A 64,682-nucleotide genomic window follows, 5' to 3' on the forward strand; every position below is an offset into this window, starting at 1 on the left:
ATAATTAAGAAAACTTGGTTCATTCAAAAAAAAAATCAGTTTGGTTGTTTTTTTGCGTAAGTTTTTGCTTAAGTTCGACTCATGCGCAACCCTAACTTTATGAAAACGCTGCGAAACATTGGTGAATACCAAAAAAAACATGAACTTACGATTTCTGTAACCTTAGTTAAGCTGCGCAAAAGTTACGAAAGTTTGGTGAATACGCACCCTGATTCGTGCAAAAAAGCACCAGATTAAATGCATAAACTGGGTGCTGATTCACAACTTTTGCGTAACTCTTGCGTAGCTGAGCAAAAGTTACGAAAACCTTACGCAAAATATTTTAAGCGTAACTATTTGGTATTCACAACTTTAACGCAGCATTTGCGTAAAGTTAAGGTTGCGCATGAGTTACGCAAAACTTAGGCAAAAACTTATGCAAAAATTTATCCAAAATTTAAGGAAAATATTTTATAACTATTTGGATAAAGGAAGTAGTTAGTATTACTAACTCCTTTTTTTGTTAAGACACACAGGGCAATTTGACCAAACAGTAAATGTTTCTTTTTTAAAGACAGGGCTTAAATTTACTTATAACTATAATTATTTTTTTTGTTGTTGCTATATTTAAAAATGTAGCAAAACCATATAGGGGCTATTCAAATAATACGTGACATTCTTATATAGGGTGGAGGTGTTTGAAAGTTTCACCAAATATTACATGGGAGAGGGGGTGGTTAGCCACAGTGTGACATGACAAAATTTTTAAAATTTAAATTCTAATCACAGCGGAATAGTAAACCTTTAGCATAAAAGTACAACCTCAAAGATATATTTGTTTAAAAATAATGTCACGTCACAAATAGGGTGGGGAGAGATTGTTTAAAATGTTTCATATACAAAGAAGGGAGTCTAAAAACAGCAAAAAAGTGTTTCATTGTACTTGAATAGCCCCAAATAGCATATACGTGCAATCACTTTTAAAAGTAATAGCATATATAGCATAAACATTCTTTCAATCTATTTTGAGTATCTATTAGCAAAATAATCAAAATAATTAATAATTGGATTAAAAATGGAACAAAAAGGAGTCGGTTGATTTTTTAAATGATATATTGATTATTAACAAAATGCTACGCGTCTATTATTTTAAATATAAACATTACAAGTACTCATTAAGAAATAATTTGGGCATATTTATTCAAATCCAAATGGGTAATGTAAATTGTATTATCCTGGGCTTACATATGGTAATTATTTGGCTTCCTGCATGATGCCATCAGTGAATGTCCATTAGTTTTATTTTAACCCTTACTCTAAACCTGCAGTGAACCTTTTTGTAAACATCACTGGCTAAATAAACTAGCTAAAATATACAGAAAACTAGCATTTGAAAGAACTTTTTTAGTATTTTTAATATAAAAAGAAAAAGAAAAACAACATGAATTTAATATTTTGAGGCATTTTTTTAGCGCTCATAGCGGTCCTATAGTACCAAAAAAGGTCTAGGTTCACCCTTGATCAGATCATGCAACTTGTCTTGCATTGCATCAGGAAGTTAAAACAAAATACTTTAGCATAAAATTTCACGTTCATAAAATAATGGAAGTGCTAAGCTAAAGTGTTTTTTTTAACTTCTTGTTTTCATTATTACTTCTTATACCCTAGGGTATAAGAAAACATCATGATAATTGTTAAATTTTCGTTTTAGAGGTCTTGTTTTATCATACAATTGACTTGAATTAAAAACACTTTTATTTGCAATAGGGAATGACAGTTTTATTAAATAAAGAAATTGCTTCAATAAATTCAAAAAATACATTTGATTTCATTCTTGTATATTTGAAACTATTTATAAACAAAATTTCTGTTGTCAGAAATATAAGGAACATTTTGAAAACATAAGCAAAAGTTCAACAACTTTTCCATAACATACTATGAAAAATACATTGTATTTTTCATAATATGTTATGGAAAATGGTTCAATTGTAATAATTAATAAAAGTTGAGTTTTAATTAAAACCCACTTGTTTTTTGTAAGTTTTTTTTCAGTGATATTTCAGATTGAGAGTTTATGGTACCATATTTGCACGAATAAAAACATGATTTTTATATTTGATGGATGGCATAAAGTTAGTTCTGTGAATCAGGAACGTGCAGTATAAAAACGTTTGACTCTTTGACAGAGCAAGTATTGATTAAATTACAACAACAAGTATTGTCGTAGGTTTTCAAGACACCAAATCTAAAAGCTACAACCAGTGTGAACAATATGCTGTCATCTCAAGAGTTGTAATACTATTTTCAACAGCAACAGATAATAATTCTACTGAATTGTGAAAAGTACTATCACTCCATTTGGACTAACTGGTGAATCAAGTAACTTTTTATGGAATTTCTACTCTTTGCAATAACAAACTACAACAATGAGATTTCATATAGAAATACAAAAAAAAAAAAGATCTACCAAAGCAGTTTAAACTATTAAAGAATATGTTTCTTATTTGCAAATAACAATATTATTTACCAAGAAATTAGGCTTCAAAAAGCTATGCTCTTTTTTTAATAATTTAAATTATCCATAGATATTAATAATATCTCCTGATAATTGAAATAATTAAAAACAGAGCATTATTATTCAAAATAATCTTAATATCGTTATACCTTTAATACCTTTGAATAACTGAAATTATCGAAAAACATAGCATCATAATTCAAAGTAAGTTTAATATTTAGGTTATAATACTTTTTTACTTCAATAGCCTGATTACTCATAGATAATTTTAGCATTATTATATTTTGAAATAGTCTTGTTCACATTTATAGATTAAAAAAAATAGATATTTGAAAAACTAATGAATTGATTACATATTTTTGTGAATATTGTATCTATGTTAGCACAAATATTTTCTCTCTCACACAGAGAGAGTGAGAGAAAGAACTCTCTCTCTCTCTCTTTATGCTAGTTATGCAAGTTAAAGTATATATTTCAATAATATTGTTGTATATATTTTTGTATAAGATAGTATAGATAGTATAGCATAGATACAACCATAAGTTAATATAGTATAGGTACATTATATAGTTTTGATGTATGACAATAACTAGTTATTAAGTTAACTTATTTTATAAGTTATTGGCATACTACAAAACTAAATGATATATCCGCACTATGGTCGCTCTCCTTGTTTTAGCCAGGCTATGAGAGAGTGAACCATCCATTATATAGATTTTGTGTATATGTTTTTAACCTTAAATGTTTGTTGAAAACAAGTTTTATAAAACAAGTTTATGTAGTACATCTAAATTTTTGGTAAATATGCTGCTATTGGTAATGTTGTTTAAAAAAAAACTACAGTTGTATTATTTAAATAAATAACTTAATGTATAGCAGTATAAAATTAAGATAAAATTATATTTTATTGGCAATAACAAACAAAATCTGAAATCTTTTATAATAATAAAAACGCTATGTTTAAATAATGTTAGATGATTTAAAGTTACGCCAAATCTAAGTCAAAAAATAGCAGACGTATCTTTGGTTGCGTAAAGTTTCTAAAATGGTCGTGCGACGGTTGTACGACTGTCGCAAGACTGTCGCGCGACCTTATGGAAACATAAGTCGTGCGACAAGTTTTGTCTTTCAAGGCTGTTTTATGATCGTGTTATAGGTGTCGCAGAGATAGAAAAAATTCTATCGCTTCAACAATTATCGCGCGACCCTAAAATATGATTGGTTGACTATTTCGAAAACGGAGTATTAAAAAAAATACAATTTCACATATTAACATAAAATGGAACTTGAACAAGAAAGATCTATCAAAGAATTCAGCAAAGAAAATTTTATGCAGTAAGTGCAGAAGTATCCTGTGCTGTACAACAAATTTAATACCGAATTTAAGAACAATATTATTTTAAAAAATGCTTGGACAGCTATTGGTGTTTTGTTTGGTTTAACTGATCACGAATGTGAATCAAAGTACAAAAATATAAGATCGGCTTATGGACGCTTTTTAAGGAAAAAAAAAAGTACACCTTCCGGCTCAGGGCGAATTTTTATCAGTAAAGAATACAATTATTTGCAGTGGTTAAATGTTTACATTGACCATAGAGATACCACAACTAATGTTGGAGATAAAGCATCAACAACAGAATTAACAACGGAATCACCTATGTCTTGTATAAGTTATGAAACTATAAACTATGATGAAGAAGTTAGTAATCAGGCAGAAGTAGAAAATGAAAATTTAAGTGAAAATACAAGTGTGTTGAATTTTTCTTCTAATACACACAAATCAAATACATTCAGTAATCAACAAAAATCGTTAAATCAAATAAAATCTCCTGTAAATATAAGAAAAAAACAATTTAAAAGATCTCTATCTGATGAAAATACAAAAATACAAGATGCAATACTTAGTACTCCTAATGTTGCATTAATATTAATGCAACATTAGGAGTTAGTGAACATGAAGAAAGCGACGATATTACACATTTTTGTAAATCTATTTGTGCTACAATTAAAAGGCTACCTCCTAAAACCCAAGCAGTTGCTAAAATAAACATACAGCAATATCTAGCTGCTCTGGAATTTCCAGATATTGTCGACTAATATAAAATTTGTTTGTTTTTGTTAACAGTTGTTCAACATTTTGTTATACATATTTTAAACCATTATTTCAATATATTAATTATACAAACAAAATAATGTTTTTTTTTCATTGTTCTAAAAAAATTTCATTTCCTGCTAGATTGTACCTACAGCTGGTTACATAGTTATGTTGCCATGACAAGGATCCACTTGGATGATTAAAATACTCTGTTAGCGTTAATCTTACAGTGTTAGCATCTGTTGTGTATCGATTTCATGTACATCGAGGTAAAGTATGTAAAGCATTACCTTCATGTGTTATTTTCCTCCAGTCTCCAGGATTCTTCCAAATCAACAAATCCAGATGGCACATAGTTAATTCCGTCATTGATCCTTAAATAATTATGTAAACAGATTTTAGCTTTTATAATGTTTTCAATATTTTCTGGAGTTGCTTTTATTGGACGTCTAAACACTCTCCATTTAGCTGCCATAATTCCAAATGTGTTTTCAATTGTTTGTCTAGTCCTAGATAATCGATAGTTAAAAATACGTTCTTTGATTGTCAAATTTTTACCAGAAAAAGGCTTCATTAACCATGATTTCAATGCAAAAATATCATCCCCAACTAGTACTGGTGGTACTTGTGTGCCATTTGATAGCTGTCGGTTTTTAGCAAGTTTGAATAAGTTGTTCTTGAAAGCTTTACCCATTTTACTTTCATTGAATATAGAAGCATCGTTATCTCTGCCATAGCTACCTATATCTACCAAAGTAAAGCAGTATTTTGCATCACATATGGCTACCAAAACCATACTGTGATAATTTTTGTAGTTGTAATATGCTGATCCACTCAAACTAGGAGCTTCTATACATACATGTTTACCATCTATGGCCCCTATACAATTAGGAAAGTTCCATTCATTTTCAAATTCGTTTGCTAATTTCTCCCACTCATTTGATGTACTTGGTGCCTTTAGATAACATGGTTGTAACACATTCCAAATGGCCTTTGTTGTTTCATTTATAATGTTGCATACTGTTGTTCTGCCCAGTCTAAAGTAAAAAGCTTGTGTTTGTTGTGAATCTCCAGTAGCCAAGTATCTCAGTGTCACAGTCAATCGTTCTGAGGGTGATATAGTTTGACGGCTTCGACATGACTTTTTGTAATGCTAGGTGCAATCATTGATAACAAGTGTTCATACCTTTCAGGCAACGTTCTGTAAAAGCGATGAAAAAATTCTCTGTCATGAAGACGTAGCTCAGGAATAAGTGTGTTAAATGCACCTTTTTTACAACGGTTTTTAAACAATGAGCGAATCCAAAATTTGTGCTTTCTTTTTTTTTTTTTTTACTCTGCAATGTTCTGAGAGGTAGTAATGTATTGCAAAGTGCAAGCTGGCACTTCAAGAGATATTTTTTATTATTTGCCATTGTTCTAAAAATCAATTGGTTTATATAATTAATCAATTTTTTTTTATATTACTCTATTTGTTACTAGAATTAATTATTAGAAATTTATCATTAGAAAAAAGTTAGAGAAGATTTTTTCAATAGTACTAAAGCTGATGATCAACATCTATTATTTTTTTAATCTTGGTAACTATTTCTTAACAAAAATTAGTTGAACTAAAGTTTTATGTTGATATTTTTATTGTGGTGTTTTAAAATAAATTTTTGTAAATACTAAAATTCTTCACAAAAATTATTTAATTTTTAAAAATTTGATTCTTAAGCGTTTGTTTTTTTAAATCTTTGTTATATTCCCAGTTAGTGTTAAAGCTTTTTATTATCATTAGAACCTGTGTATACTTTAATTGGTGTGTACTCGTCATATTTCTAGAACATTTTTTTTACAACTATTTGTAGTGAAGATAATTTTAAAAAATCTTCAGCTAAAAGCACATATTTCATAAATTTAGAAATAGGTTCATAATATTATTATATATATACATGTATATATATATATATATATGTGTGTGTGTGTGTGTGTGTGTGTGTGTGTGTGTGTTTGTGTGTGTTTGTGTGTGTGTTTGTGTGTGTGTGTTTGTGTGTGTGTGTTTGTGTGTGTTTGTGTGTGTGTGTGTGTGTGTTTAGGTAAATATATATATATATTTTTTTATTTTTATATATATATATATATTTATGTAAATTTATATATATATATATATATATATTTATGTATATATATATATATATGTGAAATTATTTGTTTGGCTTCACGGAAGTGTTAAGTAATTCTTAAATTAATGGAAACAGATGGTCGTGCGACAATTATTGCAGATGTTGTTGCGCGACAGTTGTCGCACGACTGTCGTGCGACTATATGGAAACCAACCTTAAGTTTTTGTTTACGCAAGGTTTGTGAATACCACTTAGCGTAACTTTGAACTTAAGCAAAACTTACGCAAACTTTACGCAAATTTTGGACTTACGAAAGTGTTGTGAATCCGCACCCTGGTACGTAAGTTGATTGCGAAATTCCTGATTTATTTCTTAACTAAAAAAAAGTTTGTTTTGCTTACGGTGTAAAGCTTCATTTTTTGCTTATTTACTTTTCATAACTATATTTGATATATTGAAAAAATATGATTGCATATAACGTAAAATATATTATGTCAAATAAATTATGTGAAATACTTAAAATATATTATTTTAAAGTTATTTTTACAACACCTCTTAATTAAAAAAAAAATCCTGCGTGAGTAAAATTTATATTGGAGAAACCAAAACATTTTATTTCAAAAAGGTATTGAGCACCAATCAAATAGTATGAAGCAATTGAACATTTGCATGAAAGTGAAAAAATCATAAAATGTCTTCTAGTTTTTACCTGAAATATGGTAACTTTAGTAATTTAATACTGTGTTTGATTAAACACGTTTTATTTTGAACAAGTGTTAAATTAGTATTTTAAAAAGCTGTATAAAACAGAAATAAAAAATATTGCGAGATTTGCTTTGTTAATATCAAAAGTGGGTGTTATTATCAAAACAACCTCCCCTTATTATTTTATTTTTATTTTATACAGTTGAAGACTCCACGGGAAAAAACGGCAGGGTTAATTTTGAAAAAATTTGACTTTTCGCACTTTCTAGCTTTATTAACCACATAGTAGGGAGTTTAGTCGATTTTTATAGCGAATGTAATTTTTTTAAATTTAAAATGCATTAAATTCCTTAAGGTATTAACCACTTCTGTAGCTCATTTAGTTCCAAAGATATACGTGTTTTAATATTATCAATACATAGACTTTTTATGAAATATTTTGTTTAAATATCTCATAAAATTTTTGGCACCGAAAATTAAAGAAATAACACATACCTAAAACTTCAAAATACGCGGAAAATAATAATTAGTCTCTATAAAAATAAAAATAGTCGACAAAAATATTGAAATAGTAGACGATTTCTTAATAATTTTATATATATATATATATATATATATATATATATATATATATATATATAATATTATTATTATTATTAAATTTTGATATTAATTGACAAAATTGATATTAATTAAATTTTTAAGAAAACGTCAACTATTTCGATATTTTTGTCGACTATTTTTATACACTAACTATGCTATTTTACAATCTAGATTAGATTGCATTTATTAGAACAAATAACACATGTTCTAAAGGACACGCAGGTCCATGTTGATGGTCGCTAACAACGTGCCCCTAAATAAATTATGTAACAGCGTACAACATCGAATAAATAATTTATATACAAATAGCAAATGAGATATGCTGTCAACGCCGACATAATTTTTCAAAATTGAGTTAATTTTACTCTTAAAGATGTTGATGTTATCGGCTTTAAAAACATCGAAAGGCAACTGATTCCAAATGTTGACAATTCGGTAAGAGAAACTATATTTGCGAATATCTAGTCGACATTGTTGTTTGCGCATTTTATATTTATGTCCTTGTGTGTTGTTTTTGTTGTTCAGCATGAAATGGTGACCAAGCTGGGGAGCAATATCCTAATACAGGCCTAATATATGTATTGAAGGCTCTTACTAAAATACTAGGATCGCGGGACTTGAAACATTTTAAAATAAGGTATGCTCTAGTATTAGATGCATGTACAACGTTTAAAATATGCTTTTTATAGTTCAGTTGAGAATCCAGAGTCATTTTTTTCATTAACCGAGATCTTTTGGAATAGAAGACCAAGCTAAAAAATGATTTCCTAACTTATAATTAAAGTTAATGCATTTTCTCGATGAAGCACGCGCGATCCTATAAACAAAACACTTACTGGTAGAAATGGGTAGTTGCCATGTTCTGATTAAAGTATTAAGGCATGCTATTGGTAAAATCTGCCCACCTTTTGCGGTGTGATAAAGCTAGTTAACGGTCGTTTTTTTGTGTGTGGTAGTGTTTGTATAATAGAACATTTTAGCAGATAAAAATAATTAAAAATATTATTTAGTTTCAAAATGTCAACCGAGCAAACTAAACGAAGATTTTTGATTGTGGACAAGCACTTAAAAAATCCAACTTTATCTAATAGAAAGTTGGGGAAATCATTAAAAATATCAAGAAGAACTGTAGATACTGTTCTTAAACGGTTTAAAGAACAGAAAACTATTCAGAGAAAACAAGGAGGTGGTCGAAAAAAACGCACAGCAAATCCTAGAGCTCTCGAACGGTTTGAGACTTCATCGGAAGAACATCCTGATTGGTCTGATAGATATCGAGCAAAAAAACTGAAGGTTTCCAATTTTTTTGTACACAAATGGCGACAGAGACTTGGATATCAAAGTTTTAAAGTAGTTAAAATGCCGATACGAAACGATAAACAAAATTCAACCGCAAAGAGTCGAGCTCGAAAGTTGTATGACAACTTGTTAACAAAACATAATGGATGCATTTTGATGGATGACGAAACTTATGTTAAAATGGATTTTAAACAAATTCCTGGGCAGTGCTACTATGCTTCTAAAATAAGAGGAAACATGAGTGATAAATACAAGTATGTAATGACTGATAAATTTTCGAAAAAATTGATGATTTGGCAGGCACTTTGCTCTTGCGGCAAAAAATCGCCAATTCATGTTTGTTTGGACACAATGAAATCTTCGGAATACGTGAAATGTTGTCTTTCTCGTATAAAACGACTAATTAAAGCTCATAGAAGTACTACAGTATTGCTTTGGCCTGATTTAGCCACAATACATTACTCAAAAGATGCTCAAAAGTTTTACGATGATAATGGAGTGATGTTGGTTCCGAAAAAGATGAATCCTCTAAACTGCCCCGAATTAAGTCCTATTGAAAAATATTAAAAAAGAAAATGAAATTAAGTGGAAAAACAGTAAAATCAGCTACAGATTTGAAGAAAAAATGGGATTACGCTGCTAAAACTTACAAAAATCACTCTGTCCAGAAACTTATGGGAGGCATCAAAAAGAAAGTCAGAATTTTCTGTAAAACTTAATTTATTTTTTATTTTTTTCCTATTAATAAGTAATCCTTATAGTCTTAATTTTTCAGAACTATATTGATTTAAATACATTTAAGCTTTCTTACATCCTATTTTGATCAAGAAAGGTGGGCAGATTTTTCCGATAGCATGCCTTACGTTATTAAGAGATTAACTAGGTGATGGCTATGGTCCGTATTGCAAAATGAACTGTATAACTTGATGCCATCGGCATATAGCTTTAAAGAGCAGTCAAGATTGTTAGCAATAGCGGTTATATCGTTGATATATATTAGAAAAAATGTTGAGCCTAACATGCTACCGTGAGGAACTCCGCTAACGATGTGAGTTGGATTTGATAACAACATTACAACCTTAAATTGCTGACATCTATTGTTAAGAAATGCAGCAATCCAATTTTTTAAATTACCTCTTATGTTAAATAGAGCAAGTTTGGCTAATAATTTATGATGAGATACAGAATCAAATGCCTTTTGAAGGTCAATATATTCAGCATCTGTTGTTAGATGTTTTTCTAGTGCAACACTCCAATCTTTTACTGTTTCTAAGAGATTATTGCATGTGGAGCGTTTCTTGAGGTAACCATGTTAATTATCGGCTATTTAGTTATGGAGAGTTAAGTAATTAATAATATCCGAGTTAATAATTCTTTCCATTGCTCGACAACAAGTGCGTGTAAGTGAAATTGGTCTATAATTATTTATTATTAAGTATACTAAGTATATATAAATATATAAATATATATATATATATATATATATATATATATATATATAAATATATATATATATATAAATATATAAATATATATATATATATATATATATACACATAATGTCATTAAATATATATATAATATATGCATAATGTCATTAAAATATTTTATACTATATTTGCCTTGGCTATTCCGTTTATAAATTAGACAAAATTGTCTAACTTACTTAACGAAGTGCACTAACGAGAAGGTTAGCCATAGGACTTTGCACTTTATCAGTAATTTGTCATGTTGCCTAAGGTTAGCCCTCCATTTCTGGATATTTTCCTTTTCTTGACAGGCAGTTCATTTAAAAGTAAAATGTAATTTTGCCTAAGGTTAGCCCTCCATTTCTGGATTCTTTCCTTTACTTGATAAGCAGTTCATGTAAAAGAATATGTAATTTTGCCTAAGGTTAGCCCTCCATTTCTGGATTCATTCCTTTACTTGATAGGCAGTTCATGTAAAAGTAAATATAATTTTGCCGAAGCTTTTTATTGTGATTTCTCAATTATTTATAATTAACAGTTAAACATAACACAAAAAAATATTGATATTAAATGTAAAAATATCTTTACATAAAATAAAATTGGTAAATATAAACACTTAAAATATGATTCAAAAAAGATAAAAATGTACTCAAATGCAATAAACAGATGAGTGGAACATATTTTTTTATTGATTTTACCAATAAACAAAAAATAAAACCAATAAACAAAACATAATTCAAAATTAGTAATAATTTATATTAAATGAAATTACATCATAAAGGGCTGTCCATAAACGACGTCACGCTTCTAGGGAAGGGAGGAGTCTAGACTTTTGTGACAACCTGTGACAAGTGGGAAGGAGGGGAGGGTGAGTGGGTATAAAAATGTGACATCACAAAAAATAAAATGTTGACAAAAATATAAAACTTTTTAAAAACGAATTTCTAAACAAATTCAATTTGAAATAACGCATTAATAATGAGACTTTTTGTTGGACTTTCAATACATTTTATTCAACATAGCAAATTTAAATTAAATATTTAAATTCGATATTTATCCAAATAAATAAATAAAAATAAAAAAGATAAATAGGAAGAAATAAAATAAAAAAATAGGAAGGGGGGTATATTTTAGAAGGGGTCTAACTTTTTCTGACGGGGAGGTAGGGGGCTGAAAATTGCAAAAAATTGTGCGACGTAGCTTATGGGCGGCCCCTAATCCAAGTTGCAAAGAATAAGATCGCCTTTTTCAAAATCAATAAATAATGGAAATGACCATAGTTCATCAGGTTCGTTATCATACTTAAGACAAGAGAAGTTTCTTCTTTTGGTTCTTTCTACCTTTGATTTACAAAAAAATTTTTTGTCACATTCCACACCTATGATAACACGATAAAAATTAAGTTGAGCAAGGAGTACTTTTGATTTTAATGATTCTTCCATATTATAAACTGATTCTTTTACTTCTTGCAATGAAGTCCATGCTTTTTTATTTAAATTTATTAGGCTATTACAAGCTGAAACTTTTTTTTGGTGTAATTTAATTTTTTCTTTATTTTTTTCTTCTTGCTTTGCTAGCAGGCGGATAGCTTTATCTTTTTTAAGCGCTTTTTTTCATCATTGATACTTTGGTTCTTGAATAATCAAGTAATTCTTTTCTCTCTTCATCTGTTTTACTATTTTGCCATTTTAATGTTTGATTCTGAGACCACATCGTCAAAGCCTGGATAGTTTGAACATTTGCATTTGGTTTTATACGAATCATTAAATCCAAAATGGCAAAGTCACTTTCTGGTGCTTTGTTAGTAACAGGGACATTAGAAGCTGCATCAGCAACTGAATCAGATGGATTCCAATATTTATCACCAGGTAACTGACCAGCACATCGACGTTCCAAAATAAAAAGAATAGCATGAAAAATAACTTCAAGTGATTGCACAGTCAAAGAATCTAACTCATCATTTTGTGTGTTTTTAAACAGTTTGCAGTAAACCATATCTTGATGAAGAAGATTAGTATCCTCCAAAATTTTTCCATTTGCAAACAATAAAGAAGAAGCATCCTTAAAAAGAGTTGAAGGTCTATTTTCAAACTAAGTAGGTAGGGGTTTAATAGCAAAATGCTATCAAGTGATTTGATAATTCGCCACAAAGGACCTGTAAGTAGTTTATCAATGATTCCTAATGCACGAACTTCAGCAATAAACACAAGATTTGTGATATCTTACTTAATAGCTTTTTAATAAATTATTTGGATTAGGCCACGCATTAAGAAATTCAATTATAGCATCTTTGTGATAATACAGGGCAGGTGCATTATAATACAAAATATTAAAACGATTTCCAATAAATAGAACAAATTATTCTCAAGCATTGCTTCAGCAACTTGAAATTGACCTAAAATTGCAGCTTTCTGAATTAACCTGCATTTAACAGCAGCTGATGGCAGTTTTGATACATTCTTTTTTGCTAGTTTGTTTAGTACAACTTTAATGACATCGTTGACACTATTCATACTTACATTCATTGAAAGCAATTTCATAATGGTTTCTCTAATGTCATCACAATATCTACCATCTTCAAAAGTTATTATTTCCTCATCATTCAACAAAGAAACCAACTTATGATGTTCTTGATTCTATTCTTTTAAAACCTTTGTCTTACTATATATTGTTACAACTTCTTTTTCTAAACTTATAAGATTTTTCATATTGTTTTCATTAATATAAATGTTTTTATTTTGTAATTTACTTACTTTTTTTCGCAACTTCAGTTTTTCTCTTTTTAATTCTGAAATATTTATATCTGAGCTTTCTAAAACCGAACTAATAATTATTGTTTCTTTTTTTAATTGTGATGTTTTACATTTTTTTTCTTTTTTTAAGGAATTGATTTCTTTCTTTTTTATTTTCAATTGAGCATCACGGTATTTAACTTTTTTATTTAAGTTTCCAACACTAAATGATTTTTTGTGTGTCTTAACTAACTCTAATTTGTTTTCAATAGTGTTGAGGTTTTCTTCCTTTTCACCATAAAGTTTTTTAATATGATTTTGTTCACTTTCCATTAATAAGTTTTTTGAAACAAGCATTTGTAGATTGTTAGATATATCTTTAAAATCTTTTAGATATTTAAAATAATCTAATTTTAAATCCATCATTGATTCAATTTTTCTTTCTTTTTTGAGCATTTTGTTTTCGCTGATTAAAGTTATTTTTTAAGGAATATTAGAACTATTTAATGCATTATTATTTGTCAAAGGTTGAGTGAGGGTTTCACCTAATAGCAATACCAACCTACTATTTTTGCGAAGTTTCTTTAACTTTCTGATGTTATTAACTAATCTAGTTTTCTTTATGGATAATGATTTTTCGCAGCAGGCATGATTAATATTAAAATCTAAACAAAACTTATAATAAACAACATTGCATGAGGTATCTTTTAACGCTAAATACCAATCATAAATTTCTTTATTAAGCACTTTATCTAAACAAATATACAATTTTTGTAAAATCAGACGTGGAAACTATACTGTATATATATAATGTATGTATATATATAATGTATGTATATATATATACATATGTATATATATATACATATACATAATGTATGTAAATATATATAATGTATGTAAATATATATATATATATATATATATATATATATATATATATATATATATAATATATGTATTTATATATATAATGTATGTATTTATATATATAATATACAGATATATATTATATATATATATACATATATATAAATATATATATATATATATATATATATATATATATATTTATACATATATATATATATATAGATATATACATATATATATATATATATATATATATATATATATATATATATATATATATATATATATATATATATAGAGAGAGAGAGAGAGAGAGAGAGAGAGAGAGAGAGAGAGAGAGAGAGAGAGAGAGAGAGAGAAAACAAAATTAAACAAATATTACTTTTAAGTAACATTTTTCTAATTTTTAAACTATTTTATACCAAATTTAAATTCATCGACATCGAATTGAATTTTATACTAAATTTAAATTCATCGACAGGTTTTAAATTTCATTAAAAACAGTTGTAAATTACAAAAAATATTACCATGCAAACTTTTCGACACCCTAAATGAGGGGGTTGTAAATTTTGAATGGTAATTACTTTTATAATTTACATTATTTTTTAATGAAATTTAAAACCTGTCGATGAATTTTAATTTAGTATAAAATAATAAAGTTGAAAATTTTACTACATAACTGCCCTCACCTTTGAGCAAGGGGGGCTAAAATTTTAGGGTATTTTTTTTCCCAGGCCTCCATCATTGCAATTTTTTGCAAAACTTTTTCATTTGGCATAGGTATGAACATATTTAAGTTTGGAGTTAGCGCAATACGTGAAAGCGTCATATCTGAAACATTAAAAAATACTGTTGGCGACTCTGGTTGGAAGATTTAGTTCAGATCAAATAAACGGGGGGAGGAGGTTAATTAAAGGATAATGAGGGAATTTTTCAAGTTTCAATATAATTACTTTTTTACAAAAAATTTGAGATTATAAATCTGAACTAATATTTTTACAAAACACGCTTAACACGCTTAAACTATTTAATTCTAGTGTGGCTTGCGGTCAAGTGCGCATTTTCGAACAGTTGTTTTATCATAATTTCAATAGGATTTAATATGCTGATATAAGATATTCTTTGGTGAGAAATAAACCAAAAGCTCATTTTCGACAAATTGAGATTTTCAAGGTCGGCGATTTTTAAAGCTTGTTTACACTGAAAGTTTTTGTTTTTATTAGTGACTGAATAATTTTTTTCTTATTTTTAAGGCCGTTTTTTACTGATTTTTTTTTTTAGTTTTGAGATATAAAGTTTTTGCTGACAACAAGTAAAACTAATAAACAAGGGGGGGGGGGGGAGAGATCTTATTAAGCTTAGGGTAGACGAGAAAAGTTTCCAAAAATTAATAAAGGCCGTTCTTCTTTTTTTTAAGGACTCGAGAGTAGTTATAACAAAAAAAAAATGCTGTCCGCCATCAACAGTGTTTTTGACGTGTTGTGATTTTGTGCACCTGTATTAATCACTTGAAAAATATTGTACAGTCGAACATGTTTTTTAAAAATTGAATGGGATCAAGAAATACCAAACGAACATTCGGCAGAATGGCAAAACTGAATAAAGGTAATAAGCAACTAAAGAACTATTAAGATTCCGCGGAGCGTGGTATCTGGGAAAATAATTGAATTGAAGTTTCATGGATTTTTGAATACGAGTTAACTAACCATATGTGCATGTATATACACTGTTATAAGTTCAAAATTCAAAAACTAGCAACTTACTTGTAGCAAAAGCACAAATCGCACCAAAAAATATCAGTATTCCAACACTGGAGTTGATAGCAGCACATACTATCAGCAAGTTAATGAATAATGTAAGGAACACGTAAATATTTGCAAGGTATATGGCTAGGTCGATATTACTGCGGTACTTTATTGGTTAAAAAAAGTCAGTTGGTCACAATTTGTAGGGAGCTGTGTTCAACATATCTTATCGGATGGTAAGGTGGAATGGCTATACGTACCATCTAAAGAAAACCCTAGTGATCTCGGAATAAGAGGAGTGGATCCGGAGAAGTTGCCAAGCTTGTGGCTTAACAACCCAATTTGGTTAAAACACAAAGAAAAGTGGCCAGACCAATTAGGATTAGTTAAAACGCCGTATGCATCATGTGACCATATTTGTATACAGGAAAGCGTCTGTATAGTAAAAGAAGAAATAAAAGGAAAAAAATAAAATATATTTAAAGGATTGTGGAGTAAAAATGCGTTTTGGAAGACTTTAAGGGTGTCGTCTTTTATAAAGAGGTTTATTCACAATTGTTGTAGTAAAGAAAAAATAGTTGGACCAATAAGGGCTAAAGAGATTATTGAAAGCAAAATTAAAGGTAAAGATGGAGTCACAAGAGGTTTGAAAATACGATTGGGAAACGGTTATGTGATTGAACGACCAATTCAATTTGTGTGCAATCTGGAAATCGATTGTGAGGTGAAAAACGTAATTGAACCGAAAGACAAGAAAGACGGAAAGTCAAGCAAAAACAGAAACCTTGAAAGGAGAAACAAGACGGGCTAAATCGGACGTGATACAATAGATCAATTGCATCGTGGAAAACGAGATGCTTTATTAAAGCCGAAGTCTCAGCTTTAATTGGGGGAGGGTGTTGCGAATGACGACTTCCACGCTTTTAGAAATTAATTAGCGGTTATCTTTTAATATTAAATTTAATGAACTTATAATGTGCTCTTCTGGCAGGTTTGGGAAATCAAACTATCCTATTTACGGATATCATTATAACATATTTTGTGGTTACAAATTGTATATATTTGTTGATATTTGTAAATAATTGATGTTTGTAAATAATTTCGCGGTTGATATTTGTAAATAATTTTCACAGTTGATATTTGTAAATAACTTCACAGTCAGGTGATGATAAATTATCGATAAACAAATGAGTGAAATCATTAGTGTCTAAGGCAAACTTATAAGAATTCCCCACACAACAACCATGCTTACCAGCAAAGTGGGTTAGTTTTATCTATTTTAAATATTTACCGTGTACAACTTTCTTTAGTGCAACCTTCCCTATCAATAGCTTTAAATACAAATCTTCTTCCTCGCTTACTTTTTTCAAAAAAACTTAATTAAAGCTCGAGTTGAATAATCCCTTATTTGTAGTAAGATTTGAAGGAAATACCGCCTTAACAAAAATAGCGGTTGATACCTTGACATTCTTGCACCACGCCTCTTCCTTAAATAAATTACAGTTACCATATATTAGTTTCCTAAAATTTGCGGCTTTTAATCTCCAGAGGCTTGGCAGTTCATCTTATAAAGATATTTAATTCGCTTTTGGTTAGATGGTTAAGAAGAACTCTGTCTGATGATTTGTAAGATTTTGAATTATAGTAAATTGATGAAAAAAATAATTCAATAGCAAAATTTATTAAAGTTACTGGTAAAAAAAATTAAGTAAAAAAAATTAAAATAATTAAGGAAGGCAGTGGTAAAAAATATTCTAGACAGAAATACTTTTCCAAATTTTCTCGAATTTAATAACAATGTCATTGAAAAATAATTAGCGCTGAAACACTTAACAAACATTTTATTATTGTTGGTTCTTCTTCAGCATCGAAAACTAAATCCTCTCAAATCAACTTTGATGAATATTTAGACTCTAATAATACTAATATTATGTCTAATGATAAATTAAACGAACAAGAATTATTAGGTGCAGTTTCTTTGATTAAGCTAAAAAAAAAGTATAGGGGTCAACAACTTAAGTTTTTAATATTTTATAATATTTTATATCATTATAAGTTCAATAAGTTGTAACTATTCCGTTTTTGTATATCGTTAACTTATTTTTTAAAGGGGGAATTTTTCCGGGAAAGTTGAAAATTACCAATGCAGTTGCAATTTTCAAATCAGGTGATCCTTATGATATTACTAATGATAGACCAATCTTTGTTTAAACATATTTTTCAAAAATTTTAGAACGAATTATGTTTAATAGACTCTACTCTTTCTTAATCAAGAATAATACTTTGTACAATAAACAATTTGGTTTTAAATCTGGTCATTCTACTGATCATACAACCTTACATCTTGTTCATGGTGTATTTAAAGGGTTTAATTAAAAAAATTTTAATTTTTAATTGCCGATGATACTAATTTGTTTTATTCTAACGAAGTATTAACATTTTATTTTCAACAGTTAACCAAGAACTTAATAAACTAACCCAGCGGTTTATGTCCAATAAATCATCTCTAAATATCACTAAAACTAAATACACATTACTCTATAGTGTTCATAAAAAAGTATACCATTAAAACTTCTGAATCTTTTTGTTGATAATAATATAATAAAAAGCTAAATGTCATTAAAGTTTTTTGGCGCGATTCTTGATGAAAACATTACATGGAGAAAACATATAAATGTAATTGAGAATAAAAATTCAAAAAATATTGGTATAGTATTCAAAAAATATTGGTATGGTTGATTGTACGAAGCTAAATAATTGCAAACTGCAATTGTTTAGCTTTGTACAATATACCAATATTTAATTGCAATTGCAGCAACAACGTTAAAAACTAAGTAAACTTCTCTGCAAACAAAAACATGCTATTAGGATTATTACAAATGAAAATCGTCTCTCCCATACAAAAATACTTTTTAGTACACTTAATATACTAAATATTTTAAAATTAAATCTTTATCGTATTCTTATATTTATGCTTAAACTTGATTTTTAAAAATGGCACCGTTATTGTTTAACTCATTATTTAAAAAAATTGATCATATATTACAGCATAAGATTTTCAAATAATAGTTATAATCAATCCAAAACCGATTATTCAGTCACTAATTACTCAATAACAATCCAAGAACCTAAATTATGGAATACACTTTTAAACCATAACCTTAAAACACTTCGCTTAATCAATTTAAAACGAAATTAAACTAATTTTTTTTTAAACTGTTTAAATAAGAGTATTCTTGTAAAAATGTTACACGAACTTTTTCGCGGTTAACAATATAAATTGTTTATATTTATTGTAAAATAAAATAAAAATAATAATAATCAAAAGTTTCCAAAATCGTATATTATAATTTTCACGTATATGGATGTGTTGGAACTATAGCTTTTAATTTTTTATTTTTTATATATATATAGTTTATTATATATATGAGCGTTATTGTGCGTGCAACCATTCACTTTTTACCTTATTTCCTTTTTATTATCTATATTTTTTTCTCAATTATTTTGCATTAAATAACTAGACGATCTTAATTTATAAATTAACAAAATCTAAAAATAAATGGACTTTTAAATTATTTATTTATTTGTTCAATTACATAAATATTATAAGGTACGGAATAGTTTTTTTTGTTTATTTTTGTTTTATTGTGTTTTTGTTTTTGGTTTGTTTGTTAATCCCTATTTATTTATATTTTTAGTAAATTTTAACGGTACTAAAAAATAATTATGTTTTTTGATTTTGTATTTTATTTTACACGGTTTTTATAAGCTAGTTAAACTTCACGAGTATCTTGCGGTATATTATTGCGGTATATTATTGCGGTATATTATTGCGGTATATTACGGAGCTTAGTGATAAGGCAACTATATTCTTCTTTTTTCCCGGTCATTATTCGTTTACTTTGTAATTGTAAATATTCTTTCGCGGCGAAATATTAAAAAAAAATTAAAAATAAAAATAATAAAAGCCGATCAATGACGTTGAGTTTTTTTGTTGACGGTTTTTTTAATCATCAGCCGTCTCTTCAGGTAATTTGATCCAGAACATCTAATAAGCATTTATTTTTGGTGTTAATTGAATGCTGTTAATGTAAATAACTTTTTGTTATGTAACATAAAACCCAAATGTAATATGGCTGTTGCTAATAGCTGATTCTGCCTCTTTTAGATCCGATATACTTTTAAACTCACAAACTATTTATTCACAGTCCTTGTTCACAGTTTACAGGTTATTTGCTCACATGTGAACTATTAGTAAAAACTTATATTCCCCAATTTTGTGCATAAGAAATGTATTATTTCCTGCTTGGAAATACTCAGCAAGTTTTATAAATTATTGCTCTTATTTGTAATGAATATGTATTTTCATCTTTTGGCATACTCACAAGTGAAATTTTACCTCCATTTGGCGTAAGGTTTTATCTCCATCTAAAGCAAATTTTTACTTCAATCTGAAGCAAAGTTTTACCTCTATCTAGAGCATATAAATTTTTAGCCATTACAGTATTGTTTATCCCAAATATCAGTATTATGATTAACAGATGTTTGTCTTAAATATTTTTTTTTTAGCTTTAAAATTGCAAATAAGACAACTGTAATAATTTGTTTCTAATTTTTTTAAAGGCTTTTACTTCCACTCTTATTTCATTTGTTTAAAGACTTTGGTATAAGCTTTAAATTTATATGGCATGGTGTTTAACTTTCCTTTTACTTATGTTATTTTACTTCGGTGTTCTGTAGAAGAGAAAACCAATCGTAATGTGGAAAAACTTTGCAAAAGCAAACGACGATTATTTTAAGGTACTTACTAATGAACGTTTTACGGCGTGGTTCTTAGCAAACGTTATTTTTTTGTTTAATGAAAAACCTTTTTTTTCTGATTTTATTTAACGTTGGTATTTATTCAAATTTAGTATTATAATTTGAAAATATGTTCCCACTATAAAAATCTTTCAAATGATGCTTATAATTTGCTTTAACATGACGTGCTCATTCCAAAACCTTTTCCAGAACTTTCTCAAAATTTCATGTCCCAACATTTATACGTTTGACCATAAGAAAGTGTTAAACACTTTTTATATAGAAACAGCGTCACTTCTTTTTTCTAAGATGATTATCTAAGTACAATGTTCAATTTTTTTGGGAAGATCTGTTTATAAAGTAGCTGTTGTTTTAAATAAATCTGCACAATGACTTATTTTTCAAGAATCCTAGATCCAAGTGGGACAAGGAGTTTTACATCCCTACATGAATTTTTTTTTTAATAAAAGATTTTGACGGCTATTGTAAGATCAACATCCACTACAACGCAAGTAATAGTTTTGTCCAGTTCTATAAAAGGTTAGAGAACAAATGAAACAGGGACCTCTTAGCTTTAAAAACTTTTGGTTAAAAGAATCTCGTTGTCTCTACCGGAAAGACTAAGGTTAAGAACCTTTCTTTTCTTTGGATAACTATAAAAAATTTATAAATAAAACTACATACCAGATAAGATTTTGGTACTTAAAAATTTTTTTATTAATTTTCTTATGATTCTAAAGGGAATTTTTTAAATAATTTTGTTATGATTTGTAAGTATTTGCAACATAGTTGAAGTTACACAATTTCTGAGAAGTGAAGGAGGACGGAAAAGTGGAACTTTAAGAAAAGAAAAATATTGGTAAAATTGAAAGTAATTAAGTTAGAAAGATAGAACACGACGATCTGTTTTCTGGTATTTAACAGTAGTTAGTGGAAGTGAATTTCCGACGTTTTGCAGTTTTTTTTCGGTTCTGCTTACTAAAAAAAGAATAACTCTTTACAGTTTTATTCTTTTTAGTTTGAGTTTTTTGTTTTATATTTTTAAAGTAATTGAGTACGTAGTGGGTGAAAAAAAAAATCTTAGAATCATATTTTGACTTCAAGTTATAAACCATTGAAGTTGTGTATTTCGTCGGGATATTCTTGTATTTCTTCAGGATATTTTCTTTTTATGTTTTATGTTTGATGCTATGCCAGAATATATTTTTCAACCTCTAGCTTAAATTGTATAGTTTAAGTCCTTAACTTTAGAGAAAACCAAAATATTTGTTATGATTATATTTCTAAGTATTTATTTATGTATTTTATCTAAACACACATATTTATTCAATTTTAAAAGAAAAAATTAACTTTTTTCTATTTTTTCTGTTCTGTGTTATACTTCGGTGTATGCGAGGAAAATGTTGATTTCAATGATAAAATATTACTGCAAAAAAAAAATGTTAACTCTTAAATTTACACTTATTTCAATATTTAAACACAGAATGTAGAGTGATAGTAAGCTTTGATGAAAAAGTTTATTGTGATGCATCGAATACAGAAGCATTTAATGGATATTTAGCAAAAAGAAAGTTTGTTTCTGATTTTGGAGAAGAATCATTCGTAATTTTAAATATTAACAAATCTAATGGAAAACCTTTATACGAAGGAATAATTATGTGTGATAACAATATACAAAAAAGATGTATCTACATTAATCCAACATTTTGTCGTGAAGTTAATCGTTTGTTTTTTTAGTGTTTAAGTAAATGGCAGCCTTATAAAATAAATGGCAAAAAGTTATCAAATCTCGGAATATCACACTTCATTTATTAGAAGTCTAAGATGTAAATGTTGTAAATACTTCTGATCCTCTACATTTTGCTTTTAGATATATCAAATTATTGAATCTTTTAAATTTAAATTACTTTTAAAAGTTTTGTGAATTATATAATCAATGAATGTCCAGAAATTTTCGACAAGGCAATAGATGAAAGCATTGATTTCTTAGTTCATATAATTAAAAGGTTACGGTTTCCAACAGCTGTAAAAAAACTTGACTGTCATGATATTGCTTTAATAATAATGGATAAAGTCCAAATTTCGCAGATGTATAAAGTTTAAAAAAACATTCTCAAGAAAAATAATGTAATAATTCCAACGTATGACTAACTCAAAAAATACTATTTTAATATAGATGTACGTCCAATTCAAGAAATTCACAATCATAGTACTAGTTTCAGTTGTGAGTGTTATAAATACGTAGTTTTTCTTAAATACGTAGTATTTAAGAAAAACTACGAAGAGTCCTATCCACCCACTTTACAAAAAGTTTTTCTTAATTGAAAAACAACAGGTAATAAGAGATATATTGATTCTGAAGAATAAACTCTTTATGAAATGTTTGACATTAATTTAAAACTATCTCCAGTCTCGCGTATAATTAAAACTTTATTTATACGCGAGACTGGAGATAATTTTTAGTACTGCTTGTCGTTATCCAATTAAACTTCTTTTGCAATTTCGAATTTAACTTCTCTTTGGTGTGGGAATAAAAGTCATGAGAATATCGAGTTATATGTGAAAAAAACTGTTCACAGATTTGACAAATCTTGTTAAAAATGGATTATCAGTGTTTATTAATGGTAGTAAAAATGAACAATTTATTGTGATCATATTTTTAGTTCCAGAACTTAGTTTTATATAGGAAGTTATCGATAAATGTTCCAGTAATCAAATATATAATTGCATTCATTGCAATTTTTTCAGACTGGATTATAGAAAACTGGTAAAAAATTGTTTGATTTTTTTAACTTTTTTAACTTAGGTATTTTGGAAGTTTGAAAAACTTAAAATGTATACTAAAGTATTCTTTATTATTTCAGGGAACAGGGAACTAAAGGATTGATTATTGACTTCATGCCACCATGTGGCTTGCATTTGATTTTGGCACACCATAGATATCTTTGGAAATTCTTATATGATGTATAGTTCCATATGCATTTTGTTTTTTGTTTTTTTATCTGAATTTCCTGCAAAGGGATATATATACTTTTTATAAGAATATAATAATGCTTCTAATAAGAATAATTATAAATATCGTGTTTACGATCAAATCATACATAGATAGTTTTACGCAAAAAATTTAGGAGTGAACTTATTAAGATATTTTCAAATAAACGTTTAAAAAAATGAGTGGAATTTGCGGAATATATTGTAAAAATATTTCAAACTTCAATCGTTATCTTGCTCTACAATCTTCATCTTTTCTCTTCAAGTAACTTCCAACTTTAATTAATGGTTGCTTGCAGCCTTGTTGGAAGCGAAGATGTTTAAAAAAAAAAAAAACTTTGGGAATTAATGCTTTACTTCCAACCATAGATCGTCGTGGAATAGAAAAATGCGGACAGACCGGTCATTTAAAAATTAAGAAAAAAATAAGAAAACTAAAACTAAGAAAACGAAAACAAAAACTAAGAAAAATTTCTCGACGTTTCGGCTAAAAAGTTTCAGTTTTTTTTTTCCGTAAAATATTTTGATTTTTGTTTTTTTGTTTTTTTTAAAACCTTTGGCTAACTTGCGCAAAAATTTGAAATTTTTTGCTTTGTGTTTCTAAAAATTGGCTTTAAACTTCTCTAATATTTATAAAAATTTTCTTTAGACTAACTAAAAACTGTTATTTTTAGAATTTTTTTTTTTAACCATTTAAGAAGTATTTTTCATCGGTGTCTAAATTATATCCTAAGTTAACCGGGGCTTTGGCTAAACTTGCACAGGCTTAGAAAATTTGAAAAAAACTTTACCGTTTTTATAAATTTTGCTATTTAAATTCTTTATATCTAACTGTTTAAAGGAAATTCTAACGAGAGTTTAAAGACAAATAAAAATATAAAATCAGATTTACTATTGTTTTGATTAATAAAGAATTTAACACGATAAACAAACTTCTAGAGAAAGTGTAATAGAAGTACAATGTAAAGTTCTCTAGTTTAGGTTACTTTTTGTTGCTCCTTGATGTGAAACAAATATTGTCTCATTAATAAAAATGTTCTTGTGTCAGACAAGCATTTAACATTTTTTACCATTGGCTTCACATAAGCACTGTTTTCCTTGACATTTATAATTTGACCAGGAAAAAGTTCACAAGTCTCGAATTTTCTGAGCTTAATTTCTCATTCTTATTCTTTTTGTTGACAAGTTTATTTTCAATGCTACTCAATAACTTTGAGCTAGAACTGTTATTAGAGAAAGGAAAACTGGTTACCGGTTTCCGGAAACAGTAAAATTTTAGGAAATCGAAATCCGAAAATGTTATTTTCAAAACCGGTTTTTGGATATATATCTTTTGTGCAAAATTTACTTGGTTATTTGGCAATTCTAAAACACTTTTCTTGATGTGTAGTTGCTCGAGAAAATAAATGAATTTCATTTTGCTTCCACTTGAACTTTAACAGTAAGTTACTTCAATTTGTGATGTAAAAAAGTAAAACAACTTTTCACAAAAATAAAAATGTCGTTTTCTGAAGTCCACATGGATAACGCACCAGTTTAAAAGCACTTTTTGCACTCAAAAGAACTTGAATTGGCCGAGTGCAAGCTCTGCAACCAAGAAATTAAGTGTAAAGGAGGAACCAAAAGCTCCATGGGGAACCACCTGAGGACAAAGCACAACATCACGTCTGCTGCTGTTGTCAATGGGTTTAATGACTTTGAGTTTCCTGAGAAGAAACTCAAACCCATTGATTCGTTTTTTAAGGCAAAGGATCCTGTTGATGTTGTTTTGGCTGAGCTTATTTCATGGGCTGCCCTTTCGTGTTTTCTCAACTAGTCAACGTTTGAGAACAGCTGTAGAGACACAAAGATATATATTTACCCAAAGATGCTAAATCGATTAAAGCTCTACATATGAAACTTAATAAAGATATCAAGAAAACATAGCAGCAGCAATTTGCAGAAAAGAAGCTTGTTGATCACAAATTTAGCTTAACCCTTGATGAGTATACTTCATCCAGAAACAGAAGTTATATGAACATAAATGTTTATGTGGAAGGTGATTATTGGAACCTTGGAATGATCAGGGTACATGGGTCTATGCCAGCAGAGAAATGTCACTGATTAAGTTATCAAGCGATGTTATGATTTCTAAGTCTGAATTTACCACTTTACAAAATCTAGCAAATGCTTTAGAACCAATCAAGGTTGTTGCTAAAGCACTTTGCAGAAGAGATTTGAACTTGCTATCATCTGATGGCATTCTAAGTTTATTTTAAAGCAGCTTAAAAGCCAGGAAAATACCTTTAGTCAAGAGCTAGTTGACTCATTTACTAAAAGAGTCACTGAGAGGAGGAATGCTTTATTAGTAAACTTAGTTATATATCTGATTAATCCAGGAGCAACTCATGCCATTTTCGAAAATTCCATGCCAAAGAGAAATGCAATGGCTACTGCTGCACCAAGTTTGTTTAATCGTTTGTTTGAGCAAAAGAGAAGTGAGTCTATAGATGAGGACATTTTTCAGACAATGAAACTAGTCAGGAACAACAATTTACTTCCTTTTCAGAAGAGCTCGAGTTCTCCATCAAAGAGGCAGTCAAAGGGGTTTCACCAAAGAAACAAAAAATAGAATCAACTTCCAAACTAATGCGCAAAGAAATGGCAGTATTTAAGCTAATAAAAAAACAAATAAGCAGATTTGTTGCACACGGCTTTGAAGTCAATCCAAGTAACAAGTGTGGAGGCTGAAAGGTCAAGTTCTGCAAGTGGTCTATTTGTCGCTAAACTAAGGTCAAGGTTAAATGATGAAACACTTAATGTTGTATGTTTTTTACGTGCTTATTGTCATAGGAAACGTAAAATTAACTATTAAAAAGACTTATTTGTTTGCCAATATCAAACCCTTATCAAATTTTTATAAATCTTCTGTGCCAACACTTTTCCCTACAAGAATAGAAAACTTTATTTTTTTGTTTTTTAGTTTCTGCAGACTGCAAGGATTTATATTTTTCTTGTAAAAAATTCTTAAAGTTGTCTTCTAAAAATTCTTTATCGGATGATTCTTTTTCTCTCTTCTCTCCCTTTCTCTAAATTGTGTGAGAAGTTGATTGACATTCACTGAATGAATACCACACTTTCTAAAACCTGATTTTAAGTTGTAAGCCTGATTTGGTTTTATAGCAATCAATAACTTGTTTAAAATTTCCAGAAAACGTTGTTTTTCAAGAGATGTTTTTGTTCCGTCTTTTCCGTTAATTTCATAACTTTTTATTCCGTATTTTTTCATAAACACTGTTTAATAGGCGAGCGGTTTGGGTAATTTGAGGCTGTTATTTAAATTTATAAATTAAACGGTTTTTTTAAACATTTTTTTACGGTTATGTGTTTAATAGATGATGCTTGCCGCAAGTTTATGTGTTTAATAGCTGATGGTTTCCGCGAGGCATGAAACTTTAAATATCATATAAATGTTGTTTTTCATTTAAACAAAACTTAAATGCATACATACATGTATACATATATATTAATTATAATAAGTATAAACGTTATCATCACTAATGATGATAACGTTTATTTTAATACGTTAATTAGGTATATCTAATTAATTGTATGAATTGCACATTCTAACATTCAGTGCAATTATCTGTCCGCTTTCTCTATGCTATCTTTCTAACTCGACTTCTTCTGGCTGTCACTCTAACTTATTTCGTTCTTCTTAAACTCATTTACTCTTGGCATGGAAGTATAAAAAGGATGGAAATTCATCAAGCCGCAAACATCAAAGCAATTTCAAGTTGTCCCGGGAGTATGCTTGTAACCGATAATTTAAAAAAAAACGAGTTTCATTCGACAAAAAACAACAAAATTCACTGAAACTATTTTTATTAAAACAACCGTCAAAATACTATTTTTAAATTATTATGAACGTACCTATTTGCGTCAACGTATAAAGATTAAGATTTTAAGGGCAATCTTGATGTCGTTTTCTTTTTGTTTACTAAAAAAAAGGTTACAAGCATAGTCCCGAAGCATTTCAATGCGGTTGAACTTTTTAATGAGCTGAACTTGTCTTCGCAGGCCCGGGTATGTGACCTCTATATGGCAATAAGCCGGAGGGGGATAAACCGCATTGCCTATACACGCATACATAAATACATACATACATACATACATACATACATACATACATACATACATACATACATACATACATACATACATACATACAAACATACATACATACATACATACATACATACATACATACATACATACATACATACATACATACATACATACATACATACATACCTACATACATACGTATGTGTATGTATGTAATGTGATACTATGAAGTCAATTAAAACAACAACAACGACAACAACAACAACAACAACAACAACAACAACAACAACAAAAATAGAAGTATTAGTTATAACTAAAATAATAATAATAGTATAAAAACAAACTGGAATAATAATAATATAGTTTAATAAACTTTAATTTGCTTAAAAGCTTTAATAATACTAGTTTAATAAGCTTTAATTTACTAACAATAGTTAATGAAACATAGCAAGTTTTTTTAATTCAAGTTGAAAAGGTAGGCTGTTCTATAATTTGATGGTTTTATAGATATTCGACCATGTGTTTGAGTGAAATCATAATGGGTAGTTAACTTCAGATTATTTACACAACTATTATTAATAGTTATTAAATAATTAAAATAAACGGTCAAAGTGATAAAGTTGAAATGAATTAAAATAAAAATAACAATAATAATAGTATTAACAATAGCTATATTAAAGAAACTATAATAAGATCAATAGTAAAAAGTTTTAATATTTATTATGTAATAATTTTTTTTTTGTACGTCCAGCTAGAGACACCTGCTGCTGAAACCAGGTTTACACAGGGCCCTAGAAGGCGGTGTTATTAGGGAGTTGAAACTCCGCGTATGACCTACTTAAGGGTTTAATTGCCACTCAACCACTAAAGAACAGATACTACACTTTATCTTAGCCATTAGGCCAAGAAGCGGTGTAATAATTACTATTAAGTAATAACTAATAATTATTAATAGTATTTATGGTATTAACAATGTATATATATATATATATATATATATATATATATATATATATATATATATATATATATATATATATATATATATATATATATATATATATATATATATATATATATATATTCTAATTTTGGTTCTATATATGTATATATACATATACATATATACATATATAGAACCACAATTATAATCATATGTTGTTTAGTAAGAATTCTTTAAAATCCATCTAATCCTTAGCACTTTTTATATAAAAAGTAAAACAAAAAAAATGAAAAAGCGGGTTGAACGAAATTGCTTTGACAATAATAATTCCTCAACTCTTAATTAATTATTAAATAGTTTTTCTGCAAATATTTTTAAATCACGTTGTAGAGAATACTTTTCTGAGTAAGATGATATCAAATTATATTTTGATGGAAAAAAATTTGTTATAAATTTTTAAGTATGCGAAAAAGATTATTTTTATTATTTTGAAAAATGAACTTAAAACTCTAGTTAAATTTGACATCATTGAACTTAAAAAGTTTACTGATATAACTTTTTACGCTGATCAAGAATCTTCTTTTAAAAGTAAATTTGCTATTTAGGAAAAAAAGTTATGAGTAAAAAACGAAAAAGGAGAATTTGTTGAATGAAATAAGTGAAGCAATAACTCACTTCTTAAATGCGGCTTTTTTTATAAATCTTAAGTGACCAATAAATCTCCACCTATAAACTTTTTGTATTGAAAACATTTTATTAATGAAATTTTTCTGAATTTAAATGAATGACTTTTACAGAATAATTTTATTAAATGATTCTAATGAATAAATGAAATACGCTAATTACTTTCTTGTTAGATGAGTTTTTTATTAAATAATTAAATCTCAAGTGACCAAGCTATCTCTATAAATTTTGTGCATAAATTTCAAATGGATTATTGTTAAATCTACTTTAATATAAAATATGCCTCAAAACAACTTGCATGCAAAGAATAAAGAAAAACTATACACCGAAGAGGTGGTTAAAGTACGAAGCGGTGTATTTTCACTTAACAAATCTGCTTGAATCAGTTCTGGTAGATACGCTCATCAAATTATCCGATTTGGGTTTTGGTAGAACTTACAATAACGTCATCACACTTGTTACCGACTATTTGTAACACTAAGGTCAATCTCATTTGTTTCTTAATGGTATACCAGGAAGAGATTGATATAACTTTTTCAAGAACCGGTGGAGTCATAGGTTGAGCATCAGAGCCATAGGCAATATTTCATTACTCAGAGCCGCTTCTTGCACGAAAGAAATAGTAGCAAAGTATTTCAACACACTGCAAAGAGAATTTAACGTAGTAGGTATCAACAAAAATACTCCATGTCATCTGTAGAATTTTGATAAAATTGGCTTCTCTGGTAATCAGGGTAAGAAAAATATAGTTTGCAGGCGTGGTGCAAAACGACTATTGAAATTGGTTAGCAACAATAAAAAAATCTATTATACAATTGGAAAATGCACTAATGCTGCTGGTAATCGTCTTGCTCCATGCATTATCTTTAAATCAAAAAAAAGTCCGTACAGAGATTCGTGTTTAAGTGGTCCAGATGATGCCATATACGCTATACCTCTATCCAGATGGATGGAAGATAAGCAATTTGTACTGTGCATGTTCCCGCCATTAGGAAAATTCAAGGTAATTAGTTCAATCTAATTTTATTTATCTAATTTTACATTCACAAAAGATTAAATCAATCTAATTATAGTTATCTAGTTTTAGGTATTCATATTTTAGTCGTAAATGGACATGTGACACATGTCACTTATCGGGTCGTACTTATTTGCATCGAAAACAATATCTTGTTAATTTGCTTACCAGCTCACTCGTCACATGCCACTAGATGTCGGTGTTTATTGCCATGTCAAAAGAGTTTGGCGCAAATTACTTCAACAGTTATATGCAGAGACAAAGTTCAGCAACTTATTAAAAGAATGTTTTAGTCGCCTGGAAAAAAAAACTTTTCAGCTCTTATTTGCTAGTATTCGAAAGGGAGTGTCTCAAAACTGAAATGCTGAAAGACGCTGAGAGCAAAAAAGTAGCAAATCAAGTTAAAAAACAACCTAAGCTTTGCTCGAATGGCGAACAGAAAATAAACCAAGCCACAAGTCCAACGAAAATATTTACTGCAAACCAATTTAAATGTAAAGAGTGCCGAGAAGTTTTAGGCGAAGCTTCAGCAAGTCAAAATATGGAATGGTACTAGTGTGAAAAATCAAATTGCAAGGTTTGGCTATGTCAAACATGCATACCAAAGCAATTCGTAAAAGGCGCTGAGTTTTATTCTTCCAAATAGTGCCGCACAACTAAAAACTCAACTCAACCTCTAGTACCACTAAACGACTCAACATCATCACAAAAATAAGAAAGTTAATTTTATTTGATTGATATTTTAATTGTTATTATTGATTGCTTTTTGTTTTAAATGTTGTTTTTATTACACATATATTTGCGTATTTCATTCTCCCCAAATGTCAGTGTAGAACGGAATAAATTTTTTTTTAATCAAATAAAGCTTTATAAAAAATTTTAAAAAAAGTTACTTGATTTTTATCTATTTAAATACAGCTCAATATGCTCTACAACTTTGAAAAAAAAAAAATTAAAAAATTCCGTAAAAAATGAATTAAAATCCATCTATTCCATTTGGCCCCATTTTACTTTATATATTTTTGTCATTTCTTGGTTTTTTGAATATTGTACTTGCTAAATTTTATCTTAAGTTTCACTGAAGTCAATCATGCATTTTTAATTGCTTTGACCTGTTAGTCTCGGCTTTGTGTTTAAATTTTTTAAATTGCCTTCGACTTTTTCGGTGAAGTGTTACAACATTTGATTTTTATATTGTCGTATTATAGTCCTTACTCAGTCTACACAATCAACAAACATAATGAAATATCATTATATTTTTTGATTGGCTGAGATGAAGGTTATTAGTCTTCTACTCAAAACTTTAAGAACTTGCTAATGACATTGAATTGGGAAAAGGTCTATTGAGATTGTAACCTTGGAGACACAAGTTCTGCTTACAACAAATATACAACAATATCTTTGTAAATATTTTCTGCTCGCAATATAATGGTAGTTTTCTAATTCAAAAAAAAGATAAATGAAAGTAAAGTATCTAAATTGTCCATGGATCACAAAAGAAATGAAGAGTACACGGGAAAAAACGGAATTGTCGCATTTAAAAAGTTTTGAGAAAGTATATATTAATCATTTATAAAAGTTTTCATATAAAGCATAGAAGTAAATTAGAAAGAATTATTTCTTGATTAATTTATCTGAAGTTTACATTTTTAATAAAATAATTGTAACTTTTATTAAAAAAAAATTTTTCCTAACTTCGTACAAAGACTTTTATAGATGATTCTTAAATACTTTCTTAAAACTTTTTAAATGCGACTATGCCATTTTTTCCAGTGTAGGGGAAAGTATGCACCCTTGCTCCTAAAATGCGTTTTCTAAATTTATGGTTTTAATAAACTTTAAGAAAGTATATATATATTTTTTATAATCAATATTAGTTTTGCAATTATCATTAATTTAGGAGAACGTTATTAACATAATGCGCCCTGGATTTTATGATCAAGGGTGCACGCTTTCCCCTACTCTTCAAATAAGAAATTTCTCATAGCGAAAACAAAAACTTTACGCAATATATCTGAAAAATAGAACTGAATCTAACTTATCTATTTACAAACAATACAAAATATATTTGAAAAAGTTAAAATCAAATCGAAAAATTTATATTATTCCGCCCAAATGCAAAAGTCAAACGGAGATTTAAAAAAAACATGGGACATTACCTAGGAAATAATTGAAAAAAGTAAAGTTATTTCTAACAAAATCCATTTTAGAATAACAAATAATGAAAAAAAATTAAGTAAAAAGAAAGATGTCTTTAAAGATTTCGACAACTATTTTGCCAGCATTTGGTGCTGATCTTGCATCTGGATTCCTCAAAACATTCATTTGAAAATTACTTAACATTATCTCATTGCTTTTTGAGATTTAATGAATTAAGACAAAACTCGAAATAGCGTTGAAATTTCTCACAAAAAATTAAAATCCCTAGTGTTTATAACAACACTTGTAAAGTAGTACTAAATGTTTTCGGGAAGATACATAACTTTTATTTCCAAATAATCATTCATTTCAAAGCGTTTGAAAAAATAGTCTACAATAGAGTATATAAATTAACAACAATAAGCACTTATGTGCAACGGTTTACACGTTTGGGACAATTAAGCAGGTAAAGATATCATTCTATTGTTATAGTCAATGCAAATGATTTCAATATTGTATCTAACATGTATAACTTGTCCAAGGCTTAGCTAAATTGTGTATAAAAAAATTATATAATGTAATGACTAATTGATTAAACTAATTAATTAAGGTAAAAAGTATTTTTAAAAAAATTAATTCTGGTATTAATATTATAGTAGTAAGTACAGCGTTTGGTGTTACTCAATTATCAGTCTTAGGAGTCATCCATAAATTACGTCACACTCTAGGGAAGGAAGGGGTTGGTGGTTTTGTGACAACTCATACGAGACTTGTTACTAAAGAGTTGCGACGTTGAGACGAGGGGGCAGGGGGTCGAAAACCATAAAATATTTCGTGATGTAATTTGTGGATAAACCCTTAGAATAGATATAATATTGATTTGTAAACAACAGAATGATAGATTCGATTCAGTGTAATTAGTTCATTGTTACTAACCAATCATTTTTAAGTGTATTAAAATATTTTATTAGTTTGTCTTTGGTATAAGAAATCTCAACGGTCTAATCACAGAGCACCGCGGAATTTAATCAGGAAATTCACAGCTTCTTCCTTACCAATGATCCGTATATGGTCAAAGCCGGCTTCGAATCTCAAAACTCCAGTTCTGACAGAACTCTAAACACTACACCATAGCTGCTTAGTTGCATTTCCGTGTTCTGTGTACTTTAAACGAAAGTCATTTTTATTTTTAAAACGTTTAGATGGTTAACGAAAGGTCTAATACTAATTTATGTTTTATTTGATTATTAACTGGTTGACTTGCACTCTGCTTATTGCGTTATTGTGAATAATAGCTTGTTGTGAACAATAGCTTGTTTACTTCCTCCTAAAATAACTCTAAGTTTTTTTTCATAAATTTTTTTCGATATAGATGTCTATATAGACGTCAACATCGATATAGATGTCAACAATAGTCTAGACTATTGTTGAAATTGTTTTGCCTATAAAAGTAGTTGAAGTAGTTATTTAAATATGTTTCCGATTGAATCCGTGTTTTTTAAAAACGCGGTTTATTTAAGAAGTTTTAAGCAAATCCGCCCATTTTAAAAATCCATTGAACCTCTTGATGCTTTATTTTGCAGGATTTATTTTGGAAATTTTTTACTTATTCAACTAAAAAAATACCGATACCAAAAGTGAAAATATAGTAGATATATTAGTAATATAAATAAGTAAATATAAGAAAATAGTGAAAAATTTTGCTTTATAATATTCATCTATAATAAGAATTATTTCTTTAAAAATATATTTTTTAAATATATATTTAAATGCATATATATATTTCTTATAAAGTATTTTCACAAAAAATATATTTTTATAAATCAACACTTTGGTCAGATAAAAGCTAAGAATATCAAAAAAGTAAAAATAAAACAGAAAAACTTTCAAAATTATTTTTAAGTCCTAAAAATATTGAAGCTTTTTGCGTTAGACATAATCTAAAGTTTTTCAAGTTAAAATTATATTTAAAAAAATAAAAATAATCTGTATAATCTATTTTTTGAGAGAACTTTTGTGAAATTTTTTAAATCGATATTTTACGAGGTTGCTTAGGAACTGTAAGTAAATTATTTAGACTTCCTAGTTTTATTGCAGAAATTTTTTCACTTTCAATATTTAAAAGTTTTAGTATTGATGTAATATCTTTTTTTGCTTTTTCAAAATTCTCCAACCAATTTCTTATTTGATCTATTTTTTTTTCCTCTTTATTGGTAGTTAAACTCAGGTTCTCCTCTTTATTGGTAGATAAACTCAGGTTTTCCTGTTGAAAAAATATATTTCCGCTATGATCATTAGAGTGATCTGTTACATAAATAGAATGACTAGGAAATAGATTTATGGTAGACACCACCTTTGGAGCGACGTGGTTGCTACTGAGATTCCTATAACCGCTAATAGTAGAATCATTGCTAAGAGCTGAACTACTACTGAATATACTATCGTCGTTTGTTTTTTTTAAACTCTCTACATTAAAAGAACTCTGTCTTTTTAATAGTTCGAGTACATTTTGTCGTTGTTGGTTGAGATTACACAGTGAGCTACTCAGGTCTTGCTCTTCAAGCTAGTCAGGATAAAGTAATATATATATATATATATATATATATATATATATATATATATATATATATATATATATATATATATATATTTATATATATATATATATATATATATAAAAGTTTTTAAACAGAAAATTTGTCTATTTTATTTATATTTGAAACAATCCTAATTTACTATTTAGTAAAAAAGAAAAGAGTATAATTCAAATTTAGGGCTAATACCGATGCACCGGTATTGATCGGAACCCATCGGCAACTAAAAGTTCAATCTTGAACTATTTTGATCATTATGAAAAAAAATATTCAAAATTAATTTTTTGCAAAATAAAATATCAGGAAAGAAACAACAAAATTTTTTTTTTTTTTAATTCACATTTCTTGATTTTAAACTTCTCATTTTGTATAGTTTGGATCCATAAGTCGTACAGTTGCTGTTATAAGTTATAAAAAGGCACTAAAAAAGTGGGGAGCCCCTGATAAAAAACATATTAAAAATTGTTTTGAAAGGTTTATATATTACAGATAGACTTTTATTATAACTTTGGCTGAAGCATGCATTTTCGTTTACTTAGGCATTTTTTCGCAATACTTATATGTTTGCATACACCATAGGAACTCAAAAATAAAAAAACTGATGTTCTCAAAACTATCGGCATAAAACTATTGGTTACCAAGACCCATGCCGATGCATCGGTACACTCCTATATACAAATATATATATATATATATATATATATATATATATATATATATATATATATATATATATATATATATATATATATTATATATATATATATATATATATATATATATATATATATATATATGTATATATATATACATATATTTGTTATTAAAAGTTACGTTTTAAATGTATTTTAAATATCGTTTAAACGTCTTCTAAACATTCTTACGTAAAGAACGTTTGAAAGACGTTTAAAAAACGTTTAAAAGATATTTAAATCGTAACTTTGAAAAACAAATGCCCGAAGGGATATATATACGTTTTAACTAAGTGTTTACTTAGTTAAAACGTATTTATGAACCTTTTGTATTGCATGTCGTGATAAAAAATTTCTGAGAAATATCAAAGCCAGAAGTTTTTAGAAATTTTGAAAATTTTCAAATAATTGTTCAAAAAATGCTTTCTCAGAGACCATTCTCAAATTAGAGGATAATACAGCATCAGTGTCTATTGTGTCGCAGGTCTAAGAGAATATCACTACTTTTGTTAAAAAATGCGAAGACTTCGTTAAAAGACCGATACAAGTTTTTGCAAGCTTTCTTGATCCAAGATTTGTTTGTAAAGAGTTAATTCATAAGTACTTTTATCTAAGCAGCATTAGAATTGATCATTAATTGCAGCATTAGATATGATCGTAAATATTTAATTGAAGGCAGTGTTGATTTTTACGTACCCTCAAAAACGGCTAAGCATTATTATTTGCAAAGACGTGTTATTAAATTATGATAGTATGGCCATGGATTTGATTTAAAAAAACAAATAAGAATACATAAAACATGTCAACTATAGGATTTCTAAGAGGATTAAATAGATTATTCTTTGCGATTACATCTTTATTAAATAAAATTAAATTAGTGAATTTAAAAAAATGATTTTCAAACTTTCCAAAAATTTTAAGCAATTGAATATTTTTTTGGATATTTTCTGGAACATTATTCAAAAACTTCTAAAAAAATCTTCGGAAATTTTTATCACTTATTGCATGCAATAAAAATTAAGTTTTAAATAGAGCGTTTACAAAATATTTTTATTGGTACTGTGTAATAAGCACTTACTTCTAAATCTCTCAAATTGAACGAAACTTGAAAGTTTCTATTAAACTTTTTATGAAATTCAGGATAAGCGCGCATAATGGATAACAAATCATCTCGTGAAACAGATTGAATATCACAATAAGTAAGGGCACATACACTCGCACACGATTTACCAATAAGACGATTGTAAACTAATCCAAAGTTTTCGCCGAAGGAATCACATTTACCTAAAAAAAAAATGTAAAAGTTATAAATTTACAATTTAATTTTTACGTTTCTATGTTTTTATTATATAATCTTGAAACCTTTTTATAAAAGATATTCAAATGTTTGTGCTTGAGATGTTAATTTGACAGCACTTTCAGAAATCTGAATACTTTGGAACTAATTTTGAGTGGTTTTGACTGTTTTATTGAGGTTATAAGTGGCCGTTCAAATAATACATAAATTTTGTTGTTGTTCTGTTAGATACCTAAATCCTCCCTCCTCTCCCCTCCGTGTGACATTGTGGCATTTTTAATATAGATTTTTCAATAAGTTATCGAAATAGTTTTATATGTGTAAAAAATATACAACTGTTATAATTATGCTTGTCAAATAAAGGAATTGTTTTAAAATGATAATTGATGACCGGTTTGAGGTCAGTGGTGTCAACATCTTCCAAGTCACGCCAATCAATTTTCTTTGTTATAATTAAAAAAAATACGCTAGAGCTTAGAATGGATGTTGAGTAACTAGAAAATAATGTCCAACTTTTTTAAACATCATTTAATATTTCACTCCGTTAGCAAACTGCTTTGCGTTGTTTGATTGGTTTGATAGTGGAAAAAATAAGCTCACAATTAATGTAAACTCATTTTGGAAAAAAATTTTGATTGAACAAGCGGAAGTATAGCTTAGATTATGGACTATTGAAGCTACTTTTTTTTAACCCATTAGCGGCCAAAAACATTGCACCAAGGACTTGCTCTTTTATCTTGGCATATTTCATTATTTTTTTATTTTTTAAATTTATATCTGACTCACCATCATCATTTATTTTTATGACTTTTTTGCTAACTTCATTTTCAGTAAGTATCTTATCTTTTAAGTGATGTAAAAGATTTATATTCTACACTTCCGATTACTATTCAGGATGGGTCAAAGTATATGACTGCTTGTTTTTCCAAGCAATCTTTCATGATTTCAATGGTTGCATATACTGGTGCTTGTTTGTTTTGCAACTGTCAATACAATGGGCATCGTGGTATCACGGTGGTTGCTAAAAACCTGTGGTGTGTGCACACGCCAGAGGTTTTTAGTTAGCGAAATCGGCTATCTATAGTTTTATAGTTATGTTTTTAGTTAGTGATATTGACTATCTATAGTTTTATAGTTATATTTTAGCAAGTTACAAAGCTGTGACAAATATAAAAAAAATAGTCTAGAATATTCAGAGCAACATTCTAGAATGTTAAGAGTAATGTAGAAACCATGGTATTTTTATGTAAAGTACCATTCTGTCATGATTATGCTTACAAAAAATCATTTACCTAACACAAATACAACTTTATCTCCTTGCCATACCTCCAACGTACCACGCTCTATCCACATTAGATTAACTATTTCATCCCCGTAATGAATAACATAGTTACCGGGTGTATATCTAGTTGTTTTCAATTTAAGAGATAATGACCGTAAACAACCAGGGGATACACCGCGAAATGCTGGGCTTCTTACAAATAGGTGTCTGTTTAAATGAAGACAGACATCTGCTTGGAGACCTTCTGGAAAATGCTTCAATACCTAAATTTAGCTCAAAACAATAACATAAAATGTTTATCAATTGACCCACAAAACAATGACATAATATATATATATATATATATATATATATATATATATATATATATATATATATATATATATATATTTATATATATATATATATATATATATATATATATATATATATATATATGGCTATATTAATAGAGAAGAAAATGTAGTTAAAACTTTAGAACTCAGCCCACAAACCTCATTCATATCAATACCATTAGTGTAAGAGTAGTCATACTGAGAGTAATCTTCCAATCGCTGACGTAAAGGGGATGGTATTCGATAGAAGCGAATAAACTGTCGAACTCGACGCATGGTTGAATGATAATGAGCCATACCTGAATACAATCTGTGGATAATCGCAGTGACATTGCCAAATATGATAGCATACATTAGAGCTAAACAATTAAAAAAAGATATTTTTATTTGATAAAACTTAATGCAACGCTACACTAAAGAACCAAATACCTTATCTCCCAAAAAACCTTACCTTCCAAAAAATATTACCTCCCGAAAATCTAACCACCCAAAAACCTGACTCCCCAAAAAATCTTACCTCCTAAAAGCATAATTAGTATTGCAAACAATTTTTCTCTGTTAGTATTTGCAGAGACATTTCCAAAACCGACACTAGTCATACTGCTCAGTGTAAAATACAACGCCGTTAAATAAGAAGTTGAAATGTCAAGCTCAAATTCCGTTTTGTTAATTGTTTTATTAAAATCTTTAGTAAGCTTTAGTAACCAACTTTGACTATTTTTTAACGAATTTTCGTAAGCTCCTATAGCATACCAAATACACGCTAACCAGTGAGCTATTAGCGCAAACCCAAAAAGGAGAAGTAATAATAGTGCTACGTTATATTCAAAATACATGTCTAACTTGCGTGTAACTCGCACCAATCGCAGTAAACGGGCTGACTTAACCAAGCTGATTAAAGTAGTGGTCTAAGAGAAATAATATAAATTATATTAATATGAATATTTTTGATGTGAGTCATAGCTAAGTTTTGTTTTCATTTTATTTGAGAAAAAAAAAGTTCAAAAATATGGTTAAATTAATACCAAACACAAAATGCGTATAAAAACTTTATTTTAGGAAACGCAAAACACTCAAGATGTGGACTTTGTAAATTTAATATAGGAACCTCCTGGAATGAGCAAGCTTTAAACTCTTTTTATAAAATTTTTTCAAACCAAATACTACACTATATATTTAAATAGCAAAAATTATGCAAATACCTGATTAACATGCGATATTACGCATAGTAATTGAAACGGAAAAGCTGCTAAGAAGTCCAAAATAAACCATCTCTTTAAATAATTTACAGCAATCCGGCAAGAATCATAAACAACCTAAAAAAAAAACTTTTCTAAAAATTGAACTAATTTTCGTAACATCTTTAATTGAAGCAGTGAGTGTAAATACCTCATCATTTGAATCCACAAAAGATGTCCGAAAATTTATAAGTATATCAATAACAAACATAATATCGACAACATTTTCAATAATATACAACGATCTATTTGTAGCTGTGCATGATTTCGGGGAAAGCACAAAAGTTACCATGAAGGGAATTACAATCGCCGTGTACATGACCAATAATAAAATAAACCAATCCCATATTGCTTTAAGTCCAGAATAATGAAGAATTACATAAGAACGGCCTTTTTCTTGAAAAAGTTTGTACTGTGGCAAAATATCTGAGCCCAAAAACATTACCTAAGTTTAAATAAATTATCCTTGTCAAATTATTTTCATAAATTAGCTGAGTTTAACCACAAAGTTTTTAAGACTGTTTTTGGCGGTAACTATTGTATTTAAATATTTTTTTAATAAGTGTCGCTAATTTGTCATTGGGACCATTTTACGACATTAAATATTTATTTCCAAAAATATTATTAATTGATATTGTTGAATTACATGTCAAAAATAGACGATATTTTGCTTTGCCTAATATAAGATTATCAACGTAAACTCGCAATGTTGATTTTTTTCAAAATAAAATTTGATAAAATAATACGTAAAACATCTTACAAAACTTTATAATAAAATGAATTGACAGCATGAAAATTTTAAAAAAATTTAATAAAAATACGTAATAAAAACTATTTAGCATTTATAATTCTTTTGTTAAAACGTTTATCTTAAATAATTAACTTCCTTACTTTTTAAAAAATTGATTACGTATGACTTTGATTACTTCACTGTTAAGAGAAGCAGCTGATTTAAAGAAATATATATTTATTTAAAAAATTTAAAATAAATTTCAAATATAAAAGATTATTAATTTAAAATAATTATAACCAATTACTGTTTAGTAACAATATTTAACGCCAAATAATGAACATAATTATGAAGTAGTTTGAACTTTTTTAATAAACTAATAACTGTAATTTTTTCAGTGTTAACAAATTCATTCAGTGTTTAATAAAAAATAAGTCACTATTTTAATTGGTTACATATGGTCAAGAAATATATTTCAAATAATTATAATTACCAAGATTTTTTAGTCTTTTTATATTTAAACATTTAAATAAGTTAAAACACTTTTTAAATTTTGGTGTACGCTACGTAGTTTTTTTGGTGTACATTACCCAGTTTTTTTGATGCATGTTCCCTAGTTTTATGGTATAAATATGTTACCTTATTTTACTAACGGTATTTTCACGATATTTGACAAAATTAAAACCGCTACGACGATTACGACAGTAACAACAGTCAAGAAAAATTTTTAAATATACTTAAGTTTAAAAGTTTTTCGTTAAAACTGCAAAGTATAATTTAAAATGGAATATTTATGTCTACTTTTGAAAATTCAAAAGCATTTATACTTCTTTATAACATTTTTTGTCTTACATAAGTTTTTTCAATACTATAGAACCTACACGTGTCATTTCGACAGAAATTTTCCTTTTGCGTGTCACATGTCTTCGTGGCTTTGTATTTTGGTTTACCATCATCAGTTTTTTTATTTTATCGAATCTAGTAAAAATACAATCTTAAATTCAATACAATGTTTACACTTCAAGTATGAAAAACGATTTAATCATATAATCAACTTCTAAAACAGTATTCAAAACGTATACATAAAATTATTTATTAGGTTTTCTATATTTAACATATTACTTTGTTTCACCATATGACTTTATTGAAAAGGTTGGCATATTTAATTGAAAACTCATGAAATCAATATATAGGTCTTTATCTCTCAATCTTTATTTTGCTTCTAAGGTTTAACAAAATATAATAAATAATAACAACAATGCATCAGTCTTTAATACATGTAAATATACCTTTATAAGAAAAATATATATATTTATACATATAGTCTATATATATAGTCTATATATATATATATATATATATATATATATATATATATATATATATATATATATATATATTATTTTTTATTTAGCTTTAAATCCTCTTCCTTCTCTTTCTAATATATTTTTAAAAATAAGATACAATTTTTTTGGAAATCACCAGTTATATGTATAACAAGTGATATGGTGAAGTAACTTAAAGATATTGAGTTTTCTAAATTAAGTTATGCAATTAAATTTCGTATTTGGAAAATTATTCTTATGAACAAAAAAACTCTAAGATAGAAACTTTTTAGTTTAAACAAATTGTTTATCAAATATGAAAAACAGAACAAAATAATTCATTGTATTGATAAAAAAGAATCATTTTGAATAAAATTGATATAACTTCCATGGTTATAATATTGTAAAGAAAACTTTCCCGTTATCTAAATATAAAAAGAAAGTCAATTCAAAGTAATACATAATAAGTTAGAACTTTAAGTAATATATACAAAAAGAAAAAGAAGTTAAAAAAAAAAAATTTTAATATTAATTTTAATTGGCTTTTTAGTGAACACGTAAAACTGTTGTTACATACCTAAGGTGCCACTGGTCGACACAGTGTAAGCTTTCCGTTTCTATAAAATTAATTTTTAGTAGAAAAAATACTTTAATAATTAATGTTCATCGTTTTAGTTCCGGTAAGTTCTTTGATAAGTAACAGTTTGAAGTTTTTTTAACGATTTGAATTTTAAATATAAACTTAGAAGTAGTATACATATTTACCTTCAGAGAAAATCTCCACTTTTCATTATATAAAAAACAAATATTAACAGGGCTGGGGGCTGGGGCAAGAATAAAACAAAATAGGTGATATCATCAAGTTCCGTAAGTAAATAAGTACCTTTTGAAAGCTTAGTAATAAAATTTTGCAAGTTGCACCTGCATAACATTAATTTGGAACTATTCTCCCTGGTAAAACCTAAGGCTACAAAGAGTATTTGCTAAATAATTCATTTTTTAAAATAACTGACCTAAAAACTGTAATTGTCATTTTCAAAAATTAAGTAATTAAGTTGCAAAAAATCAGACAAAAAGTGTGCATGCTGTTAAAATCATTTAAGGATTATAAAAACATGCAGTAGTAGAACTCGAACTGAAGAGACTGTGTGTATGTGTGTTGATGGTAAATGGGGGTGTTTGTGTATATATGAATATTTGTATGCATTAGCAAACTCGCGCATTTTTTTAAAATGATAATCTAAAATAAAAAACACCGTTTAGCATTTGAAAATTTAAAAAAGCTAAAATGGAAAACTCTAAGAAGTTTAGAAAAATGGTATATTGAAATTATTTTAATGAAAAAAAGAAGATAAATGCTCGCATGTTCTTGAAATATACGTATTCACGTGGTCTTGGGAGATAATACATTTATTTAAAGATTAGTAAACTTGAAAAAGTTAAATAACTTGATAATAAGAGTAATGAGCTTGTTGAAATTACTCAAAGAGTGAGGAAAAAAAATCACAAATTTAGTAAAAACGAAAAACTTCTGCTCATAAAACAGGTTCGAACTGTGACTACATTAGATTTAAATGTTTTGAAGTGATAAACAAAGAAAACAGAGTAGGGGAACCTGTTGTACCTTTGACCACGTTGTACCTTTGGTCACTCTACTCTGTTGGCTTACTATTATTATTTTAAAAAAAACGGGAAGTGTCATTTGAAATAGTAGTCCATGACAACTCTTCTTATCGTAAAACATTATACTTGGGATAGATGGTATTGATCCACAAGCAATTATAAGTTTTGACTCTTAAAAAGTAAATGTTTGTGTTAATCTTATTCTGATTTTAAAACTGTGATAAATTGTGGTTTGATTCATCTACGACATTATAAACATTACCCAACATCTTTTTTTTGTTATGGAAAATTTTGGATGATTATGTCTGACCGTAAATGGGGATTAAGACAATAACTGTTAAAGAAACCCATCTCGAGTATCCTTTGACCAGTCAAGGACCTTTGACCAATAAAAACTGCTTTGACCAATAAAAACCTTTGACCAATAAAAACTGCTTCCTCGGTAATTTGCGGACTTTAAGAGGGCAAGATTATAAAATTTATAATCTACCTTATTAGGCGTCGTCTGTGCTTTATTGCTTTTTAATGCATAATTGTTTCTAGTATTATGATGATGAAATAATTCCATTGAATTTTAATGCAATTCACTATTTATTCTTGAACCACTACTACACTTAGAATAATCAATTTTGTTAATTTAGTTAGTTGGACAGCTGAAGCAATATTATTGTCAAGTTCATTTTATTACCTAGTTTCTGCTCAGCTATAGGGAATTAAATGTATCGAAATAGTTAATTAATTTTGTTAATATATTTTAGTTTTAAAATGCCAAGGAGCAAGATTGGTGTTTTTCGCAAAAAGATTTCCGAAATGGATATGCTAAATGCAGTGAATTTTGTGCTTCAACAAAAAATGAGTTTAAGTGAAGCTGCAAGACATTGCAACATTAAAAAGTCAACTTTAATATATCAGTTGAAGCAGTTTAAAAAATCTGGTAGTTGCGAATATTTATATTCACATACCAAACCAAAAAAAGTATTCTCAACTGAAGAAGAATTAATTTTGGTAAACTACTTGGCAGATGCTGCAAATATGCATTATGGACTTACATTAAAGCAGATAAGATCCTGTGCATATGAGTATGCTTTAGCAAATCATAAAAAAATTAAAACTTCATAGATGAAAAATAAATGTGCAGGTGAACAATGGCTGCGAGATTTTCGCAAAAGATATAATAACAAGCTATCTCTACATAAACCACAACCTACAAGTCTTGGTAGATCTTCTGCATTCAATAAAGAAACTGTAAGAATTGTATATAAAATTTACAAAAATTTTTTAGAACGTTATCATTTTGACCCATCAAATATTTGGAACTGTGATGAAACAGGAATTACCACAGTCCACGTACCACCAAAAATTCTAGCTCCAAAAGGTAAAAAACAAATAGGGAGCATAACTAGTGCTGAACGAGGCAACAATGTAACAATGATTGCAGCCATTAATGCTACTGGAAATAGCATCCCACCATTACTTGTATTTCCACGTGCTAAATTCAAAAACTACATGTTAAATAATTGTCCTCCTGGAAGTGTAGGAGCAGCTAATAAGTCTGGATGGTCAAATGAAGTCATTTTTGTGCAATTTCTTGAATATTTTATTAGTAATGTGCGACCGTCAATTAAAAAACCTGTTCTTTTATTAATGGATAATCATGAAAGTCATGTAAACATTTCTGTTATTGAGTTAGCAAAAAAATCAGGCATAGTTTTAATGACATTTCATCCTCACACAACCCATAAAATGCAACCTCTTGATCGTGGTGTTTTTGGACCATTTAAAACTTTTTATAACAATGCCATGAATAACTGGATGATATCACCAGGCAATGCTGGTAAACCAGTCACAATTTATGATATATCTTACCTTGTTGGTCAAGCTTATCCTCATGCTTTTGTACCAAATAATATTATAAACAGTTTTAAATGTACTGGATTTTATCCATTTAATGAAAATATTTTTACTGATATTGACTTTTTAGCTGCAAATGTTACTGATAGGCCAATAGTGAATACTGAAGCTTGCCTTTCAAATGAGATTATTGATGTTAAAACTGCTCCATCCAGTGTACCATCAACGTCATCTATTGTTTTAGGGGAAATCCCTACTGTGAGTTTACCATCAAGATCAATTGTTTCACCTGAGATAATACGACCTCATCCTAAAGCCAAATTAAGAAAAACAAATACTTCAAAAAGACGTAATAGAAAATCATGTATTTTAACTGATACCCCTGAAATTAAAGTTATTCTAGATTCAAAATCTAATAACCAACAATTTAAAAAGACCTCTTCAAGCAAAAGAAAAAAAATGGCAAAGCAGATTATTTTTAGTCAGTCTGACATATGTTTAAATGATGAAAGCTCTAATGAAATTGATTTTGGAGTAAATATACTTGATAATGAAAGTGAAATTGTTTCTGGAGATTTTTTAATTGTCAAGTTGGCTGGAAAGAAATGCTCTAGATTTTATGTAGCAGAAGTTTTAGAAGTTGTTGGTATAGTTTACAAAATTAAGTATCTTAAGAAATCAGGAGACTTTTGTAACAAGTTTATAAGAGAAGATGACAATCTTTATGATTTGGAACTTAAGGATATTATTATGAAACTTCCACCACCAAGTATTGGTCATGGTTCATCTAAGCGTCAGTATCTTATGTTTGATGTTGATCTGACTATTTGCAATAGTTAATATATTTGACTCTTTTATCATTGTATTTTTTGTTGTCATCATTAAGATATTTTCTATAAAAAGCATTATGATCATATGTAAATGAATATAGACTGCCAGCTAACATAAGTTATAAAAATATATTTTTGCTCTTTTCTTATCTAAAATAATAAAAATAACTGTATATATTAGAAAATATGTTTTGTACAATTAAATCGTGTTTAAAGTTTTGGACCTTAATCCTAATTATTTAATGTAAGTAGCATCTAACTAAAGAAAATATGTGACTTTATCTAAATAGTTATAATAACTGATTTTATTGAAAAAAATAAGTAATACTGAGTATCGTAACTTTAATACACAAGTCTTTGCAAGATTGTAAGGATTGATTTTTCTAGTGTTTTTTTTGACAATTAGGCTTGATTACAAAATAATTAGATTTTTTTTATTGATATAAGATGGACCAAAAGTTTCTATATAATATATAACAAGCTAAAATATTAAAAAGGGTTCAAACATTGCATGATTTTTTAATAATAACATTTTGGTCAAAGGAACAACGCGCATCGGTCAAAGGTACAACGTACGTGTTGTACCTTTGACCAATAGACTTCTTTTTTTAAAACGCGGGAAAAAGATACTTCTTGGTCAAATGAAAAAAAAGTTCTAAGTATAATTTTTGGGCAAAATATAAGAGAATATTATAAAGTTTGAATGGTTTGGATTTACTCAATAGGCTACGCAAAAAACGCCTTAAAGCAAAAAGTGGTCAAAGGTACAACAGGTTCCCTATATTTATCAAAGATATTTATTTTAATAGCAAGCAAAGAAATGCAACTTTTTTTTTGTTGTTTGGAGTTGTATAAGACCGCGTATATAAAAGCTGAGCAGAGTTAACAGTTTTTGGTACTATTATAAATTGCTTGATTATAAAGGTTAGTAAGTTTCAACTAAGTTAAATTTTAAATACTTTTTTTGTAAATTTGTGGTTCAAGTGCACTTAACACGTGTTAAATTCTTTTTATATTTGTTGTTCCAATTTTAAAGCTTTTCTTTCTATATTTTGAAGTAAAAATAGAGTAAAAACATTAGTTTATAAGAATGTCATACGCAGTTTATTCTCACTTACCGAATAAACGGGGGACGGGGGAGTGATGGCTATAATAATGGTGAGGGTAGAAAATATTACTAAAATATAATAAACGGGGAGGGGTCCTGATAAACGTGAAGATCGGTTTTTTAAAAAAGTGAACAACGAAAAGAATAAATTTTTTATGGACAGATTGTCTCGACATCTTGAATGTCTTCAGTAAATAAAATTAACACTAATTAAGGTAATCCCGCAGTTACACGACCTAAAATAAATTTACATTTAAATCTCGTTTGAGGAGACTTAAAAAACATATTAAAATTTTTATTAATAATAATATTATTATTAGTACAAATATTTATTTCTATAAATTATAATAATCATTTTTATAATAAATGTATAAGCTGTTATTATAGATATTTATTGTTAACATTTACGTAATTATTTTCTTGAAATGCATATCAATACTCTCCCCTTATTTTTAAAAGCAAAAAAATAAAACTATTTTCGGCCGCTTAACTCCAGTATACTCTAACTTAAAGTAATCGAGAACGCTTCAAAAACCTAAAGAATTCCTTTAAAAAAAAACGCTTTTCTACTTTGAATAAAACTGATGCTTTGGTTGCTTTTTAATATCAATGATGGAGAGACTGATGTTTTAACGTTTTGACGTAATGAATTAGTTGGCAATTAACAAGAAAAAATAATTTCAATAAAGTAAAAATATTGACCATTTTACATTCCTTATAATACAAAATTATTAAGATAATTTTAGGCCTCATGAGGCCTCATAAAATGTTATCATTTTTTTCTTTCAACGTTCATAGATCAAAAACCTAGACCAATTTACCCGAAGAAATATGAAATAAGATTATGAGATATATTAATAAGAAATAAGAAATAAAACGCTTAACATTTTTATTATTCTTGACCCAAATGTAAAAATTTAAATAAATAAATTTAAATTTGAAAAAGATTTACACCAAAAAAAGACTGAAACTTTTTAGAGAAAAAAAAAAAAATTAAAACCGTTAAGAGAACTTTGAAAATATTTGACTATAAAAAAAGTATATATGTGCGAAATCTTGTTTTTAGCTATGCTTAATTTTTTACTTTTTTGGTTTTTGTTTGAGGTGCCCCAACAAACTTGCGGTAAGGCGTTTAACTCAGAAGTTAATGCCTACTTCCATATCGATAACAATAAAATACCCTAAACTCGTTTCGAACCCTAGAATTTTTGCTTCTAAAGCAAGCGCTCTAACCACTGCGCGATGGCAGCTTATGAAGAGACTGCTTCCAAAAAAATGGAATCAATTAATTGAAAGATTAAAAATCATTTTTTAATTTTTCAAATTGGTTTTTGTCGTCATTTAAATCCATTAGCCAAAAATGTAAATTTTGGTCTGTGATTGTTGTATCATTATAAAAATTGTTCAGTTCTTAGGATTTTAGATTATTTAATTCTGAATCAGAAAAAATTCAACTTCATTAAAGTTACCATTTTTGATAGGGTCATTCATGTAATGTTACAAAAATAGTAATATCATAAGAGTTCTCAAAGCTTTAATCAGTTTGTCATCTGATGAGTTTAGTATCTTAATGTAACTTGCAAAGAAATAATTTTATAAATTTATTTTTATATAGGCAAGGTTTGAAATTATGACTCATTTTACGAAGTTAACCTGTATCTAAAATAAGATTTAGCATTGTAAAAACAGTTTCATGTATATATTGTGTTTAATGTTACTATTCTGCATTCGTCATTCAAAATAATGCACAATAAAAATACTTTTTACTTACAGTTTAAAACACTATCGTTTTTAACGGTTAACGGTACGATATTTTAGTTATTGCTGAGTGTGCGATAAAATAGATCCATAACAAAACATAACATTGTTCAGTAGTTCCACAATCAAAATATGTATAAAATAGATTTTTTCAGGGCAACTTATCTTTTTTCTACATTATTGCATTTAAAACCAAAAATGTATTGAGGCATTATATTAAAAAAAATAAGATTAAGCATTAGAATGCAAGACGTTTATTTTTATTTTGGTATTTGCTCAATTTTATTTTGAGTGTGGTTCTTTCAATGATTTTTTAAGCTATTGTTTAACTTTTTTTTCTTTATTATTTTTATTTTTGTAAATAACATTATCTTCGCTTTGTGATCATTTTTCTAATAAAAAAACTAGAAAAATATGGAAAGTTATTTTTTGCTTCCAAAGCGTTTTTATGAGAGATGGATCGCATAGTGATCAAGAAATCATTTGCTTGAGATTATTTTATGTAGAATACCAACAACAAAAACCTCTCACAATGAAAAATATTGGTTAGGATTTGATTCTTTAGGTGACAGTAAGTTGTGTAGAGTTATGATTTTGTTTCTGAACTTAAAAAACAAAAGTATTTACAATCACTAAGAAGAAAAATTCAAAAAGCAGATTTTTATTTCTATAATCTAAAACATTATATGGGGGTTAAGTTTTGTTTTTACAGGCACATTTTGTTATAATTTTGAAAAGTTTGAAGCAAGATAGCTATATATATTAGCGGATCGGACCCGTAAAAATAAGGTTCTTTATAAGTCTATTCCACACCGACCTTCAGTGACACGGTAAGCACGGATCCTGATAATGCCAATCTAGCTGATCCAAGAAAGCCACTTATATGTGGTAATAACGAACACATCAAGGTACCCTGTGATGCAAATTTTCAAATCTTTTAAATTTGTCCGCGGAAAATAATTTAATTTTTGACTTTATAGTGCGACAATAAAAACACTTGTAGAATGAGAACCACTACATATAATAAAAATTAGTGCAACTGTAGTTTAGATCAAATTCTGGATAAAATTTCTGTTGAATTGGTTTACTGGTTAAGGTTAATTTATGGCAGTTTTAGTTTTTATCGCATTAATTTTTTGCTACTTAGACCTTAAAACGTTACCGGTTTCTGTGATATTTTTTTTTTAGAATTTTTTATTTATTTCATCATTTTACACATTTTACAATGTTATCTATAAATTTAAACAAATATATATATAATTACAAGCTGACTGGGGCAAGTAGAAGTCAAAATGACTTATCATCTAGCCCCTTTGTGAAATACAAAAAAAAATACAATTAAATTTTACATCTTCCAATATTACATAAAAGAGTGAAATTAATAAGTTTAAAAAAAAAAAAAAAAATTGGTTAGAAATTTTAGAAGGTTAAAAAAGAACTTAAAGTTAAAAAAAGAAGAAATTTAAGATAAAGTTAAAATATAAAATAACAAATAAAAAATTACAAATCTGTACATATTCGTATACATATTAAAGATAATAAACAAAAAAACAAAAAAATTTAATTCGCTTCAAATCCATATACATATTCAATACAATAAAATTAAATAAAGTACATAAAAAATTAAAAATACAAAATTATTTCGATTTTTTTTTTAAAAGAATGAGAGAATGTACGTAATGTTTAAATTTAGTAAGTGTTTTTTTATAGTTCTTTTAAATGTAGCAATAGATTTTATTTTTTTCATTTTTTTGTCAAGAACCGAATTTCACAAACGTGGTCCCCGGCATATAGTCGAGAAGTCAGATTTTTTGAGTGATGTTAGTGGGATGTAGTAATTACTCATTGAATGTCTTGTTTCATATTTATGATTAATTCGAGTGAAACTTTTAAAAAAAAATATTTTGGAATCATTTCATTTTGAAGTTTAAACATAAATAACAAGTTATGGTATATATTTAGTTTGTATACATTTAGAGCATTTATTTCCTTGAGTAACGGCTCGGCACTTTCGTATCTACTTGCGTATCTAATTGCGTAGATACTTTCGTATCTACTATATTCGATCACTATTTCCAAAATAAAGGTTACATAAGTGTTCTACTATGTAATATTAACAGTTTTTACTAAATATGTTTCTGTTAAAAGAATTTTTATTGGCCCTTAAAACGTTCTTACGCACATTGACTTTCAAAATGAAGTAAAAAAAAACTATATAAACCCAATTTTTGCATTTTATTACCATCAAATAGCATCTGATTAAGTTGTAAGACATGGTCTTTGATTTTTTCAATAAGAAATTTATAATAGCTTAATATACTCTTTTAGTTAAATACTCTTCAATATTTTTACATGCAATATTAAAATTCATAATTACTAACAGCAATAAAAGATTAAAGTATTCATTATAATTAAAGTATTCTCGTTTAAACCTTGATCAATGTTTATAAAAGTCTTGATGAGCAGTTTTATCAGTTTGTTCACTATAGGGCTTTAAGGGGGATCCTTTGTGACTGATGAAATCTTTGATGTGGTAGAAGACAGTATGAGTTTTGGGTGTTACGCTTTAAACAGTTATTAGTAAGTAACACCTTTTCACACGGGCTCAGTTAAATGTGGAAGGTAGCTGGTCACTTAACAGCTTCTATCTAAGCTGTTTTAAGTATTTAGAAAAGATGATTGACAACTCCTATAAGGAGATGCAAATCAATCAGTAGGACCACTTCCAAAATCAGAATATTGTTAGGCCCACTGATGATTGGCTTTCAAATTTTATTGCAAAACGAATTTGCACGATTAACGAATCCGTCAGATTGCTGAAAAGACACGAGGCTAGATTTGATTAAGCCCAGTTATTTTTAAAGCGGTGAGCTGATATCAACCCTTAACGCAGTATCAACAATACTTTGACAAAACATGGCAAAACCTCTAGCCCCATCAATTCCGACTTTAACAATATATCAAGAAATTTCGCGAGATTGAATAACATGGTTCACAAGTATTGATAAATCATTGCAGTGAGCAACAACCCAAATTATACCATAATCTCTTTTTCCGTCGGTAACAGGTAAGTAACTGCAGGTGAAGAAATCACTTGTTGACCTTCTCTGAAGAAATTCTTATAATAATTTGACGTTTTTTTTACAGTTCTGACAGTTTTTTTAATCTGTTGTTTGATAGTCCCGTATTTAAGAGCGCTTGATAGTGGCTGGACACTACTTTGGCATAAAACCAAAACACTCATATTTTATCTTTATATTAAACTTTGTTCAAAAAGGTTGTTTAAAACTTTCAAATTATTCGTTTTTAAAGTGATTAGAAATTTGTTAAGAATATGCTTCCTGAAACCTATCCTATCTATATTTTGAATATGTATGTAAAAATTATTTAAGTATAAATATTTACCTAGGTTAATTGTAGGTGGAGGCCCGCCATATGCTTTAGCAATTCAAATAGTTTCTTCAGGGGATAATTCTTTATTGGAAATAACTCAAGATGCAATTTGCTTGGCTGCTCTGGCATCTTTTGCTGCTAAAGATTGATAGTTTTCCCTGAACTTTATTTAAGAGCCTTGGTGGGGCAAATTTTTTTTGGGGCTTGTGTTACAACGTACATTTGGTTCTTTCTCAATGGTGGTTTGCTCTTCAAGAGAATGTTTTTCTTGCAGTTTTAAACGACCACTTTGGCAGATTAGGCAACTACACGTCGTGCCTCTTGTTTCAGGATTCACTTGTATTGAATTGAAATTACACAAAGGAGGGAGTATAACTTCTTTCCCTCCCTGTTTCCTGCGTGAAATTGCTCTACACAATTCGCAGGGTCCTTGTGGTACCCGAGAACCACTGATATCGATCTTTGTCTCGTACAGTTAGCATATTAAATCTGCTTTGAAAGAAGTAAGTTGTCTTAAACATTTTTTCAGACAAGCTGTAGCGTTAGTTTGCTAACGCAGTACCCAGTTGGTTTTCTTAATTTCATAAATATAAAAGAGAAAGCGCTCTTTTCGCTCTCTCTTGCGTTATTATTACTACGTGTGCCTTGGCGTATTCACTTGGCGCGATCCAAAGTTTTATTGTATATAACGAGTCGCATCTTGAAGAAATATATTGTAAAGTAATCTTATCTACGTGATTTATTACTAGAGTCTCTTCTAAACTCTTTATGGAGCCCAAGATTTAAAAGATAATTGAAGATTTAACTAGCTAAGTTGTTTTTATTTTTATCAATTATTTTGAAAGTTGATTTTTTTTTTAGATTTATGATAAGACTACTACGGATTATTATATATTAATTTACGTGAAATTGGTGATGTTCTTTGTGGAGAATACGATTTACGTTTAAAGAATTACGTTTAAAGACCAAGTTACCAGCTAAGTGATTTTATTATTTGAGATTTACGTTTGTGCTTAATGACTTTAGGCTATATTTAAGTTAACATATCGTATGTATGAGAAAATTAGATTAAATTATATTAAGGTCAAATTAGACAAGATTTGCGATATCCTTTTGCGAGAATTAAGATTTTAGATGATGAAATTTCAATTTTGATTGATGACGCGGATGAGTTACAAATTAACGATGATTTAGCTATTGACTTAACATTAAGCTTCAAAAGAGAGAATTCTAAAATAAACAATTTTTTAAATAAATTTTCTATGAAATCTAACGACGATGCGAGTTCTACAGTAACATTTAAAAGTAATAAAAGGATTAACCTATCAACCTTGAAAATTGAAGCATTTGACGGTAATCGGGAAAATTGGCAACCCTTTTGGGAAAATTTCGGCTGTGCTATAAATAAAAATGATGACCTAAGTAATATTCAAAAAATGACTTATTTAAGGAACTTGGTTCAAGGACAGGCATATTCAGCAATTAATGGTCTGTCGCTTTCTAACGATAATTATATTATAGCTTTAGATATTTTAAAACAAAGATTTTCGAATAAACAATTGACAGTTTCTTTTTATATAAAAAAACTATTAAAGCTTGAACGCATTAACAATATTAAAAATTTAAGTTCTTTGCGAAATCTTCTAGATACAGTGGAAATTCAGATACGTAGTCTAGAAAATATTGGTGTTAATTCTTTGATGTATGGGTCTTTACTTGTCCCAATAATACTTGAAAAGCTTCCAGAGGAGCTCAATTTAATTATTAGTCGTAAATTAGATGAAGATGGAAACTGGGAAATTAAAGATGTGCTCGATATTTTAAAATCTGCGTTAAGAGCGCGAGAACACATTAATTCTTCTAACACAGATACTTTACCTTTCACTGCCAGTACGTTTCATTTGAGTGATAATCCGAATAGTAAATACGATAAGAAAACTTATATTTATAAGAGAAATGACTCTTATTCACCTGTGTGTTTATTTTGCGATAATAACCACAAGTCGCATCAGTGTAAATTAGTAACTAACATTACGGCCAGGAAAAAGATTTTAAGTGATAAAAAATGTTGTCTTTGTTGTCTTAGTAATAAACATTATAGCAATAAGTGTTCATCAAAATTAAAATGTTTTAAATGCAATCGTTTTCATCATGTATCTATTTGTGATAGTGACAATAGAGATAAACATAATAACAACAAAGACGGCGAGTTGACTTCAGTACCGAGTACATCTTTTCTTTCTGCTTTTAAATCTGTTCTTCAACCTACTGAAACCGTATTGTTACAAACAGTATTAGCTACTGTTAAAAATCAAGATTATTCCAGATTTGCTACATGTCGAATTTTATTTGACAATTGTTCGCAGCTAAGCTACGTTACTCCTGAGACTTGTGCCAAACTTAATCTAAAACGTATTAATAGTAAAGAAATAAACATTAAAATATTTGGGCACGGTAGCATTTCTGAAGTCTTAGATAGAGTGAGAGTTTCTATTAAAAGTATTTATGGTTATTTTATAAGTATTGAATGTTTTGTAAAGGATATATGTTCCCCTTTAAGTGGGCAGCATATTAATATAGCATGTAATAATTTTAAACATCTTAAGGGTCTTAGATTAGCCGATTATAATAATACTAAAGAAAATTTATCAGTTGATATTTTAATAGGTGCAAATTTTTATTGGAAATTTATGGAAAATTCTATTATTAGTGGAGCTACTGGTCCCGTAGCGATTAAATCTAAATTAGGATATTTAATAAGCGGTCCCGTGATGGTTAATAGGGATTAAATTGATAATTCAACTGTTTTAACTTCTCACGTTTTGAAGGTTGCGTCTGATTTTAATAGGGAACAAAATTTATATGGTATAAAGACTTATTTGATTTATACAATAATAATTTAAAAAATGCTGATTTATGTGTTTATCGATTGTGTCGAGTTTTGTTTGGTGTAACCTTTCTCCTTTCTTTTTATCTGCGACCTTAATTAATCACGCTAAACATTATGCTGCGAACGATTTTGATTTTAGCAAGAAATTAATTCAATCGTTACATGTTGATGATTTAAATACAAGTTTCGATTCAGTATCCAAAGGACTTATGTTTTATAATAAAGCAAAATCGTGTTTAAGAGAAGGAAACTTTTATCTTAGAAAATTCGAGTCAAATTCAACGGAGCTTAATAGTTTAATCAAAGAGAACAATCCAACCTCAAGTGACATAACCAAAGTTCTTGGCTTAAAATGGGATAAAATTGAAGATAACTTTATTTTTTCCTTTCAGGATTTATTATATTTAGTGGACAATAAACCTACTAAAAGAAGTATTCTTAGATTCATTGCAAGTTTTTATGATCCTTTGGGATTAGTGAATCCTATTATTGTAAGATATTGTTTCAATCGATTTGTAAGTTAAAGTTGGAATTCACTTATAGGAGATGATATCTTGATTGAATGGAACGATATTATTAATGATTTAAGTTCAGTACCTTTTATTTGTGTTCCAAGATGGTAAAGTAAGTGTGTAGACAACATCCAAAATATTAAATTTGAGTTATACGGTTTTTGCGATGCGAGCCTAAAAGCGTATGGGTGTTGTATTTATTTAAGAAGTAGCGCTAAGGGAATTGCGAATTTTTGTCTAGTTACTTCTAAATCCAGAGTTTTTCCTTTGCTTAAAAATACTATTCCTAAGTTAGAATTAAGGGCAATGTTATTATTAGCTAATTTGTTTTTAGTTGTATACAAAGAATTATTTTGTGTTTTAAATATTTCTTGCGTCAAGTTATTTTCTAATTCTATTATTTGTCTTAATTGGGTAAACAATGTAAATAAAAAATATGAAGCATTTGTTCAGAAACGCTTAAAAAAAATTCGTTCTTTGTATGATATCAATTTTTGGAGTTATATTGAAAGTGAAAGAAATCTCGCGGATATTATATCTCGCGGATGTAGATTTAGTACCTTTCAAAATAATGACCTCCGGTTTAAAGGTCCAAGTTTTCTATTCAATGATTTTGTTTTATGGCCTTCATTTGATTTAAGCAAGCAAGGAGATTCTCTGTCTGAAGTCGCAACTTTAATTACTTCAGAACATTTGATAATAAATTTAGATTTTATGAATATCAAGAATTTTAAAACATACGATCGTCTTCTTAAGGTTACAGCTTTAGTTTTACGTTTTGTTAGTATCATTAAAAAAGAATTCAATAATGATTTTTATAAAATAACTACTTTAGAATTAAATAATGCGGAATTGTTGTGGATTAAATTTATTCAGAAAAGTATATTTTTCTCTTTTTTGTTGGTTGCGAGCCTTGCAACCAACAAAAAAGAGATTTAGGATTTTTTACTGTTGATGAATTAATTCGTTGTCAAGGTCGTCTTAGTAATGCGCCAATTCCCTTTGATTCTAAATTTCCTATATACTTACTTAATAAGAGTTACCTTTCAAATTTAATCATTTTACATTACCATTATATTACTAAACATGGTGGTGTTAAAGAAACACTAAATGAATTAAGAACTAAGTTTTGGTTGACAAAAGCTCGTAGTCTAATTAAGACTATAATTAGAAATTGTTACAATTGCAGAAGATTTGACAGTAAACCCTATAAGTATCTAAATTCTCCGTCTCTGCCCTTATCGAGAGTTAGTGATAAATATGCATTTAAGTACGTTGGAGTAGATCTTTGCGGTCCAATTATGATTAAAAATATTTATGAATCTAATATGATGTATGAAGCGTGGATATTTGTTGTTGCATGTTGCAGTACACGTTTTCTTTATTTAGATTTAGTGCCCGATTGTTCAGCGGAAGCTTGCATTCGCGGTCTTCGACGCTTTATTAGTCGCTTTGGCGCACCCTTACAATTCATAAGTGATAATGGTTCTAACTTCTCTGCGGAAGAAACTCAAAGCTTCACGACGTATACGATGGTGTTTTTACGTTCCAGCAGCTCCTTGGTGGGGAGGGATATTCGAAAGAATGATCCGAACCACCAAGAGAGTAATTTAAAAAGTGCTTGGAACATCAAGAGTAACTTACGAAGAAATGACTAAAATTCTGGCTGAAATTGTTGTTACTATAAATAAACCGGCCGATTATATTTCTTAACGATGTACCTGGTGACGAACCACTAACCCCAAATCATCTCGTGTTTAGGAGGAAATTACATTTAGAATCAGTGAATCTTAATAACTTTTTACCTACAGACCACGGCGATGATAAACAAAACTATTTACACCAAAAAGCAATTTTGGATTTCAATTAGCATATTTGGAAAGAAGAATATATAACAAGTTTACGAGAATTGCATAAAAGCGTGACACATCGAAGTTGGGGATTTCAAATGAAAGTTGGCGATGTTGTGATAATCGACGATCCAAAGGTTCCACGTTCAGTGTGGAAAATGGGCGTTACACAAAGGTTACGATATTCAAATGATGGTCAAGTACGTGCTGCCGAAATACGTGTCATCTCTGGTGATAGATCTGTTATTAAAAGAACAGCAAATAAACTTTATCTGTTAGAAAGACATTACGATATTAAAGAACAATCAACTCAAGTAACATTTGTGAAAGAAAAAAACATTAATATTTTAATAAACAATTTGAAAGTGCCGGCCGCAGTGTTGCGTTAGTTCGCTAACGCAGCAGCCAGTTGGTTTTCTTGATTTTATATATACATAAAAGAAAGCGCTCTTTTCGCTCTCTCTCTTGCGTTATTATTACTACGTGCGACTTGGCGTATTCACTTGGCGCGATCCAAGGTTTTATTGTATATAACGAGTCCTATCTTGAAGAAATATATTGTAAAGTAATCTTATCTACGTGATTTATTACTAGAGTCCCTTCTAAACTCTTAACAAGCACTCAAATTTACAATTTTTATCGTGAACTTTGCTTTACTTGGCATTGCGGCAAATCACTAAATCCAACTTTACTAAATCAAACAATACCTTTTACAAAATTTAACTTGAATTTGTATTGGATAACAATCCATTAATATACCTACAAATATTAGTAATTTCAAATAAGTATAATCAAAGTATAAAACTCCTTAAACTACAAGGAAATAATTCTTACCTAATTCTTTCCTTAAAAAAAAATAATTCTCAAATTAATGACACTAGTCATATTTGTTAACGATTTAGATGAGATTTTATTTATTGGCGCATTCCTACAAAAGATTTTTACTGTTATTCAAAGGACTTTTAAGGAACCTTTCATAAGATGTTTCTCTGACTGCCCCTCCAACCGTTTTATGTGTCAATTATTTTAGTTAACTTATCTAAATTTTTATATTTTTTTATGTAGGTATCTTTATAAAAGCTATTCAACCATTTTTTAACATTTTCATGCATTTTTACAGTAGTTTATACCTTAGAAAATGCTGACATTTTCACGCAATGCCTAAGTCAAGTCAAACCACGCTTTAAATAGCAAATCAATATTCTGGTCTATAAAATGAAAATGATAGTTTAGCAATAAAACCATTATAACAAAAATTGTTGGTATTAATAGTAGAACTCTTATATAACTATTATTTTGAAAATAGTGAACGAATATCGCAGTAATCATTACCGTTTTGAGGTATAAGTAGCAAAAAACTAACAAAATTTAAACTAAAACTGCCATAAATCTTCAACCAGTTGAATAATCCGGCTGAAATTTTATCCAGAGTTTAGCGTGGCCATATGCTACATTTCAAAAAAATTTATCAAATTAAAAAATGTGGTTCTCATTTTACAGGTGTTTTTATTATCGCACTATAAAGTCAAAGTTTCACTTAATTTAATTAACATTCAAATTAAATTATTTTCCGCGGACAAAATTTACATCAAAGGATACCTCGATGTTGACCATATAAGTAGCGTTCTTGGTTCAGCTAGGTTGGCATTATCAGGAGTTGTGCTAACCGATATGATTTAGTATGCTGTGATCAGTGTCATTTTCGAGGGTTCAAAGCCACCCTATAGCATAATACATTTTTTAGAATTTCTTTATTCTTGCTCTCAGAGCCAGCCAAGAGGGGGGTGCAAGCGGCGCAGTCACACAATGCTCCGCGATTCCGAAGAGCCCGCGCTTCGAAAGGTCCATTGCATTTGGACTTAACATCAGACATAACAAAGTTGGTTTATCTTTTCGATTTATGTAAAAAACATGTAAATTATTAACAAAGTAACAACAATGTTTAAAAAACGCATGCACACTATATATGTTTTTTGAACCATTGTGTATTTCATATACAATAGAATTAAAAAAAACCTTTTATTTTTGATTAAAAAACAAGCTTTTTGAAATTCTACTAAAAGTGTTCTACTTTTATAGTTTATGATAAAAATGTACTATTTTTATAATTTTCGACTAAAAGTATTCTGTTTTTATAAATAAATAAAAAAAAAGGTTCTATTTTTATAATTTACGATAATAAAAAAACGTTTTAAAAACTTTTAAAAATTTAAAAAAATCTTATGGTGTTGTTCTTTATAATAGCCATAAATGCTTTAAGAAAGTTCCAAAAATAACTTCTACGGAAAGAGATGCTTAACGAAAGTATACGCGTGTCTATGATAAATTAAAAAAGAAAAGAAAAAGAGAAGAAGCTGCAGCAAAACAAAGAGACAGTCTAGCATAATTTTTAAAACTAATGATTATTATCATATACCTAGTACCATATTAATGATGGTGAAAGCGACAATTCAACAAAAGGATTGAAGTTGATGAAGCAGAGGGAAACGTAAACAAAGAAGACTTCTTATCGATATCAAATAAACAACATGAATCAGTGAAAAGTTTCCAGCTTCAAAACAATCAAGATATCAACGAAGATGACATAACTATCACCATCAATGATCTTGACACTTGGCTGAAAATATAAGTGATAAAATTAGAATGACAATTATACAAAATGATGTAATACAAGTGAAAAATTACGATTTTCCTAAAGATTATAAAAATAGACGTTTTTCTGAATGCTATTATTTAAGAAAATTAACAAATGGGGAATAACACAAACGAAAGTAGTAATTATATTCCAAAACTAAGGACTCCACATTCTGTTATGCATGTAAATTATTCTCATCAAATACCGCTGTTCTCTGTTGAAATGGATTAAATGATTGGGTACATTTAAGTTCGCGATTGTTGATAATGCGGTTAATTGATTTGCAAGAAGATTTAAACCCTATAAAGAACATGAAACATTGTATGGTTTCTCATATAGTTTGGATAATATTAAAAACATGAGTGAAGATAAACTTCTAAAATATTGTAAAGATATATATATGACATTGCAAGATGATATTGATGTGATTGATTTATGAAATCAAAATCTGTCGTCGAGTTTTGCCTTCCAACTTCAGAATATTGCAAATACTGCAATATTTGTTAAAAAATAATCTATTTGAGTTAAATCCTTATTTCGTTACTGCGCTTAAAATTATACTAACTTTACCAATTACAGTCGCTTCAGCAGAAAGATCTTTTTCAAGATTAAAATTAATAAAAAAAAGTCTGAAGTCTACCATAAGCCTAGAAAGATTTACTTCATTAGCAATATATCTATAGAATCAGAAAATGCCAAAAAAAATTTCGATTATATCATCTCCAAATTTGCCATAAAGCACGCTAGGAAATAAATTTGGAATTCTTTGTATTAAATATATCTATATTTTTTCAATATAATTCTATTTTTTGTAGTTTGATTTATTAAAGAAAATTTTGATGACTGAAATGTTAGTTCACTTGTTTATAATATTTTTAGTGACTTATAATTATACTATTTTTAGAGCCATTTTTCAACCTGTACTTAAATTTAGTCCACATATAAACAATATGTGTAAAAAATCATATATGTGTACATATATGATTTTTTACACATATATGTACACATATATGAGGCCTTAATATTATTATATGTACTATAATAATATTAAGGCCTCGCAAGGTTATCCTGCACCGGGCCCCGCATTTGTTCGGGCCGGCCGTTCTTGCCCTATATATTTATTGCAAAAATATATATAGCAAAAAAGGCTTCTAATAGTAAAAATAAAACTTTAAAGTTTTATCATATTATGCATATATTATACTTGATCTTCCATATACGTCCGCATACTTAATTTATACTGAAGGCAAGATCGATAAGTCTGTTTTTTCAAAGAAATGAACTTTGTAAACTAAATTTGAAATTGAACAAAAACTAAAAACTTTAAGATTGGCCCATAATACCTTACATGCTACCTATAAATACCTACTTGATTTCAGGTAAAGATATTGTGTGTGGAATATTAATTTTTTTGATAACCTTTGAAACTTGTGTCACGGGACACATGTTTTCTGTGACACAAGTTTTGACTAAAAATTTAGGATTCTATTAATAATGTCTTTACTTAAAGTTAAATAGATATTTATATGTAGTATGTAAGGTATTATTGCCCAATTATAAACGCTTTTAGTTTTGTTTTTGAATTTAGTTTACAAAGGTCGTTCTTTTTGAAAAACAAGACTTTTCAATCCTAAAGATTTCTTAGATGTAAGCAGTGAAGTTAAAGTTGCTTTGTATTTTTTGAATCGACTTTATGTGGTGATAACAGGAATCAGTACAATTTGCGTAAATTTATATGCAGTAATTAGCAGTTATTATCTAATTAAAATTTAATTGTTAATAATTAAGTTTTAATTAATAAATATCTTATTAAAACTTAATTGTTTGTTTTGTTAGAATAATATCATCATGCATGAATAAATCTGTGGCGCGATATTTTGGTGCTAAAATAATAAAATAAAATTTTCATAAAGAAAAGTATGTTAGCAAAAAATCCAATCCATTTTTGTTTGAAAAACAATGCATAGAAACATCTAGTTTTGATTTTATTTAAAGACTCCATTTTTGTGTAATATGAGCATGCTCAAATTACTCGGTGTTTTTCATTAAAATTACCTGGTTTAAAGTCCTAAAATAGCAGTGGTTTTAATTGCTTTTTTAATAAAAACAAAACACAGCAAAAAATTTTATTATTTTAACTATACTAAATATTCTGTATTTTAAATTTAAAAAATTTGAATATTTATCGTTTAAAGGTTTGAATTAATAAAATTGAAAAAATAACAAACTAATTTTTGCGGAAAACATAGTAGTATTGTTTCAACAAAAAGCGGCCTAAAATTGGATCTTTTAATGATAAGTTTTGTTAATAATGAATCATTATATTCCAAAAACTGATGCTATTTTTTTGAGCTAATTTAAAGTGCTCATATTACCAAGTGGTCTGGATAATATGAGCACTTTTGATAGTTTTCTAAAACCTCTGTGTTTTTAAGAAAAAATTTCGGTTGCCCCAATATCTAAGTGAATCATGAGTAGGGATCCCTAAAAATTGTTTATTCGCAAAAATTTTGGATCCAGCATAATTATTTTTGAAAATATATTTTAATTTCCGCCAAAGGTGCTCATATTACCCTAATCTACCCTAAGATCTAATATATAATTACCCAATTATATATTAGATCTTAGGCCCAATCATGCATAAAATAAAACACCTAAATAAAACTTGCTTAAAAATTCTACATCTTATTCGTTCATTCACAATTATATCAACTATGGCAATATTGTTTGGGCAAGCACATACTTTTCAGTACTAAAAAAAATGTATGTTAAACAAAAGCAAGCGTGTCGAATTGTATACAATGCTAACAGATATACCCACACTGAACCATTATTCAGGGAAATCGGAGCTTTAAATATTTATGAACTGAACCTCTTCCAAAATTTATTATTTATGTTTCAATCGCAAAACAACTTGTTGCCAAAATACTTTGAGAATCAATTTTCCACCATTGATCATAAATACCCAACGAAGTACTCTTTTCAAAACTTTAAAACTCCGAAGACTTTACTTTAAATAACTGACTTCTCTATCTTATCTCGAGGACGGCGGTTATGGAATTCGATCCTTAAAGAGGAAATAAAAAACACGAAGTCATCAAATCTCTTTAAAACAGCAGTCAAACAGCACCTATTTAGCTTAAGTGACGTCAACATACTCTCCTATTTTTAAAGATCAAATTAATAATAATTAACTAAAACGAGTTTATCTCTTTTGAATGACCACAAACGATGATATCACAATACAAATAGTTTTTTTCTTTTTTCTTTTCTATACTCATCTATCAGATCGTTACGTACAAGGCTTTGTTTTTGGTTTATTTCTACTTAAGAATTTTAATGATACGTTAATCTCACGTGAAACTTATTCCAAAGTTACAAATGAAAGGGGCCTGATGATAAGACTGCAGTTTTCTACTTGCTCCTGTCATTATTTTAATTTTTTTTTATCTTATTTATTAATCTATACATATAAATATACTTTTATTTATAAATGTATTAAAGTTAAATTGTATGTAAAATAAATTGTGACGAAATAAATTACAAAAAAATAAAAAAAAATAAAAATTACTTCATTCAGTGAAGCATTTTAATATCAGTTTAAACGTAGTTAAAAGAAAAGAAAAATTCTACTTCACAAAGTAAATAACAATTTATTTAATTACAAATATATAATAAATTATATATTTGTCTGATTTCGAATGAATATAATTAATCTTAATACTTTAACATCGTTTTTTAAACAGTTATTATATTATTGATATCAAAATAAGTGAAATTTATATATGTAAATAGTTGTTAAATACGGGCGCCCCTGAATTTAATTTTTATTAAGTATGCAAAATGTATTTATTTTTTTAGATTCTTCGGTTTCTCTACACTTTTCAAAGTAAATAAAGTTTATATGTGTAAATGGTCGCTAAAAACGGGGGCCCCTAAA

The 64,682-nt window shown here is 28.2% G+C and overlaps 3 protein-coding genes and 1 pseudogene across 3 annotated transcripts; 1 reads left to right on the plus strand and 3 right to left on the minus strand.

Annotated features, from left to right (window-relative positions):
* Positions 1-4,881: 4,881 nt before the first annotated feature.
* On the minus strand, positions 4,882-8,714 carry LOC136087008 (uncharacterized). The gene is made up of 2 exons (XM_065809512.1): positions 8,598-8,714; positions 4,882-5,742 (listed from the first exon to the last, which is right to left on the minus strand). Exons 1-2 carry the CDS (start codon positions 8,712-8,714, stop codon positions 4,882-4,884), a joined length of 978 nt encoding a protein of 325 aa, XP_065665584.1.
* A 20,000-nt stretch (positions 8,715-28,714) lies between these two features.
* Positions 28,715-28,932, minus strand: LOC136087657 (U2 spliceosomal RNA; annotated as a pseudogene).
* Positions 28,933-34,760: 5,828 nt separating this feature from the next.
* On the minus strand, positions 34,761-42,196 carry LOC100198513 (potassium voltage-gated channel subfamily H member 6). The gene is made up of 9 exons (XM_065810966.1): positions 42,090-42,196; positions 41,849-41,945; positions 40,389-40,682; positions 40,202-40,315; positions 39,517-39,907; positions 39,159-39,358; positions 38,675-38,927; positions 37,164-37,369; positions 34,761-35,362 (listed from the first exon to the last, which is right to left on the minus strand). Exons 1-9 carry the CDS (start codon positions 42,143-42,145, stop codon positions 34,826-34,828), a joined length of 2,148 nt encoding a protein of 715 aa, XP_065667038.1. The 5' UTR covers positions 42,146-42,196; the 3' UTR covers positions 34,761-34,825.
* Positions 42,197-55,771: 13,575 nt separating this feature from the next.
* Positions 55,772-59,184, plus strand: LOC136087009 (uncharacterized). The gene is made up of 5 exons (XM_065809513.1): positions 55,772-56,260; positions 56,711-57,041; positions 57,134-57,792; positions 58,128-58,421; positions 59,173-59,184. The coding sequence occupies exons 1-5, from the start codon at positions 55,772-55,774 to the stop codon at positions 59,182-59,184; spliced, it is 1,785 nt and encodes a 594-aa protein (XP_065665585.1).
* Positions 59,185-64,682: the final 5,498 nt, after the last annotated feature.

The sequence above is a fragment of the Hydra vulgaris genome, chromosome 11 (assembly GCF_038396675.1).
Source record: "Hydra vulgaris chromosome 11, alternate assembly HydraT2T_AEP".
Taxonomy (NCBI): domain Eukaryota; kingdom Metazoa; phylum Cnidaria; class Hydrozoa; order Anthoathecata; family Hydridae; genus Hydra; species Hydra vulgaris.

Excerpts from the sequence above, each read along its gene's own strand:
- LOC136087008 (XM_065809512.1), bottom strand. The coding sequence starts at position 8,714 with ATGACTCTGGATTCTCAACTGAACTATAAAAAGCATATTTTAAACGTT. Across the intron at positions 5,743-8,597 it reads CCCGCGATCCTAGTATTTTA|CATTACAAAAAGTCATGTCG; the intron begins GTAAGAGCCTTC and ends GATTGCACCTAG.
- LOC100198513 (XM_065810966.1), bottom strand. The coding sequence starts at position 42,145 with ATGAGTTTTCAATTAAATATGCCAACCTTTTCAATAAAGTCATATGGT. Across the intron at positions 41,946-42,089 it reads AAGTCATATGGTGAAACAAA|ATTCGATAAAATAAAAAAAC; the intron begins GTAATATGTTAA and ends TATTTTTACTAG. Across the intron at positions 37,370-38,674 it reads TAAAGTTGTATTTGTGTTAG|GTAAATGTGATTCCTTCGGC; the intron begins GTAAATGATTTT and ends TTTTTTTTTTAG.
- LOC136087009 (XM_065809513.1), top strand. The coding sequence starts at position 55,772 with ATGTGTTTATCGATTGTGTCGAGTTTTGTTTGGTGTAACCTTTCTCCT. Across the intron at positions 56,261-56,710 it reads GATATTGTTTCAATCGATTT|AAACGCTTAAAAAAAATTCG; the intron begins GTAAGTTAAAGT and ends GCATTTGTTCAG. Across the intron at positions 57,042-57,133 it reads TTTAGTTTTACGTTTTGTTA|AAAAGTATATTTTTCTCTTT; the intron begins GTATCATTAAAA and ends AAATTTATTCAG.